Genomic DNA, 71456 nt, shown 5'->3' with positions numbered 1-71456 from the left:
CTGTGTCTTGCTGCATTCCTTCTGATCCGGGCAGTGAACGGGTAGAAGGGATGGATCTTCATCCACAAGAAGCTAAGACAAAAGGGAAACAAATGGATGATGGATAGGTGTGGGATGGGTGGGTGTGAGTGCATGCATTGGCTGTCTACCTCTCTTACAAGGGGAAATATGCCTTTTGATATAGATATATATATATATATATATAGATATATATATATATATATGTATAAATTTATATATATATACAGACGCTCCTCAACTTACGTTTTAGTTACGTTTCGAACGCCCGAACGTAAGTTGAAAATGGACGTAAGTTGTTACTGTACCATACATCCGTAAATTCTATTACCGTATCTTATAAAACACCCCTAAATCATTAATTATACACATAACATTGTAAAATGATAACATTAATTTCAAATAAATTAAATTCAAGCAACATAAAGTGAGATGGTGGAGAGGAAGGAGGAGGGGAGTAGGAGGAGGAGGAGGAGGAGGAAGAGGAGGAGGAGGCAAGGCACGTTCAGTCTGTCGTTTGTGCCATTTAAACAATGGACGCAGCGTCATGCGTAAGTATCGTTTGAACTACGGAGAGCGCGCTAAACTAAAAAATTCACTCAAAAAAAATATATATATATTTACATTTTTTTTTTACAGTCAGTTCAAACGTAAAATCGAATGAACATAAGTTGAGGAGAGTCTGTATATATATATATATATATATATATATATATATATATATATATATATATATGCAATAAAACACTAGGAGCGTGTGTTCACAAATGCATAAATAACCACTAGGAAAAGTAAACTAACAAAGCAGAGCGCTTTCGTATAATTACACCTTCAGTGCAGATACAAAGAAGGAATTATGAGATGAAGAAACAAGGTACAGAATATATGACATAGTGAAGAGGGCATTCGGAGAGGTAGTGGAAGAAGTACACGTGCCGGACGTTTGGGCCGTCCTGGTAGCCAACAAGTATGGGACGTTTGGGCCGTCCTGGTAACCAACAAGTATGGGACAACTGCTCATAATTTATATTACAACTTAAACAATTTTGAAATTTCATGAGAAATAAAACTATCTAATTTGTACAAACCTTGATGAAGATTAACATTTATCCCCTTAATAGATTTGATCAAACTGCATTCAATTAAATTTCTTTCTGTTATGTTGTTGTTGTATGTGATGACTTTAGCGTTATCCCAGTCAACTGGGTGGTTAAAATGGTTCATGTGGTTGAATATACCGCTAGATTGGTTTCCCTCTCTAACGTATTTCTTGTGTTGATTGATTCGTGTTGTGAGTGTTTTAGCAGTCTGACCAACATAAAACTGATTACATGATTTGCAAGGTATTTTGTACACACACCCTTTATCACTATTGACAGAATTATTTATGAGCAGTTGTCTTACAGTGTTCTTATAATTAAAAACTACATTAATGTTAAATTTACGTAATATATTTGGAATATTGTGCAGGTTCTCTTGGTACGGTAAAATGAGCAATTTATTCATATTGAAAGTTTGAGTTGACCTAAGGTTATAAAATGTCCTTTTAGCACGATTGTAAGCTTTGTCAAGAACATGTGTGGGGTATTGTAGCTTAGTACCAATGTCGTAAATACATCTTATTTCATCATCGATGTACTCTGGGCTGCAAATGCGTAGGGCCCTGAGGTACATCGACGAAAAAACAGATATCTTTACGCCATCAGGGTGTGAGGAATAATAGTGTATATATGAACAAACATTGGTTGGTTTGTGATATACACTAAACTTCAACTCACTTTCACGGACCATTCAAGATAATGTAAATGATTTTTTATCTAAGCTTAATAATTTGGTTAGTTCTATTAAGTTCACGGTGGAGATAGGGAATGAAAGGATTTTGCTTTTGCTTGACTGTAATATCTACTGCCGTGAAAGTGAGTTGAAGTTCGGTGTATATCGCAAACCAACCAGTGTTTGTTCATATATACATTATTATTCCCCACACCCTGATGGCGTAAAGATATCTGTTTTTTCGTCGATGTACCTCAGGGCCCTACGCATTTGCAGCCCAGAGTACATCGATGATGAAATAAGATGTATTTACGACATTGGTACTAAGCTACAATACCCCACACATGTTCTTGACAAAGCTTACAATCGTGCTAAAAGGATATTTTATAACCTTAGGTCAACTCAAACTTTCAATATGAATAACTTGCTAATTTTACTGTACCAAGAAGGGAACAGTTTATATAGGGAACTAAATACAGAGTGGAAGAAAAGGAGGCACGTGATTGGTCGAGGCTGGCCACTCTGTATTTAGTTCCCTATATAAACTGTTCCCTTCTTTGCCTGTACCATAACCTGAAGATGACCTATGTAGGTCGAAAGCTTGTTATAATGAAGTGTTCTTCATCTACAAGAACTTTCTATTTCTTTCGGACAACTTTTATGGGAGCTACCCATTGCTCACCGTTCCATCATCAGAGATGTACAACTTCTCAGCAAAAAAGTCGTGAACGCAGAAGCTGCTGTGAACTTCAATCAAAATTGTCTACATGAGAACCTGCTACCGAAATACACCAATATATATATATATATATATATATATATATATATATATGTGTGTGTGTGTGTGTGTGTGTGTGTGTGTGTGTGTGTGTGTGTGTGTGTGTGTGTGTGTGTGTGTGTGTGCAGAAAAAGAACAAAGGAAAATAATAAAATTATGATCGAGCGCTTTTGTCTATTTTGACATCCTCGGTTATGATTTCATTATTTTCCTTTGTGGTTTTTCTGCATATTTAGAATCACAAGTTCATGTGATTTCTCGTGTGTATATATATATATATATATATATATGTGTGTGTGTGTGTGTGTATATATATATATATATATATATATATATATATATATATATTCCCATGAGTGTTAATTATGCATTCATTGGAGTCCTGTGGATAGCAGCTATTCTGCTGCGGTATATAAAATTATAGATCATCATTCAGTGATTAATAAAATATTTCATGATCTTTGAATTCCACAGGGATATCCAAACTCACCAAAGATCATATCCTATATCGTTACAATTTGAACAAACCCTCTATAAACTAATTATAAAATATGTGGTCTCTGTTGCTTATCACCTACAATCCCAACGGCTTTAGGAATAGTTCATGGTCCCCTTAGAACTGCAGTTGTCGACAAGTCTAAGAAACACCAAGTTAGGACGGAGCCTTTATTACACGACAATTTACTTGTTAGAGCTTTGTCGAGTAAATGAATCACGGATCACCTAAATCAAACCACCCACTTTCGCGAGATCAAATTGCGTGAGAGAGGAAGAAAAGTCTTGGGGAAAATTAAATCATATTTGTGCATAAGAGGAAGTTATTTCCAGTGAGCGCGTTTAGGGATCCTCTAGTTAGTTTTTGTTTCACGGCTCATGAGGCATGTGACAGGAACTCGCAGGAGTGGGAACTTGCGTTTCTAAAAATCAAAGAAATCAGGGAAAACGGTCGGAAACTGTTTTACAGAAAGTCAGAGGGAAGGAAAAGAATTGGTGAGTTGTAAACTGAAATGAGAAGATGAAGTATGAGAAAAAGTTAGAAAATAAATTAATCTTAGTAAAACAGTATGTTTGTGATTGTGGGCATATTATTCGCGTTAAATGTATTAATATTTCCCTTTTGGATGAAACAAAATCGGGCAGAAGAAACTCGTAAATTTCTAGGAGTGATCGGATAATATAAAGAATTTTGTCTTTTCTTTTTCAATTTAGCTGAAGTCCTCACAGATTTATCACGTACGAATAAGGCTACGGACGCACGGGAGGCTGTTTAGCCGCTCAACCGCTGCGGCTGTTTAGCCGTTTTTATAGAACACACTACTTTTAATGGAATTGCGCGCATTAGTTACTTAACCGCTAATGCGCGCAATTTCATTAAAAGTAGTGTGTTCTATAAAAACGGCTAAACAGCCGCAGCGGTTGAGCGGCTAAACAGCCTCTCGTGCGTTTCATCCTTAAGAAGCTTGCATGGTCATCATCACGTCAAAATTATTTTCAAAACTTAAAGCACGCGTTGATGACCTGTCCTGCAAGCTCCAGAATGTTCTAAACTCTTCCGCTTGTACATCGATACAAGTAATGTAGCTGTTTGAGCTTTAATGCAATAAATCTGAACGAAATTACTCCACTATTGAAAAAGGATGTCTTGTTGTAATAGGCTGTAAAACATTTTTTTATCCAATATTCATCCCTATGTAAAATTACATTGGAAGACGACCACTTGGACGACCTAGAAAAGAATGGAGGAGATGCGTTGAAGAAGATGTGCGGACATGCAGAATAGAACCAAGAGAATGGAAGGAGGTGGTGGCACAGGACAGAAGGACATGGCGAGACGTTTCAGAAGCAGTTATGGATCACCAAGTGGCCCGAAAACCAGTGGAGTAAGAGTAAGTAATATAAAATTATTTGTTCTCACAGACAACCCGTTAGTGTTTCTTCGTAAGGAAACAATAAGCAAAATTTAAGCAACGCCTAACTCTGTGGAGTCTTGTGCTACAAGTCTTATCACAACTAACACCACAGTCGGACGAAAGAAAAAGTTGCGTAAGCGGAACTATATATTTCGATTGCTACCTGCAATCCTCTTCAGTAGTACAAAGTGGCAGGGAGGAGGCTATCTTAAGTAGCAACCTCTTACAAAAGAAAGGGAACACGAGAAAATACAGAACATCACTGCCCCAACCCTAGTTGACCTGAGGCTGACACGAGGTCGGGTCAGGGGGAGGGGGAGGAAGCTTGTTGACAATATTTTTGGTGATGAATAGTCCTGAAATGATGTCTTATGTTGCATTTACAACTACACTACGTAAGAAAAGAATATGATGTTCTAGTTGATATATTCTCTCGTCTTTTAATAAGGGCTGGGGGATCATATCCCATACGTATTATAGATTAATCATCTCTAAAAAACTACGTATAAAGCAAGCTGGAATGACCATTCTTTGCAGTCAATGCTGTAGCATCGCCCGGCGATTACCAAGTATAATAAACAACGACGCAATGTTTCTAGCCTTCCCTTCTCTGTCTTCGAACGAAAATATGACGTCATAGACTTGTTATTCGTGTCTTATATATACACTACACATTTGCGTAAGTTTAGCATTATTATTCTTAAATTCATGTATATCACGCAATCGTTATTGAACGAATATGTGGCTAAAAGTTCTTAGGTGTCTTTGTGAAAACGTGAGGGGATGAGTCAGGATCCATAAAGGTCACTCCATTGGGTCTCTCCAAAAGAAATCTGTTTCTTCACAACATTTTCATAATTAAACAACCAGTAGCCAAAGACACACAAAAATCATTTTTTTTTTCAAAGCTGAATTATTTGAGAACTTCTGTCCTACACTTAGAACTCCGACAGAAACCTTTCTTTATCAACCTAGGTTGAAAACAGGAGGAAAAGTCTCTGTACACGCAGGCCAACCAAAGAAGACCACCTTCCGAGGCGACCCTAGGCTTCCTGAAGGCGCACTCTTCCCCCTGGCAACCTTTTGTGGCTTGAGGCACCCTTGCCAACCCTTTCAGAAGTCCCCGGCACCCTTATTAGAAAGTCTAAATTCTAGTTTGTCAGTATTTTGTTGATTCACCATCAGTGTAACAAAACTTTGTCCCTGGATAATATGAAGATACTCATCTTTACACTGATGCTGCTTTAATGAACAAAAATGGATGACAGAGAGAGTCGGTAATACGAAAATTGTTTTTGCCCTCTATTTTGGTGGCATCCTCAGTTGATGTCACGGCACCCTTTGGTGCCGCGGCGCACCGATTGGGAACCACTGGCCTAAGGTCAAGGGGTACCCTCCCTTACCGATCTTCTCTGGGTGCCGCCATTCCTAATAGGGGCATCACGTGACACCATTTCTTGATACTTTGTATGATATGTTCCGGACTGTCCCGCAAACTTAAAAATGAATGAATGAATGTATGAATGGATGAATGGATGAATGGATGAATGGATGAATGGATGAATGAATAAATAAATAAATAAATAAATAAATAAAATAAATAAGTGAATGAATAAAGATACATGTACCAAGGGAGGTAGCCCCCCTCCCCCCCAAAAAAAACCCACTCCAACCCAATATATATATATATTCATATATATATGTATATATATATATATATATATATATATATATATATATATATATATATATATACCAATGGCTTTTCCCCCTTACAAGGGAGGTAGCCAAAAACAAAGGCATAAAATCCACTCCCACATATTCCATCCCCACTCTCCACATAATCCACTCCCATTCACCACCACTCCCTCCCTCTTACCTTGGCTCCTCCTGGATGTCGGGTCATCCCTGCATCTCGCCCACTGCCCTACGTCAGAAACAGATATATAAAAAACTGATAATAATGATAAATAGATAAATGTATAAAAATATCCTTCATCTGTAAATTGTGACAAGAAATAAGTCTGCAAATCGGTTAAAGAAAGAACCTTGTAATTTCCAATTCAAATTTTCTTTGTCTTCGCAAAGGGTACACTATAAAAATGGTAACGCAAAGCCTATGAAAAATAGGTCCAAACAATACAGGTTATTAGAAAATTGTCTCACATTGTTAATTTCGTTAGTAAAAAATGGAAAGTGTAATTTTTGTTTGATAGCCTTGATTCATTCATTCCTGTGAAATGTCTTTCTTTTTTTCTGAGTGTGGCGTTAGTTGCGATTAAGGGAAAGTTTTATGGCCATCTCGCAGATCCTCACATACATTTAGGTTCTTTAACCGCGTTTGTAGATCCACATACATCTTCTTCATCCTCTTTTACCCGAATACCACGTGTCTCCTGCGCACAGTTCATCACAGACACATTTTCAATTCTAAATAAGATTTTATAACCAATGTTAAAGTTAGGTAAATTTTATATATCAATGAGGAAACCGGAATTTTAGTTTTTTACGGTTTCCTTTGTGGTTATTCGGCATTTTATTGGATCATGTGGTTTTGTGATCGTTTTGCATCAATGAGGAATGTTAAAAAAGAATATCTTGGGGGTTAGGTCTCCCCGACCATTACGGTAGGCCTCATGACAATAGTAACATAACCTCTGAGGAAAAAATTATCCTTTTCTTCTGCATAAAATGGAAAATACAGATAATTTTCTAACACATTATATAATTGGCTGACTGAAATTCCCTTGCAAAACTAAAACTTCTTTTCTTGGAAGCGAAAAAATTTGGTTAGACAATATCTTTCTCTGTAATAAATGAAACGGAATTTCCCTTGATATTGTTATAAAATTAGGCAGAAACATCCGTGAACGAAAGACCAGATGGGAAGTTGTAGTCCACTAATTAAAGAACACCTGCATTCAGAAACCAAAATCCTCCCCCATAGATTATATGAAAATGACAGGTACCTAATTCTACGCAACAGCTTTCAACCCCTATCTCATATCACACAATCACGACCAACTGAACATAAAAACACACAACTCAAACGTATACAGGAATTACCTGTACAACATAAATCATCATAAGAATAACGCAATTGCATATACATTCAGAGGTTTCAGGTTATTATCATAGATCTAAGAAATACTACGTTATGCTTTTTTTTTCTTGTTATCCTCGGCAATTGTAATTTCGAACTACGTGTTATTTTCATTATCTGCACTTCATGTATATTGATGCAATGCCAAATAAACTTACTAATAAACTAATCATAGATGAATGGTTTCTTCAAGCACGTGCTCGGCAGGCACTACGTCATCTCTCTACACCCGTGTAGTCGGCTAGAAAGTTGATGTGTCATCGTCGTTGATAGCGTTGTTCCATCGCATGACTATTAGTGAGGGAACTATGATGATTTATAACAAAAACATAATTCATAATAAAAGGTCTATAGAAAAACTCAAGTTAATTAAACAACAGGGCTTGACGGTTGGCATCCAAGAATCTTAAAGGAAATGAAAAATGAGATTGTTGTTCCATTATAAATTATTTTTAAGAAATCCATCATACCCAGAGCTGTCTCAAGAGAATGGAAACTAACTAACGTTACTCGTATATTAAAAAAAGGTGACAATAAGAAACCAAATAACTACAGGCCTATAAGTTTGACTTCAATCATAAAAAAATTATTAAAAGTATCATTAAAGATGCTATCGAACATCATTTAAAAGGTAACTGTTTGATAAATGATAGCCAGCATGGATTCAGACGGAAATGTTCTTGCGTGACTAACTTACTCGAATTCTACAACACTGTCATCTCGAATAATGACAAAAGAAACAAGATAGATTTAATATATCTAGACTTTGCAAAAAAAAAATTGATACCGTCCCCCACGAAAGACTACTTATTAAATTAGTTTCACACGGAATAAGTGGTAGCCCATTAGCCTATTAGGTTAGACTAGTAATTGGTTGAACGATCGTAAACAAAGTTGTAAATGGCAAAACTTTTAGATGGAAAACAGTAAAAGTACAAAGAAACTGTTGTATATTGTGGCGAAAAAAAATACAAGAAAGGAAACGAGGAACGATAAGGACGGTGAACGATAAGGACGGAAACATCGATGGTCAGAATATTTTGAAGAGCTGTTGGATAAAGAAGGAGAGGTTGAGCACGAAGCTCGAGAAGAATGGCAACAGGAGGAAGTTGATATAGAAGATATAAGCACCGAGGAAATTATAAGCGCATTGGAGAATTTGAAAAATGGAAAGACACATGGTGATGAAACGCCAAAAGAAAATTTTAAGTAAGAAGAACCAGAATTAGTAGAAGTATTGAGAAAATATCTAAAAGCTTAGAGACGAGAAAAAGTACCTGAATTTTGGGAAACAGCCTTAGGGTGCCCTATCTTTAAAAATTGAGACAAACGAGACCGTGGAAATGATTAAGGGATTTCGCTTTGGTCACATACGGGTAAATTATATGAAAGAATTCTAGAAAGAAGACTAAAGAACCTCCCGAAGAAGAATTTAGGAAACTGACAGGAAGAGGAACGATAGCCTTATAGTTTCGTTTGAAATTTATTTTGGAAAAGAGATGGGAATGGGATAAAAGCATATCGCATTCATATATTTGGAAAAAGCACTCGACAGAATAGATAGGACAAAACTTTGGGAAGTTGTAGGAGACCAGCATTACAGTATACCACAGAAATTGATCAGTGATGAAAAGTTTATATCAGAACAATAATAGCAAAATTAAAAACAGGGAAATTGAAAGTATAGGGTTTAACATGAAGACAGGAGTAAGACAAGGTGTTTTGTCACCATTACTGTTTATCCTATTCATGGACAATTGTATGAGAGAGATTTGCATCAACGAGGACAAGGAAATAACAATGGCGCACGCAGATGATGTGACTATGATAACGGAAAAACAATTATATTTACAAGCTGCGATAGATAGATGGAAGGAAGCAACGAGAAGGAAAGGTCTAATAAACACAAATAAAACCGAGGTTATGAATATCAATTGGGATAGAAAAGAATACAATATATACATAGATGAACAACAGCTGAGGCAAGTCAACAAATTCACTTATTTGGGAGTTTTATTTGCACAGGATAATCATCAGGAAAGTGAAATCACGAAAAGAATCCAACTCTTTGACATGAATGTCAACATTTTGTATCCACTCTTAAAAGACAAGACTGCACCGATTGAGTGTAAAAAAAAAAAAAAAAAAAAAAAAAAAAAAAAAAAAAAAAAAATGAAAATAACCGAGCAAGAGGGTATGCCCCCCACACCTATCATAGCTCTTGACTTCCTTCCATTTCATTCTTCCCTTCCACTAAACCCCCAATTCCCCCTCCCTCCCTCTCCCCCATCTTATCTATCCTGTCCTCTAACTAATTGAGCGTAAAACGGTTACATGCACTACTATCTTAAGCCAACTCCTAATGTATGGCTCAGAGACATGGTACATGACAAATAAAATAGAATCTAAGATAGGAGCCGCGCAAATGAAAATATTTAGAATTATTATGGGAGTTACTAGAAGAGATAGAATCAGAAACGAGAGAATAAGAAAACATCTGTTAGTAGAACCAACTGTAGAAATCATAGGAAGAAACTTGAGATCGCATGGACAAGTAAAAATAATGGAAGAGAATAGATATCCTAAGAAATATATGGAATAGCAACCTAGAGGAAAGAGGCCAACGGGAAGCCCTAGAAAGAGATGGTTAGATTGTGTAAAGATGAACTTGGAAGAAATAAATCAAGATTAATTATACGAAGATCGTGGCGGCTGAAGGAGTCGGATCAAAAGGCCAACGACTAGATAACATCTACCTGGCGTCTGGTGCGAAAGGTGAGAAAACATTAAAGGGGATAGACAAAACTGATAGATCTCTTGTTGGTTTTTGACAAAAAGAGAAAAAGCCGCGAAGTCACAGGAAAAAATATAAAGAAATACAACTTCTCATACATTATAATCAGCTTACAAGTTAATGCCATAAGCGATTTCAAGGCTAGATATGATAGAGAATGAGACGGAATTTGTGTATTTCACTGTAGTGACCTCTGCGTCATAACTGTCATCAGCGATACAGAAACTCTGAAAATTATAAGAAACTAAGATAGGCTATCACCGATCACTTATGATCGAGCTGATTTCACTGATATCAGACTTCATTCACAACCACATCCATTCTAACATAAAAAATCACGTGCACACAACCTTATCAAGCCACGGAGGTGAGGTACAGATTGAGTATGCATCGTCCCTCAAGGAGCCTCAGTGGAGACCCATTTCAGATGCGTCAATAATGGACGGAATACTTTCAAACATTCAGGAATATGACCAACAGCTTGGAAATGGAAGGAGAACTCAGATGTCGCTAATCCTGTCGTCCTCTGAAAGTAGGATGAGATCTAATATTACCTGAACGGTTACATGTTGGTTCATCAACCGTGTTAAACCTGCGGATAGGAAACAATCGTAAAACAAGGAATCTAGTAATAACGTGATAGCACGTTGGCCTCATGTTTCGGTCAGGAGATCGCGCCCCGCCCGAGCAAATGAGTTGTTTACTAGGGAGGTTATTGTCGTGACTGGGCACTACGGTGTGGGATTGGGTCTTGCTTCGGCTGACGTTCTGAGACTAATATCGGAACTGTAACCCAGCAACTTTAATAAAAACCAGAACAGAAGAGAAAATATGGTTCAGAGGAAATTTGCTGATCTTCAGTTATAAAGAGGAAGCCTACACCATTAGAACTGAGGACATTGCAACATAATACTAACCAGGCGAATATCAAACTTGAGCTGTCAGTACAAATATCTACCATTTACAAACAATTGAAGAAAACACCTCGACATGCTGTGTCGTAAATTTACCGTTGTTTGGTCGGGTCACACCGCGCACCTTTAAATTTTATTGTTTTTATCATAATTTGGGCATGTGCCACATAAAACAATACACCTGTCATAAGGAAATGTAACCGTAACGTGTGCCCTTTTCCATTAAACCACTACTATATATTAGAAAGGTAGTATATTTAGTGTTTATGCGAAATTACTTTTAAGACTTGAATTTCTGTGTTCAAGTCGCTAGTAATAGCTAGTTCATGCAGCGGGAATTTCGACAGTATATTAGGCACCGCTTGAAGTGGTTTTGACCTTCATTTATACCGGAAATTCTGAGTGAGTTATGGAAGTTTATATTTTGTTGACCGCGAAGGACAAGACGACCCTACATAGTTCAGCCAACTTAAACGCAATATAGCGTCAAACGCAGACATTTCTGTTTTCTTTTTGTATCGAAATATATTAAACTTACAATTTCCAACTACTTCATCTCGTCGAGAATAATTGTAATGTTCTATGAACTTGTAGTTACAGCCCAGCTCATGAAACCAAGGCGTCGAGTGGATGTCTAATCAATGTTTACCATTTCCCATCTCAAAACTAAAAAGTTGGACGTACCCAGTAACAAAGAAAAAACGTTTTTTCATCCAACATGTATGGTGGGAAAAACACCTAGAGCGTTTGTTTTACTTACCCAATTGCTAAATTGATTCTGACCTCCACATCACTTATTAGAATTTTTTCGGCAATTATCATTCAAAAGAATTACTCTGAATGTGTTAAATGGTTGACACCATCTTTTTTAACCTAACCGGTATAGAAAAAAGAATGTAAATTTCCAAGGAGGATTACCTTAGAGAGCATATTCCATAATTTGAGTTAACAGGGCCTTCATATAACATGAAACCTCATAGTGGCCATGGTCACCCTTGCCAAACCCAACCTAACTTTGTGGTATGTTTTGTTTCCTGATCCTAGAGATGTTGTAACTCCAGCCTAATTGGCCAAACCTATGTAGCTTAGCCTTTAGTTACTAAGGGTTCCGGCCAATGTGAGGTACCAAGTAGTAATGGTCCTGCAAGATGGATGATGGAAAAATCCCCATCCCCCACCCCACTCCCCACCCTAGCACACAATGTTGAGGAATTGTCAACTGTCTCACCTCCTTATGGAGGTCCATTCAGAGCTGATATTTGGTCTCCGGACTGGACTTAAATTTTTTATCAACTTTCTCTGTCTTAGCACACAAGGTGCTGCTGTCTTGGGATAGTGCAAGACAGTGTAGGATGTGTTCAGTGTCCTCTAATTAATGGTTGCATAGCAGCTGGCAGCTGGATTTTGTGATCATTCCTATTCTGTTTTGGCACAGTCATTAGGGCTGGATGGTGTCCTGAATGCAAGCATGCCAGTGAGGTTCTTGTTTCTTTTTAAAAGGATTTTCCTGTGGTGATTATGTCAGCAGGTTAGGGGTCGAGTAATGAGTTTAGTGGTCTATTTAAAAGCTTGTTTTGTGATCTGGGAGTAATCACATTTTTGTGTGATGTACTGTAGGAAGAATTTTGGTTTCCAGTGCATGTGTCCTATTATGGTGGTTTTAGTTCATCTTGCTATTATCCTCAATGTTTGTTTGTAAAGTGTCTATATTTGTTTTGCGTATTGTTAGAAGCCAAGCTGTGGTTGGACTTCAGAGTCGGGTGTCACTGCTGAAAGAAGTGTGGGATTTGAACCCACAATTAAGTAATTTTCCATACAGATGTTTAAACTCTTGGGATAGCCTAAGGAAAGATATAACACAAGCTGGAACCATACATGAATTTAAAATGAGGTATGGTAATTGATGCTGAAGAGAAGGGACTTCATGAGCCTAACTCCCTTCCTGAACACAACAACTCTGTAATGAACACACTAGACGAAACAAGAGGAACAAGTGACATGATTGCTACCTAAACTGTGAAAGGGGTATATATATATATATATATATATATATGATGAAGGTGGAAAAAGAAGTCACGGGTCTAGTTCCGAGTTCCTGAGTTTATTCCTGACTGGTTTCGCTCTATGCTTCTTCAGAGAAATAAACATAGAGCGAAACCGGTCAGGAATAAACTCAGGAACTCGGAACTAGACCCGTGACTTCTTTTTCCACCTTCATCAACTTGTCACAATGTACCAACATATATATATATATATATATATATATATATATATGTATACATATATATATATATGTATATATATATATATATATACAGTAAGTCCTCGTTATATGGTACATATGCGTCCGTGAAAACCTTACCGAAAATTGAAATTACCGTAACATGTAATAATAGGATATGGCAGATCTACCTTCTCCCTACTCTCTCCTCTTTAAAATATCTAGTGGATACTGTATCTGTGAATTTTTCTTACCGTAAATAGAATTGAGGGTAATAATTACCAAATACCGTAACTGTGAATTTACCGGATAAAGAATTACCGTATAAGGAGGACTCACTGTGTATATATATATTTGGAGGGAGGGGTTGCTCAGGATGACAAAAGGTCAAAGAGGCAGAAGTCCCAGAAAATTTAGGAACAATTAGACAGACGATTGCTGATGATGAACTAGCTGCATGGGGGAAGAATCAAGTTGCAGTTTTCTCACGGACTGAAAATGATAGTGGTATTATTGCTGCTCATGTGCTTCCTTTTGGTGTCAGTTGGAATAATATATCATTAACATTGGAAGGGTTGATGTACATGGTACTGCAACAGGGAATGTGCTCTATTGGAAAAAGTTGAATAATAGATCAAGCAGCCAGCCACTCATCCCTCCTCTTCTCACAAATTTTGGCAGTCATCATCCTCATTTGATATAATTTTTGGCAGTCTGTAATATTCTAGGTGTTTTTCATGATCTGAGCAGATTGTGCAACTAAAAATTCAGGAGTAATTACCCATTTTTCCATGTTGAGGAAGTGCATCACCCTCTAATCATGCAGATTGGTATATTCTCCAATGACTCCAAAATGGCAGTTTATGGTTGTGATGACGTCATGTGCAAGCATTCTATATTACAATTAAGTAAATATTTAAGATCTAATCATGGGCAACTGCCATTGAAGGATCCATAATAAGGAGGCAGAGGTCCTTAGGAAATAACATAAGCAGATTGGCTGCCAGTCAGTCTCACCATAGTCCTACTTCCCACCTATATTCATACAAGCTGTACTATCAAAATTATTTCTAATGAAACTATTGTTTTGTTATTTTCACAGAAGTATGGGAGAGGAACTTCCAACAGTCCTAAAGAGTGTCCTTGAATGTAAACAAGGAGCTGTCCGAGCTGTGAGATTCAATGGTGAGAATATGTTTTGATGTTATTTTGTAACCTTGAGTTGATTGCCTCTTACTCTTTTGACTGTCATTTGTATCAGGCACCCATGTATGTTAGCATAACTACAGAATGTTTTCTAGATGGATGAGAAGCACATTAAGTACAGCATTTACTCATCTATATATTGTATAACTTTAATTTTTCATAGTAATGCATTTTAGAAGTACACCAAGGCAGTGGTAGACATTTTTATATTATAATTAAGTTAGGGTTGCATTTTTAGTAATACAGCACTGTATAGGTATATCGTAACCCCATAATTCTGAAGCCAGAAACATCAACAGTTCTCTCGGGAACTTTGTAAAGTCCACAAAGCTGAAGATTGATGGTTCTTGTATCCAGAGACAAGAGCCACACCAATAGACATGGTATAGCAATACCAGAGGAGTGGCGAAGGAGATTAATCACATACTTGTTAGCAGAAGTTATGATCAAACAGAGCAGAAGTTATGATCAAACATATCAGATCTGTCTTTACAATTAAGAGCTCTCAACCCTAGGAGGATGAACAATTGGAAAATTCACCCATGATGAAAGAAATGAAAATAACACATAGGGAAATAAGAGACCAAATAAAAAGCCTAGATGTCACAAAGTCGCATGGACCAGATGAAATTGCAAATTGGATATTGAAAGAGTGTATAGATGAACTGACAGATAAACTACACAAGATAATAGACTTCTCATTAAAAGAGGGAAAGGTACTGCAAGACTGGAAACATACGAGTAGTACCAATATACAAAGGAGGAAATGGGGAAGATCCTACAAACTTTAAACCAGTGTCCCTCACAAGCACAGTAGCAAAAATATGTGAAAAGATTATCAGGAATAGATGGACCAAACACTTGGAAGAAAATAAAATAATAAACCCCAAACAATTTGGTTTTAGAAGTGGAAGATCATGCACCACAAATCTAATCTGCTTTTACTTGAGACTAATTGAGATAATACAAGAGATGGATGGGCAGACTGCGCCCTCCTGGATCTGCAGAAAGCTTTTGACAAGGTACCTCACAAAACATTAATAAGTAAATTTGAAAAAATAGGAGGAATTCAAGGTAAACTATTGGAATGGGTGAAGGACTTCTTAGCTGGGAGAAAAATGAGAGTGGTACTTAGAGACAAAAGTTTGAAATGGGAAGATGTAAAAAGTGGCATCCCACAAAGCTCTGTTTTGGCTCCTTTAATGTTTGTCATATACATAAATGATATGGACAAAGGAGTAAATTGTTACATAATTTTTTTTACCGACGATGCAAAATTACTCAAGTGAGTGAAAACAGAAGAAGATTGCAGATCGCTACAAGATAACCTGGATAAAGTATGAGAATGGAGCCAGAAATACGAAATGAACTTCAACATCAAGAAATGTAGCATAATGGAATTTGGAAGAGGCAAAAACAGAGTTTTGGGAAAATATACAATTGGAAACAAAGAAGTAAAGAAAGTAAACTCAGAGAGGGACCTAGGAGTAATCATCTCAAGTGACTTGACACCTGACAAACATGTAAATAAACTATTCAGAGAGACTTACAACTTATTAAGATCAATGAAAGTGGCCTTCGACTACATGGATGAAGAGATAGTTAAGAAAGTAATTACTACATTGATAAGACCAAAACTAGAATATGCTATATCAATGTGGGCACCAAGCACAAAGAAAAACACAAAGAAATTAGAAAGAATCCAAAGAGCGGTGACAAAGATGGCACCCACACTATCAAATTTGACATATGAACAAAGATTGGAGAAATTACAGCTGTCAACATTGGAGCAGAGAAGGGAAAGAGGCGACCTGTTGACCATCTTCAGAATTATGAAAGGGATGAAAGTTCTCAATAGAGATGACCTATTGAAAAGGGACAAGAGAGAAACAAGAGGACATGATAAAAAGCTAAAGAAGGACAGGTACAGAAGAGACCTTGAAAAGAACAGTTTCCCACACAGAGTGATCAATGTCTGGAACAAACTAAACAGTGAATGCCAGAACTATACATGAATTCAAGAATAAATTGGATGTGGAGAGATACAAAAACAGCTCACAAAGAACATAGCTCCTGTCATGTAAAATACAACTAGGTAAATACTTGTTGGAAGATACTCTTAAACTGCAGGGTTTATTGAAGTCCTGAATTCTTTGGAACCAATCATAGACTTGTGGTCACAACACTCAAACTGCACATAAAATCTTGTAGAATCCTGATATGTAACCCTCTTAGGTTTCATCAGGAGAAACTCAGGGATGATGCACATGCCCAGGATTATGCAGTAACAATTTTAGAAACAGGACCCCTTGAACATTGCTCTTTTCCTGCATACTACAACTATGTAAATATACTAATATAACAAACAGAAGTAAAATATTTCTTTCCAGAGATATCTGTGAGCAGGGCCAAGAATTATTGCCAGCCACTCCTGGGGCCACGAGCCTTCAGCTTTTGAAACTTAAGGGAAAAACTGTTGTGAAATTTTGTAGAGAGGTATGGGAAAAGACAAGGGAAGGAAAACATGTAGCTCATGAAAAACTTATTAGGCGAGTAACACACCACTCAACCATTTTCAGTTTGTGTTTCTCAAGAGTTAGTATAATCATAACACCAACTCTTGAGAAAAATGTAAGTCAAAACCAGTTAAGTGGTGTGTTATTCACTTAAGAAAAACTCCTTCAGAGCCTTGGGTTTTCTTCCATCATCTTCCCACAACAATTATCACTATTATTACACATACAAAGCTAATCCAAAACCTTTCCACTACATGCATACCCTACCCTCACATAAAAGCCTTCTTTGTGGTACAAGAAAACACACCCTTAGCCCACTGAGATTGGGGTTGCTCACAGTACAGTGTGACTGGCTGCAATTAACTGATGTGACTGATTCTTTTGTCTTAAGTGGCTTTATCTTACACATTTCAGTTGATGGTGGATTTTGTTTGACATGCGGTTCAGACAAATCAGTGAAATTATGGAACCCACACAAAAGAACACTACTGAAAACATATTCAGGACATGGATATGAAGTTCTTGATGCAAGAGGATCAAGTGATAATTCGTAAGTTTTGCTTTTTTTATAAATGTTAAATGTCGTTATTTGCGGCGAAGGTTGAGGGGATGGGGGTTCAAATCCTGCCACCCTTGAAGTTGAACCAAGGGCATGGTTAATTAAATTCCATGCTACAAAGCCATCTGTGAGGGGCACCATCCTAGCCTTCTGATAAGGGGGAGTTTGTGACGTTAAACCATGCCATATATATATATATATATATATATATATATATATATATATATATATATATATATATATATATATATACACATATATATATATATACATACAGTCGCAGCAACAAATCATAACATTCACACAATATGGTTAAAAAAAACTTACATGTATTTGATTGTGATCATATCCTTACACTTAACACTTTGACATATACCCATTGTTCTTTATCACCATCAGAAGTCTTTTGGGCATTGATTCGGCCAGCATGGCAAAGTAGGAGACATCCACGTTAACCTCACGATGTCAGTAGAGCTGCGACCTCTGTGACATGAAGAATGAGGTAATTTGGTGGGTCTTCTATTATGTCTCGCCAATCAACCGCTGCTGGGAGGACAGTTGCATGAGTCAAGTGCACTGTGTGCCTCAGTTTGAGTGTGTTGCGGGGACTGCTGGCATCAGTTCCCCACAATTTGACATGTAGTGTGATTGGACCTTTACGGAAGACTTTGTAGTGTGGAATTGAATGAATCATACCTTTAGTTCAACTTTCCAGTGGCAGGGTTTGAACTACCATCACTTTGACCTTTTTCACAAGTATCAACACATTAACATGCTCATCCAGCAAGCATCCGTGTGTGTATATATATATATATATATATATATATATATATATATATATATATATATATATATATATATATATATATATATATATATATATATATATATATATATATAAGAAAATGTAAACATAAAGACATGCTTTGAATCCATTAGAAATGGAAGACATATCAAATTGACTTTGCCCCAAATTTTAAACTCTAATACCAGTATCTCTATTCTAGATTAATTGCATCATGTGGAATGGACAAATCGGTTATGTTATGGAATGTTACCACAGGGCAGTCAATGATTAAATTCAGAGGTCATGCAGCTCGAGTTAATACACTTTGTTTTAATGAGGAGTCAACTGTGGTCATCTCTGGATCAGTAGATGGAACTATTCGAATATGGGACTTGAGAAGCAAGAGAAAAGACCCAATACAGGTGAGATAGTGAATAGATTAGATTTATGAAAAAAAAAATGTATGTGCCTTTTGAGTTGGCTACCTCCCTTGTGAGGGGGAAAAAGCCCTCAGTATATAGATAGACTGTATATATAGTATATTACAACCCATGCATGAGGGGACGGAGAGGAGGAGTCACCGAATTAATGAAGCAGCCTTGCTGTGGATGTGCTGTGTCTTGCAACACTGTTTCTGACCCAGGGTAGTGGACGGGATGCAGGGATGACCTGTCATCCAGGAGGTGCCAAGATGTGAGGGAGGGAGGAGGGTGGAGGGGAGTGGAGTGTGTAGGGGATGGAATGGATGGGAGTGGTTTCTATGCCTTTTTCTTTTTGGCTACCTCCCGTGTAAGGGGGGAAAAAGCCTTTGGTAGATGTATGTATAACTTATGCCTTAAAAACAGTAAAATATGCCATTTTCTTGTAATGTAACCAAGCATTGACGAAAATGCTCTGTGCTGTAGAGTTGAAGGGGGTAATAATCTATATTACATGACTTTAATATACCGAACAGTATTCTACATTACATTTATTTGATATGTGCGCATTAGAGGAAAATATAAAAAAGGAAAGAACAGCGATCAATAAGCAAGATGAGAGATTGTGATGAAGGTTAATATCAAGAAATCTTGTCAGATTTTAGTTCCTGTATGTTTTTCTGAGTTGAGATTTCTGTCTCAGGTCATTCTTTTGACTTGAAGTGGCCAGTATTACAGAATGGGGACATATTTTATTTTGTTTTTTGTACATACATATACCAAGGCTTTTTTCCCCCTTACAAGGGAGGTAGCCAAAAAGAAAAAGGCATAAAACCATTCCCACCCATTCCATCCCTAAATACACTCCACCCTCCCTCTTATCTTAGCACCTCCTGGATGACGGGTCATCCCTGCACCTTATCCACTGCCCTGGGTCAGAGGCAGTGTTTTTTGTAGTACAGACGCTCCTCAACTTATGTTTTAGTTACGTTCCGAACGGCCGAACATAAGTTGAAAATGAACGTAAGTTGTTACTGTACTATATATGGGTAAATTCTATTACCGTATTTTATAAAACACCCCTAAATCATTAATTAAACACATAACATTGTAAAATAATAACATTAATTTCAAATAGATTAAATTCAAGCAACATAAATTGAGATGGTGGAGGGGGAGGAGGAGTCAAGGCATTTTCAGTTTGTCGTCTGCGTAATGTAAACAATGGACGCAGCGTCATGCGCAAGTATCGTTTGAACTACGGAGAGCGCGGTAAACTAAGAAATTCACTAAAAAAAAATTTTTTACAATTATTTTTTTTACCGTCAGTTCAAACGAAAATCGAAAAAACGTAAAACGAATGAACGTAAGTAGAGGAGCGTCTGTACAGTAAAATTATTATATATAATTGACATAATATCGCTGATTAAATTTCTATGTTTACAGATTTTAGATGAAGCAAAGGACAGCATAATGTCAGTGGCAGTTTCCTCTTATGAGATCCTTACAGCATCACTAGATTGCTACTCACGGGTTTATGACATCAGAAATGGACAGCTATCATCTAATTGTCTCGGAGGTTTGCAATCTAAATTTTAACATATGTATCAACATATATAATAAGTTGTTGTGCATCTCCTAAGAAATCATAGTGTATTTGTTGTGCTGCACTTGAATGATAATTCATTTGATTAAGAGTTATAGCTTCAGAATCGGACATATTCTGAGTCTCCAAACTATAGATCCAGATACTCACTCCAAACCTGTAACCTGGAAATTCTCTTGTAGCAAAAAAATAGCACCAAAGTAGCCAGCAATGGCCCCAGGTGATCCCATAGTTTTTTCAGAGATGTGTATTATTGCTCTCTCTCTTTTACTTACCTAGTAGTATTATACGGGAAGAGAGCTATGCTCGTAGTGACCCGTCATATCTTTCAGCATCTAATTTGTTCTTAAATTCTTGTATAGTTTTTGCACACACTATTGCCTCATCCAATTTGTTCCATATATTTACCACTCTGTGTGTGAAACTATTCTTTTTCAGATCTCTTCTATAACTATCCTTTTTGAGTTTCTTTTCACATCCTCTTGTTTTTCTCTTATCCCACTTGAATAAATCTTCTCTGTGGGTGCAGGGCAATGCAGAATATGCTCCATGTCCTCTCTGCTATCTAAACATCTGGGGCAAAGTACCAATTTTGTTGGCATTGTTTCAGGTCTGGATGGTGATCTGATCAGAGATAATCTAGTATGATTCTTCTGTATATTTGAATTATTTTTTCTTCTGTGTTCAGTTCTCATATAAATATTAGTCAATTCCCACACATCATGGGATGTGTTCCAGAAAGCCTGTGATTTAGTTATATATTCCAGGTAAGACACTCACAGACCTGTTTGCAGGTAAGAGAGGATTAGCTTGTATATCAACCACTAAATGAAAAAGGATTGTGGTACTCCCCAAGGCAGACGTAGCTCCTCTTGGGGATCAGTGCCACCTGCGTAGAGCCGGTGGCCAGGGCTGGTTGCCACCGTTTGGCCCCCAACTCTTGGGGTTGGGGGGTGGTCCCACGACGTAGACGCTGCGGCTCCAGGACCGCATTGTGAACAGCTGCCCAGGATGTAACACTTCACCCCATACCATACAACACATAATGGAAGACTGCATTATACACAATCATGCACACACTAACACAACATACAATCAACACAACATACACTCTATAAAGGATTTGTGGGAAAACCCAGTTTCAGCTGTGGCATTCGTTGGGGAGACGGGACTGCTCGGACAGACAGTCTAGGGAACGACAACAACAACAACAACCACTAAATGAAACCACCCCTATTGGAGATATGCATCCAGAAATCAAACTCCTACCTATAGAACACCACATGAAAATGACAGGAACGTAATTTTATGCCAGAGCCCAAAACACTACCCTGGTGTATGTATGTATTATTTCCCAAAATTTTCTTTTCTTTTCCTTTTACACCCTTGCCCACCCATTAAATTCTTTATTAATGTCTTTGATGTTATTTTCATTTCCCTTTGTCTTTCCATCTTTCTTTATTTTGAATTTATCATACTTTTTCAGGTTGTCTAACTCACTCTCGATTTTCTTTCAAATTTTCCTCCTCACACAATTAATTACTTGGTTCATCAATGTTTTCTCTATGGGCTTCAATTTGTTTGTTAAATGCATGCAGTAATTTTAGGTTTCTTCATATCTTCCATTACTATTTTCAGTAATTAACCATTTCAGTACAAGTCAGATTCTTGTGCACAACATCGGTTGCCATATGTATGATTCATCACACTACTCGCATTGTAGAATATAAAGTCACTGTTGTATTACTCAATCTCTTTTACTCTGAGCAATAATAAACACAGAAAATATGATCAAACCAGTTCACAGAATGCGGTGTACTTCATGTACAACTACAGAAAAAATATATAATCAAGACGCCGATGCTTATACTGGCGTCCTCATGTACCCACTTGTGCCTCATGATGCATACATAGGCATCATCATACCGAAGTGGTTAATATATTCTCACATTTCTTGTTTTTGACTACTCAAAATTTGTTAGTCCATCAGTAATAATGGTGAAATCATTCTTTTGTTCAGTATTGTCACAGAAGTCTACACTCCTTTCACCAGCCTGAGGACCTTTGCAGGCTGCTGTATTTACCTGGTTGTATTATACAGGAAGGGGAGCTATGCTTGTGGTAACCCGTTTTTGTATCTCACAAGATCAAGTTTGTTCTTAAATTGTTGTATTGTGTTTGCACACACTATTTCTTCATCCAATTTGTTCCATACATCTATCACTCTATGTGGGAAGCTGTTCTTTTTCAGGTCTCTTCTGTAGTTATCATTTTAGAGTTTCATTGCATGTCCTTTTGTTTTTCCTCTGTCCTGTTTTAATAGGTCCTCTCCATCAAGGCATTCTTTTCCTTTCATAATTCTGTATATGGTTATTAGGTCCCCTCATTCTCTTCTTTGTTCCAGGGTTGGTAATTCCAGTTCAGCCAGTCATTGTTCGTATGTTAGGTTTGCAAATGTTGGAACCAACTTTGTCGTTGCTCTTATATTCTTTTTTGTACTGGGTGACCATATCAGCACCGCATATTCCAGTTTTGGCCCTATCAGTGTTTGTAATATTTTCTTGATCATTTCCTTATCCAGATATTTAAAGGCCACCTTTATTGATCTCAACAAATTGTATGTTTCTCCTCCGACTATTTTATTTACATGTTTATCCGGCGACATGTCTTTGGTGATGATTACTCCTAGGTCCCTTTCAGAATTCACTTTCTTTACTTCTTTTCCATCAATTTTATACTGTCCTGTTATTCTCTTCTTGCCTTTTCCAAATTCAATTATACTGCACTTCATGTGGAGCCACATGCTTTCAGTCAGAGAAATACAAGGCATTAATTGATTAGTCAGTATTAAACTCTAAAAATTCCTTTTCAGAAAGTGTATCATGTTCTGCGTTCAGTGGCGATGGCCATTGCATTTTGTCAAGTTGTATGGATTCAACCCTTCGCTTGACTGACAAGGACACAGGTGAGCTGCTGTCAGAGTACCGTGGCCACACAAGCAAAGAATACAGAGTTGAGAGTTGCTTTACTGCATCAGATACTCACGTACTCTCAGGTTCAGAAAACGGTTATGTTTATTGCTGGCATCTCTTAAATGGAACCTTAACAGATAGGTAAGATACATTTTCTTTTTCAACTGTTTTACATTAATCCTCTTGCTTCCCCACTTTATTTATCTACAGAAGATTTAAAGTCCTCAGATAGGACTAATGGCTACCTCCCTTATAAGGGAGGAAGGCCTTTGTATATAGATAGAAATCAAAATTGAGAAATTGGTAAGATTTATATTGCTCTTATATTTCGTTCCTGTTTTGTTTCAGATTAGAACATAAAGGAAGTCATGTTGTCCATTCATTATCTTCCCACCCAACAGAAAATTTGCTCTTGACAGCAACACTAGGACAGATTTGGCTTTGGGGTCCTGAAGAGAAAAGTGCATGTGAAGAAAACTAATAGCATAATTTTGAATAAATATTTATTGTTCTTCGTGTTTTAATCCATGCCATCTGTATCTACCTAATTGTATTCATCTAACTGTAGCATCTAGGAAAGAAGCAATGCTTGTTGAGTGCTGTCTCCTACTCTTCAATATATCATACCTATCCTTAAATTCATGTACAGTTCCAACTTAGTTGATATCATTCATTTCCAGTTATATTCAAATTCATGTATTATTCCAGGTGGGACTATATCTCCTAAGCTATTCCAAATGTATACATCTGTATGAATTTTTTTATTTGCATCCTTAATAACTAATTATGTGTATATGTATGATTTTTAATGTAGATAAAGAATTGGATTTTTGTTAATCCTGTGCAAAAGGAAATAATAGAAAAAATATCTATTACCTTGAAAAAAAATGAAAGAGCCACTTGATTGAATTCATTCAGATGTGTATTTACATAGTTGTATTTTACGGGAAGGGGAGCTATGCTCGTGGTGTCCCGTCTTCATATCTCATTTTATCTAAACTATTTTTAAATTCATGTATTGTTTTTGCACACACCACTTTCTCATCTAACTTGTTCCAACTGTCTATTACTCTGTGAGGAAAGCTGTTCTTTTTCAGATCTCTTCTATAGCTGTCTTTCTTGATTTTCTTTCTGTGCCCTCTTGTATTTCTATCATCCCATTTTATCAGATTCTCTCTATCGAAAGGTGGGAAAGGTGTGGAGTGGAGGAGGTAGAATGTAGATTGAGAAAAGCGAGTAAATGCCTTGGTGGGTTAAAAAGTGTAATGAGGAATAGACATTTGGGAATGGATACTAAGTGGAGATTGTATGAAGGAGTGATTGTGCCAACAGCACTGTATGGGGCAGAAACATGGAACTGAAGAGAGGAGTTTGAATGTGTTTGAGATGAGGTGTCTGAGAAGTATGTTGGGGTTACTAGGCTGGATAGAGTGAGAAATGAGGAGGTGAGGAGGAGATAAGGGAGTTGGGAGATAGGGTTGATGAAAGAGTATTGGGATGGTTTGGACACATGGAAAGAATGAGTGAAGAAAGACTAGTAAAAGAGGTATGGAAGGCAGATGTGGAGGGAGTGAACATGAGGGGGCAACCTAGGATGAGATGGATGGATGGGGTGAAAGGGGCTTTAGGGAAGAGGGGAATGTCTGTTGAGGAAGGACGAGAGAGGACAAAAGATGGATGCATGGAGAATGGTTGTATATGGATGATGTGATGCATGAGGTGGAGTGGGTGGGGGGATGGGGGGTGAGGTAATATGTGGGAGAAAAATTTGGTGCAGCCTTTTCTGCATGGGGGTATGGAGAGGGGAGGTCGTCGATTTAATGAAGCAGCCTTGCTGTGGATGTGCTGTGTCTTGCGACACTGCCTCTGACCCAGGGCAGTGGACAAGATGCAGGGATGACCCGTCATCCAGGAGGTGCCAAGGTAAAAGGGGTGGAGGGAAGTGGAGTGTATTAGGAATGGAATGGGTGGGAATGGTTTTTATGCCTTTTTCTTTTTGGCTACCCCCTGTGTAAGGGGGGAAAAGCCTTTGGTATATGTAAGTATACTTCAAATGAATTTGCACAGTACTTTACTGACAAAGGTATCCATCATGAGTACACTAAAAAATATAGATATATAGCAAAATGGTGTCAGTAAGAGAATGAACCAGATATTATTGGAGCTAGTTCAAATCATGCCAGAAGACTTGACTTGCTTGTGACTAATAAATTTTGAGCAGAGGCTGCATGTTGCTTGAAAGCAAAAGTCCTACAAGGGCACTTTAAGGTATGGCACTACACCCAGGGCCCTCACATGGATGGGGGGGGCATATGCCCAGGGGTGGCACATTTGGGGGGGGAGCAATTCTAGTCTGGACCTTCCGCCCACTAGGCTGATAAATTAATTATAAAAAAATGTCAAGGGAGCCCTGAATATTTTACTGTAATATATGAATTTCGCATTAGAATCAACAGAATATGAAATATTATTCCCTTATCCTTTCTGTTTCAGATGAAATATCTGAAGTATGATAGGAGTTACTAGACTAGGTAGAGTGAGAAATGAGGAGGAGAATAAGGTTGGAAAGGAAGCTGGGAGATAGGGTTGATGAAAAAGTATTAGGATGGTTGGGACACATGGAAAGAATGTGTGAAGGAAGATTAGTAAAAGAGGTATGGAAGGCAGAGGTGGAAAAAGTGAATATGGGGGGGGCATCCTAGGATAAGATGGATGGATGGGGTGAAAGGGGCATTACAAAAGAGGAATGTCTGTTGAGGAAGGACAGAAGATAGGGGTGAATAGAAAAGAATCGTGTATGGATGATGCTGTGATGCATGAAGGGGAGTGGGTGGGGGATGGGGGGTGAGGAAGTATATATGAGAAAAAAATTGACGCAGCCCAAAGGGATTTCTCCCCATCTCCTTTTCTGCATGAGGGGACGGAGAGGTGGGGTCGCCAAATTTATGAAGCGTCCTTGCTGTGTCTTGCAACACTGCTTCTGACCCTGGGCAGTGGACAGGATGCAGGGATGACCTGTCATCCAGGAGGTGCCAAGATAAGAGGGAGGGTGGAGTGTGTGGGAAATGGAATGGGTGGTAGTGGTTTCTATACCTTTTTGTTTTAGGCTACCCCCTGTGTAAGGGGGAAAAAGTCTTTGGTATATGTGTCTGTATCCTTTCTGCAATAGGGACATTAGATACAATTTTTAAAATCCGTTTAATTACTACACAAGCCAATGGCTAAAACAGGCTGTAATGGATGGTGGTGATGGGGAGGGGGGTCACTGCCCCAGGGTGTCACGTTGAGATGTAAGGGCTCTGACTACCCCATGCTTTTGTAGCAAAAAAACAAATGTTGAGCTATTAAGAAATTTTGTGTTTGTGGTGCACATGTTCCCCAAAAAGAAAGAAAAGTTTGATTAGAAATTCATAAAGTTTATTTCTTTGGCATGGTTCTGATGTAAAAGTTGATCAGTTGTGTGGCTCAGAAAAAGAAAAATACCTTAAAGTTGTGATGTTATTTTTTATGAAATTAAGCATGGAATTCAGAACAAAGACTGAATCTGAAACTCCAACAATTGACATAGTGATACCTTGAGATACGAAATTAATTCGTTACGTGACCGCCGTCGTATGTAAAAAAAAATCGTATCTTAAAACAATTATTTCCATTTAAATTAATGGAAATAGAATTATAGTCTGTTCCAGATATACGATGTTACCCCAAAACAAACTTAAATAACACAAAACAAGCACAATTTATGGATAAATACATGAGTAATAACACATACAATGACAGAATAATAAATAACAATGATAAATATAATCATATACCTCGGAGACAGGTGATAGCGACGAATGGAGGTGTGAGCCATGGGGATGGAGGGAGAGATGTCAACTAGAGCTAGCGTACGACGCGCACACACGCACAGTGGGTAACGATAAACACACAATTAAACATTATAAACACACACAATACAAATGAAATGATAATAACTTAGATTTTATTTATTTTCTATATGATTAAAAACAATGCTAAACTATATATGGATTTTTTCAATTTATTATTATTGGGAGCGGGGGGGTTCAATTTAATTATTCATTATCACTTTCACGTCTGGCGAAAAGTCTGCCACCTATCGCTGGCGTCCAAATGCCCCGACAAGGGTAAGCGCCGCCCCGGAGCGAGTCGAAAAGTGCGCCCTCCCCCCCCCACACACCACCACTACCACCACCTTCCATTTGCTGATGGTCACTAGCACGATTCACATGTAAAATTCGTCGACAAAACAATGTTTATACACACATCATTCATAAATACAACTCATGATAAATAAATCATGCTAAGTACAGTAGGGGGAATTTGTTTTACCTTCTCGCCAAAAGAGCCACCCCTTGCCGGGGCCCTGCTGGCGTTTCAAATTATCGCGCATCACCACGTATCTCAAAATTTTCGTCGTATGTTAGGGCGTTCGAATAAGAAAAAAAAAATACATCGTATCTCAAAATTTTCATATGCTAGGGCGATCGTATCTCAATGTATCACTGTATTTCATTCAGATGAGTGTTTCAGAAAATTGAGTCTGAACCTACTGCAAGGCGTTCTAAGAGATACGAGTATATATGGTGAATGGATTTCCATTGCTCATGGTAAGACAACTGAACCCACATCAGTCACAAAAGCATTTATGGGTGATTAAAAGGAGTGTTGGTCAAATGCAATGAAACAGGAAAGGAGTCCAATATATGAGAATGATGTGAAAAAGTTAGTTGAACTTCCTGAAGGTAAAAGAGTATAGTATATGGGTGTTCAAAAGGAAAATGTCAGATGATGGTCCAATTGAGTGTTACAAAGGATTACAAAAGCGGAGCATGCCGACAGGAGACCTTTTGGTCCATAACTAATTCGGATGCGAAAAATATAATAAATAAAAAAGTAAATAAAAATTATAATACATAATAAATAAAATAAATGCAAAGGTATAATTGAATAATAAAAGGTCAATAGTAAATAATAATAAACTGACAGACAACTAACAATAAATGAAAAGCAAATAATAATAAACAGACAAATTAGGTTCGTCTTGTAGCACAGCACAAGGCTGTTTATAAAGATTTGGTGTAGATTGTGATGAAAGTTATCATACGATTTTCTGTTTAGATTAAATATAAACCTTGGCAAAAATGATAGTGGAGTACTTGTTTTCTTAGATGAGCCTAGGTTTCGCATGTCAGAGAAAACTTACCAATGGCTGCCCATCCATGTCATAGGGGATACAAATACCACTGCGCTGTTTCTGGGTAGGCAGTAAAACGGACACTAGACAAGAGTACCTAACCCTTGCAGCAAGACTCATCTTCTCAACATCAGGGTCCCTGATGTAACACACCTGCCTCTAAAGGCCCCATCACATTACATGTCAAATTATGGGGAACTAGCCCTGGCATTCCCCGCAACAAACTCAAATTGAGGCATGCAAGGTACTTGTGCCACTGTCCTCCCAGCAGTGGTGGATTGGTGATGTGCAACAGAGGACCCACCAAACCACTTCTCTCATGTCACAGAAGTTGCAGCTGTACTGGCATTATGAGGATGTTATTCAACTAATAGAATTGTGCTAGAATAACGTGTGTCTGTGGCAAGTGAAACATCACCTATATAAATACAGAAATGCCAGGGATGGACTGAGTGGCGTGCATCATTCACCCACGGCAATAAGTCACCGTTTGAACACAGGACAGTGAATATATGAATGCCTTTCACCCCCACGCCAGGCCACCCAAGCTCAAAAGGCAGTATGACATAGCCTTAAGGAATCCTCCTCAGTAGGATCCCATTCAAAGTTCACCTACAACACATCTGTCTCAAAGAAATCATGCACAAAAAAGACAACAGAAATTGCCACTGGGATTAAAAAAATCAACTACACTGAAAAGGATCACGAAGGGTGGTCATAATATTTGTTATTGTTGTTTTTAGATATTTAGTTTTACATACATGCTACAGATTTATACATACATACATACATATACCAAGGCTTTTCCCCCCTTACAAGGGAGGTAGCCAAAAAGGAAAAGGCATAAAATCATTCCCACCCATTCCATCCCTGAATACACTCCACACCCCTCCACCCTCCCTCTTATCTTAGCACCTCCTGGATGACGGGTCATCCCTGCACCTTGTCCACTGCCCTGGGTCAGAAGCAGTGTCTCAAGACACAGCACATCCACAGCAAGGCCGCTTCATTAAATTGGCGACCCCCTCTCCGTCCCCCCATTGCATAAAAGTAGAAGACGGGGAGAAATCCCCTCGGGCTGCGTCAAATTTTGCTCACACAAACTACCTCACCCCCCATCCCCCCGTCCATTCCACCTTATGCATCACAACATCATCCATATACAACCATTTTCCATTCACCCCTATCTTCTGTCCTCTCCCATCCTTCCTCAACAGACATTCCCCTCTTCCCTAAAGCCCCCTTTACCCCATCCATCCACCTCATCCTAGGACGTCCCCTCATCTTCACTCCCTCCACATCTGCCTTCCATACCTCCTTTACTAGTATTTCTTCACTCATTCTTTCCATGTGTCCAAACCATCCTAATACTCTTACATCAACCCTATCTCCCAACTCCCTTTCCACCCCCGTTCTTCTCCTCACCTCCTCATTTCTCACTCTATCTAGCCTAGTAACCCCCATCATACTTCTCAGACACCTCATCTCACACATTCAAACTCCTCTCTTCCTCTCTTATGTTCCGTGTTTCTGCCCCATACAGTGCTGTTGGCACAATCACTCCTTCATACAGTCTCCTCTTAGCATCCATTCCCAAATGTCTATTCCTCATTACACTCTTCAATCCACCAAGGCATTTACTCGCCTCTCTCAATCTACATTCTACCTCCACCATCACTCCACCTTTTCCTGCCACATTTGCACCCAAGTATCTAAAACTATCCACTTCCTCCAGTTGCTCTCCCTTAATGCTCACTTCCAGTCTACTGCCACTTTCACCCCTTGTACATCTCATCACCTTACTTTTACCCACATTTATCTTTAGCTTTCTTCTATCACATACTCTCCCAAACTCTGTCACCAACTTCCTCAGTCCCTCCTCCGATCCTGCCACAAGCGCAGTGTCGTCAGCAAACAACAGCTGGCTCACCTCCCACTTTTCTCCATTTTCTTTAACCATCTCCAATCCCTGACCCACTACCCTTGCATTTACCTCTCGCACTAGCCCATCCATGTATAGGTTGACAGCCACGGCGACATAACGCATCCTTGACGAAGTCCCACCTTTACCTCGAACCACTCACTCTCTCCATTTCTAATCCTGACACAAGCTCTACTACTCTCATAAAAAATCTTGACAGCTCCTAGAAGCTTTCCTCCTATCCCATATATCTGCATAACCTCCCACAGTGCCTTTCTGTCTACCCTATCGTAAGCCTTTTCCAGATCCATAAAAGCCCAAAAAAATCCTTCCCCTTTCCTATAGCTTTCTCACATATCTGTCTTACCACAAAGATCTGATCTACACAACCTCTACCCATCCTAAAGCCACACTGTTCCTCACCAATTACTCCCTCTGTTCCTCTCCTAATCCTCTCAATCAAGATCCTCCCATAAGCCTTCCCAACTACACTTAACAAGCTAATCCCTCTCAAACTACTACATTCACACTTGTCCCCTTTTCCCTTGTAAAATGGAACTATACAGGCACTCCTCCAGTCCTCCAGCACTCTACCCTCTCTCCAGCAAACATTAAATAACCTCACCAGCCAGTCCACTATCACTGTACCTCCTTTTTTTAGACATTCTGCATGGCATCCATCCAGACCAGGTGCCTTACCTGCTCTCATCATCTTAACAACTGCCTTCACCTCATCCTTCCTTATTTCTCCTCCATTTTCCTCACCCATCACTCTCATTTTCTTAGCATTTCCCACTGCAACTATCTTTCCCTCCCTATCCTCCTTCACATTAAGCAACTCCCTAAAATATTCTGCCCATCTTCCCCTTACTGCCTTCTCTTCCATTACCATCTCTCCATCTGTACCTTATACCTTTTCTTCTCTACTTGATTCGCCTCCTCTTCCTCTCTTAATTTCTTTCCAAAACATCTTTTTATTACTTTCAAAATTTTCTGTCATACTCCTACCCCATTTCACATCTGCTCTCCTCTTTGCCTCCTTTACCTTTTGCTTTACTTCTCTTTTCTTTTCTTTGTACCTCTCATATGACTCCCTCGTCCTATTTTGTAACCAATCTGTGAAAGCTCGCTTCTTCTCTTCTACAACCTTCTTTGTTTCTTCATCCCACCATTCACTACCCTTCCTTCTATTTCCTCCTGTCCTTCTTGTTCCACACACCATCCTTGCACACTTTGTGACTCCCTCCTTGAACCATCCCCATTCCTCCTCCACACCTAGCTCTACTCTATCCTTCACACCCTCCCACTCCTCCTTCAGCTTATTCTTGTACTCCTTCTCCTTTTCATTTTCATTTATATGTATATATATTGTTAGGCACTTGTCCAACGCCTCATCACAGCACCACCAATTGCCCAGGGAACGCACCTGCATCTCCGTCCCCAACCGCCTGGCGCCCTGAAGTCCCCAAGGACAAGCGATCGTCAACGCCCGGCCTCGTCGGGTCGGACAAATCGTGTCTCCTGGGAACGCACATTAAGTCCCAGCCAGGTCGGCGGCCTGGGAACATCCCTGTATCTGGCTTCCCAGTGTCGTCGACATTTCCCCCTAGCGACTACTTAGAGCGTAGGTCATGACCTGACCCGGTATAAAACCTGGACGGAAATCACCGAAGAGACAAACCACCTTGGGGCACCACTTGACGAGTATCGCCGTCTCCCCCCCTTCCCTGTCGCTACCAGAGCGAGCCATTACCATTTTCTTGGTGCCCAACTTTAAAATAAAAACTGTGTTTCCCCATCAGTGTTTGCATTCCAGCTAGGCCCATACCCCCTACGTCCTAATATTTGGCTGCCCAACGTTTGATGCCCCGATCCCCAGCTCTACCGAGCTGCCGCCGCTTGTCTACCAGCTCGACTGCAGCCGCTCGCCTGCCAGTTCGACTACCCGAGGCTTGCTACCCAGTGACAAACGAACCACCACCTGCTACTGCCCCTCCAATCTACTGGCCAACTCCACCCCCGCCTTCAAGTTCCGGCCTCCTCATATCCAGGACGAGGACAGCTACCTTGATGATTTTTGTCAATGTTCCACGCGACTTTACCTCCAGCCTCGACTTCCGTGGGGGCATGTTAGGCAGTAGTTAGACGCCTCACTACAGCACCACCAATTTCCCTGGGAACGCACCTTCATCTCCATCCCGAACTGCTCAACACCCTGAAGTCCCCAGGGACAAGCGATCATGAAAACCCGGCTTCGTTGTGTCGGACAAATAGAGTCTCCTGGGAAAGTACGTGCAGTCACAGCAAGGTCGGTGTCCATGGAAAGTCTCTGCATCTGGCTTCCCAGCGGCGTCGACACTCCACCCTATCGGCCAATTAGAGCGAATATCATGACCTGACTCGGTATAAAAGCTGGACGGAAACCATAGAAGAGGCAGACCGAGCCACCACCACTATATTATTTAATAGACTAGAGCTGTGAGCGTCTCCATGTTGACCCACTCACACATTCAACGGAGATCACAAAGTTCCGCTCCTCGACTCCGGTAAAGCTAAATGACTAGCAACCTTGATTGCCAACTCCCGACGCAGGCCATGGTCCATGCAGGAGACATTCTAACGGAGACAAAGCCCTTTCCACAGTCTGAAGCATTCGCACGGAAGCCCAGCTGCTGGGATACGTGGTAGATAGAAGTACCCCCTCACTTCGTACGAACAGACTTTCAGCGCCGTCGAGAACTCGAGTCAAGGCAACACATTCCTGCTTTCATTCCAGCACCTAGACTCCTACCTCCTCCACCACGCGCCATCACCCCGGAAAACGAGAAGCTAGACAGCTTCTTGGGAAGGTTCGACCCGTACGTCTAAAGCGCGGGCCACGGCCAGACGGTCTCGCTAGCTTGCCTTCTCTTATCCTAACAGCATAGGACTTCAAAGGACAAAATAGAACAGATGGAGACGAAACCCGTTGTTTGCTTTCTTATCAATAAGGGGGCTTTCACTTTTCACCTTCTCTCATTCTCTCTCTCTCTTTTTTTTAACTAGCAAAGAGTTAAGTACATTAGGGAGTTTCACGGCCTGTTCAGGTAATAATTTGGTTTCCTGAAGCATATAATCTTGTAGTTTCCTACATCGTTTTCTGGGTTCCATAGTTTATCCTATTTGATTAACAGGTTGCAGTATATTATTGTACCGAGTTTGTAGTAGTAGTATATGGCTGGTGTGAGGGTGTGGCATTGTTCTATGATGGGTGATTGGTATGCTGTGGCCTATTCCCTCCTGCATATTCTCACACCATTCTGTCAGGAGCGTTCGAGATCAGGTCCTTGATTCGTTTCGAGGTTCTCCTTGAACGAGTTCGTCTACATTTTTTTAAACTAGGAAATAGTTCAGAGTAGTTAAGGGGAGAGACATTATGAAAGGAAAGACAGGAGGAAAGAACAGACGGGGACGATACCCAACTTTTTTTTTTTTTTTTTTTACATTTTCGATACGATAACGCCTACGTAGGCGTCATAAGATGCGAGTGGATATACGAGGATGTCGGTGTCTTATATTTATTTTGTAGTTGTAGCTGAGTGACCCTCGAATTTTGTGAACTGCCTTGCTCACGTTTTCAGTGTTTATTATTACTCAGAGTGAAGGAGAATGAATAAATCAACAGCGATCAACTTCATATTTTATAACGCGAATAGTGTGATGCATCGAGTAAAAGCAGCAACGACTGCAACAGCACTGTTGGAGAGAGGCCAAACGCATAGTATGGGATCCAATATATTTGACGTTTCGCCCGGCGAAACGTCAAATATATTGGATCCTATACTCTGCGTTTGGCCTCTCTCCTACAGTGTGATGCATCGTACATTAGGCATCTGATGCTGCGCGCGAGCATTTGACTTGTATTGAAGAGGTTGATAAAAGGGTTTCACCTTTTTCGTTCTGAATTCTGAATTCCTAGGAAAGAACAACCGCTTGCGCGGGATCGGTTTTTGTGGGAGGGGAAGAATGTCTGTAAGAAAATGAAAAGATAGTAGTGTATAAAAGAGGGCTATTGCCACCGGGCGAATTAGCGACCGATTAGGGGCTGCTGGTGGTCGTGGCTCGGGAGAAATGGACTGGGAGCTTGGACGGCGGTGCCGACGCCGGGATTAGGATCACCAAAAGTTTAGAAAATGGTAGGAGGCGTAGTAGTAGAGAAAGGTGGAAAAACGGGAAAATCTTTAGTGGGAGGTAAACTGAAATGAGAAGATGAAGTATAAGAGTAAGTTAGATAGGAAGCGAATTTTAGTCGAAGAAAAAGTAAGTGTAGATGTTTGTGCGTGGGTCGTGGCTATGTTCGTGAGAGGGGGTGTGTATGTATCTTACGGGAAGCGAGTAGAGTTCACTTCCCGTGTGTAGAGCGCGTTCCTGATAAGCCACAGGAGGGGCCTGAGTAGCCTGCTTTTCCCCAGGTTGGGTTTGAGGGTCTGTAGAGTGGATTCAGTGGCGGTGCGAGGGGGGGGGGGGCAGGCGGGCGGGTGTTGTATTATCTCTTTCCTTCCAATCACAACTCTGAAAGCAGAGAATTACGTGGTTGGGAATAGTATGTAAATGTCAGAAGTGTAAACTTTCTCGCCAGCGTTAGGTTGCGGGCCGGTTGGACAGAGAGGCGTCCCAATTCCTCTCCGTCGACCAGCCCGCGATTAGATGAGGGTTCCGAGTGAGAGTTGGGTTGGGCCTCTGCTAAGCCAGCGAGCAAGTGTGCGTGTGCCTCTTTTCTTCCAAGCACTACTTTGAAAACAGAGAATTACGTGACTTGGGAAATGTGTGTATTTGTATTGGTGTAAAACCGCCTGCCGACGTCAACGAAGAGGTCGGCCTGTGCCAGACCGCCAGCAGCAAAGGAGATATATCTCCTCGCCACCACCGTCCGGCGTAGATTCCTGGGCGTTTGTCGAGAGAGCTGGAGTGCAGAGACGTCCGACCTCTAGGAGCGGTGAGTTGATTCGTTCTTATGTATTAATACGAGGGATTTTATCGTCAGAATTCAGTATTGATGCCATAAATTATAGTTGTGTTTATACAAAATAATTATGTGTTAATTCATAAATATAAAATTTATTGTTTTTGTATAAACAAAAATATAATTGATTAATATATAAGTGTACGTAAAGGTTATTTAAAAAACATTTTCTATTTAAACAGGTTTTCATATGTATTGAGGGGTAACCATAATAAATTATTGGCATCCAGGTAGGACAGTGTTGATGTTGAGTCTTGGTGGTGTACTTAGCATGATAGGGGTATGAGATAGTGTTGCTACAATTGGGAGGAACTCTTGTAAGCTCATTTCTTCTGTTAAATGACCAGTGTAACCATTATGTTGTGTTACTGACAGTCTATGCCCATTTCTAAGATTGTATCCTTGATCTCAATGTGTTTTTGCTGTTTTTATTTGCTGTTATTGTTCTTGTGTGACCATTTGTATGTCAATATATTTTAATTGGATAAGGTCTTGGTTTACCATATTCCATATTTGTTAATTTGTAAATGGATGGTGGTGGTATGTCCATTTTAGGATCCCTTTTTTTATTTCGTTCATAATTTTCTCTGGGTGAGCTCCCTCATGTACCCTATTGGCTGTGGTACATATTTGAGGAAAAAATTTACCTTCCCATTCTTCCTGTGTTGTGGCCACTGCATTTCTAGCACAGTTGGTCATGTCCCATGTAGTGCTGCCCTAAAAAGCTAACTTTAGAATTGGCATAGGTTTGGTGTTGCAGGATCCATGTTGTGATGTCGATTCTGGCCTCTGCGTTGTAGTCATTTCTCTCATCTCCATGGTAGGAAGGATGAGTGGACCCCTAAATGGTGCATCAACATGGGGTGCTCCAATCAGCACCTCCATCACTTTAAGTATCTTTTGTGAGAGGACTTTTCCCTTTATCTCTAGTGTCTTTATGTTATTTTCCTGTAAGGTTTTCTTTAGTTAAACCTAATACCCTCCACCCCTTCCTTATCTTTCATTGTAAATTTTGTATTTATCTTCCTAGACATTATATAAAACTCTTAGTCCAACTCTTCTGTCAATCTATGGTTTTGTTTCCACTGACCTAAGAAGACTGTACCCCAGGCAGGAAGAAAGCCACAGGTAAATGCAGTATTGCTTCATCCATGTATGCATTGAACCCTGATGGAGCCCTGCATTCACCTTAAACCATTTATTCTTGCTATTTCCATTCCTCACACATCTTACTACTGAAAATTGCATCCAGATGACATCCCCTTTTTCACACACATGCAAAATGCTCCTCAAAACTTTCCAATCATCCCAATCATATGCTTCCTTAAGGTCCAAGAATGTCCAAAATACAGGATGGGGCAGAGAGAACAGACATTTTTAAAATGGCTATTACTCATCCCCAGGGAGAGACATATGTCAGACAGGTACCATTCGATCTATTGAACCTTAGCTTTTTTTCTTTTTTTTTTCAGGTGAAGCCATGGTATTGTGGACAATAGAGCATCATGTGTTTGCCTACGACAGTTACATGAAGAATAACGAGTCTGTCTCAACAGTTCAGCGTGAGTTCCGGCATCACTTCAACATTCACTGAAATGCAGCTGTTCCAACCCATAACACAATCTTATGTTCGGAGAATGCACTTCATACACTAGATAAACTAATGAATAAAAGACCAGTGGGGGCCCCACGAATGGTAAGGATCCTGGAAAATATGGAAAATGTCAGACAAACTTTGATGCAGAGTTCAATTCACTCTGCTCATACGCATTCAACTGAACTTGGTATCAGCATTCAATTGGTAAGGCATATTTTGCATGAAGACCCACATTTTCACCCCTACAAACTGGTCATTGGACAACAGCTGGAACCAAGACTGCACACATCAGATAGAAGCAATTTTTTAAGCAAATGACCTCATTTTGTTAATGCATGATGAAGCTCATTTTCATCTCAATGGCATGGTGAATAAACAGAACTGTTGTTACTGGTCTCTTGACAATCTGAGAGAACTGCACAAAAGACCAATGCACAGCCAAAAAGTGACAATCTGATGTGCTGTTGGAAAAACTGCCATCATTAGTCACTACTTTTTTGACAATAATGAAAATGATATTACTGTGACCTCTGAGTGCTATATTGAAATGATAAACACATTTTTTTGAGCTTGAATTACAACAAAAATATATGCATATCCAATGTGGGTGGTTTTAGCAGGATGGGATGACTGCCCACACAACTAGAGCATCAATGGCCATTCTTCGCCCTCTCTTTGGTGACTGCCTCATTTCCAAGTTTGCTGACACTCCTTGGCCCCTCAGTCCCCTGATTTGTCCTTCTGTGATTATTTCTTATGGGAACATTTCAAGGCACGAGCGTATGTGTATAGGCCCCGTGTACTGGATGATTTGAAGAAAGCTATTTGCATGAAGTCACCCAAATCAACAGAGCAATGCCAGGAAGGGGGGAAGCCAACTTCCAAGAACACCCTCAGAAATACACCAATAAAAACAGACACCACATAATGTTCACTTGAATGTGCCAAATGCTATTTCATTACGAACACATTGATTTCAATAAAATTTGTTTGCATCTACAATTTATGATTTTGTGAATTTTCCAAAAATGTCTTTTCTCTCTGCCCCACCCTGTACATCTTACCACCCACTAATTTCTTACACAACTTTCTAACTACAAATAATGTGCTTTATTCACATACCCTTTTCCACTTCTCAGTCTACACTTCTTTCCAATCATTCCATCTGTTCCACTCCTATCCTCTTAACACATTCATACACTTTAAAATCTACTTAACAAATTAATCCTAAATTACACATTCATACTTATAAGAATGTGAGAAAGGAGACTGCAAGAGACCATAAGGCCTTTAATGCTAGGTAGTTCCATCTCCATTACCATCCATCATCCCCATCCATAAAGATATCTAACCTTCTCTTAATGCATCCAATAGTTTCTCCATTCACTACATAGTTACTAAATATATTCCATTTGTTGGTAAACCAGTTCTTGCCTATTTCCTTCCTAAGTCTAAATTTGTCCAACTGTTCACCTCTATTAGATCAACCCACACTCCGCATCTCTCTAGAAAATGTAAATTAAGGTGCCAAAGCCTGACCTTGTAAGGTAAATTTCTGAGCCCATGTATCATTTTGGTTATTCTCCTCTGTACTGATTCTTGTGAATTTATATCCATTTAATATAACAGAGACCAAAATTGTGTTACATAGTCAAGGATGGGTCTAATGCCAGATAGTTTGAAAACTACCTCTGCACTTTTATTCGTAAACATCCAAACTATGAAACCTAGTGCTCTGTTAGCTCTATTCCTGGTGTTAATGCACCGTTTCCTGGATATAAGATCAGGACCCACAAGCATTCATAAGTCTCTCTTGCACTCAGTTTTCTCTAAAAAGTTGTTATCTAAGCTATATCTGCTTTCTGGGTTGTGTAAACCCATGTTTAACACACTGCACTTTGAGATAATAAAGTCCATTTGCCATTTCACCAACCATGTGAACAATCTGTTAAAATCTTTCTGCACTATCCTGATGTCTTCTCCTGATCTGATTTGGCATTCTATTTTAGCATTGTCCACAAACTTACTAACATCACAAATAATCTCAATATCCAAGTTGTTTATATAAATAATGAACAATAAGGAACCCACAACTGAGCCCTGGAGAACTCCACTAATAACACTACCCCATTTGGATTTTACACCATTAATGGTGACCCACTGTATTCTGTCACTGATCCCTTCCTCTTATACAGTTGGACTATACTTGCACTCCTTTGGCCAACCTGGACACCCTATTCCCTGTGACACACACTGAACTTCACCTACCACTCCATTCTGCATGACATCTATGTAATCCTGGTGCCTTACTCCCTTCTTCTTGACCAGACACACACAACCTTTCAAAACATCTTTTGGACATACTGTACTATATATAAAAAGTCATGTGAGTTTAAGGTCTTTCAAAATTATGCTAAAATAGTCTAGTGATATTTATTAAATTCAAATAAATCATTCTATTATATACAACCCCTGAATAATAAATTATAACTAAAACTATGCCTACATCATGTAGGTGATTTTTCATCTAAGGACTTCAAGTAAACTGGACGGGAGGAATGTTGTCGTTTTTTGTTGCCTTTACCCCAAGCTGCGGTAATGGTATTTGGGGGCATGTTCACAGGGCGAGGATAAGGAGTACCATAGTGAATGCCTGCAACAAAATTATGTTATTAATCAATCAATATTTTGCCCTGGTTCTCTGTTTTTTTTATATAGTTATAAAGTATTTCAACAAATTAAATAAAACATAATCATTACCCATTTCTAATCTTGCTTCTCCTTCTTGAATATGCTGCTTAATATTCTGCTCTCCACTGATGTTCTTGTTTGCTCGAAAGATTAATTTTGCTTCATTCAAGACATACTCACTTTCAGCAAATGTATCAGCAGGGTTCATTGCTTGCCATGACTTTCCTGTCCTTAGAATTTTTTTGTACAGTGAGAGAACCTGGCTACGTAAATTTATTGCCATCTTGATAACTATAATTTATATTTCTTCTGGAGTACAAAAAATATTTTTCTCTCTATAACTGATTGATATTCATTGTGGTTATACTGCAGACATTTTTCTGAATCTGAAGGAAAAGAGAAGAAAGGAATTAAAAATATTAAAAACATTTATGAAGAGATGTCAATTTATTACCCTGATTCTAACTTGCCATTCAATGAAGATATTTTGTTGATTTATGAAATTTTTGGCTTGAGGGCCAAGTGCTGGAGCCAGTAGGCCATTCAGCACAGAAGATATTTCGTGAAGTTGTCTGGAGTAGGTGAGTGTGGGACACTGGTATAATCTACAACAACCTACACCCAAAAGTTTCCACTTTTCTTCTGTCTGGAAGAAAGTATTTATTCCAGTATTTTCTTCAATTTCTTCCAGGTCATACATTTTTATTTATCTACCACTTACATATCCATTGAATGTTAACTGTAGTACATAATTCTCAAATGTACTTATGAGAAGCCCTTAAATGATCCTGGTCCCAATATTATTGATGGTCCCAGAATCATAAAATTGACAAACTGACAAAATTGACAAATTGAAAAAATTGACAAATATTTTTAGGCAAGTGTCACATTGGCAATTCTCAATATATTGACCTGAAATTTGTTATGCATAGAGAATGCATTCTTCTATTTCACAAAAATTCCATTTATTTCTTTTCCCACCTGTGCTTTCAGCCAAAAGCACAGTCAAACCTAGTTAAGATGAAAAAATCTGTGTTCAATATTTTGTCTCCTTACATGCCTATGTGTTATCATTCAAATAGGGATAATAGTTTTCAAGTTAGTTCTTTGCAACTTTGCAGACTACCGAAACATGTCTCTAGCTGGGTGAAGTTTATTAGACAGCTTTCTAGACATATGACTCTAGAAACAATTGTAGCATCAATAAACATATGAAATTTTCTGTATGAATCTGGCAAACTCTACTTCAGTTTAGGTATATCATACATACATATACCAAGGCTTTTTCCCCCTTACAAGGGAGGTAGCCAAAAAGGAAAAGGCATAAAATCATTCCCACCCATTCCATCCCTGAATACACTCCACACCCCTCCACCCTCCCTCTTAGCACCTCCTGGATGACAGGTCATCCCTGCATCTTGTCCACTGCCCTGGGTCAGAAGCAGTGTCGCAAGACACAGCACATCCACAGCAAGGCCGCTTCATTAAATCGGCGATCCCCCCTCTCCGTCCCCCCATGCAAAAAGGAGAAGACGGGGAGAAATCCCTTCAGGCTGCGTCAAAATTTGCTCACACATACTACCTCACCCCCCATCCCCCTGCCCATTCCACCTCATGCATCACATCATCATCTATATGCAACCATTCTCCATTCACCCCTGTCTTCTGTCCTCTCCCATCCTTCCTCAACAGACATTCCCATCTTCCCCAAAGCCCCCTTCACCCCATCCATCCACCTCATCCTAGGATGTCCCTTCATGTTCACTCCCTCCACATCTGCCTTCCATACCTCTTTTACTAGTCTTTCTTCATTCATTCTTTCCATGTGTCCAAACCATCCTAATACTCTTTCATCAACCCTATCTCCCAACCCCCTTTCCACCCCTGTTCTCCTCCTCCTCACCTCCTCATATATATCATACCTAATGAATTAATTAATTTAATTAATTAGATAATTAAATTAATTAAATAATTAAAATTAAATTAATTAAATACCATACCTAAATAACTGATCAAAAATAAACAAATTATGTGTAATTTTCTTCTACATAAAACAATTAAAAGTTACCTAACTTCATGTTTCCCTGTAGCCATATAATAACAAAAAACAAGCTTTGCAGCTTTGTCCACACCACACTCAGTTTGGAATGTATTGCCCCAAAATTTGAAAATATTCTCTCAAACAATCCAGATGATGCACAAGTAGTGCGCAAAGGCACCATTGCCTCAACAGCTGGGAGAGGAAAGAGAGCTGGCAAATAGAATCAAAGAATTTTGGGATGGTCTGAGTATATATATGGAATGAATGATGGAAGAGGAGCAAAGAGTATGGAAACATAAGCTGAATGAAATAAACAAATAAACATAAGGGACACACTGAAAATGAGTTAAATAGACAAAGGGTTTTAGATGCAAGAGAAATATATGTTGAGCTGGGAAGGGAAAGGGCAAGAGATACATGTAAATGGAGAGTGGTTGTGAAGAGATGGGAGTGACATGGCCAGAAAGGATTGCTTCTTGTCTGCTTTATAATTTTCTTGGGTGGATGAGGGGGGGTAAAGCAGATTCAGCTGTCAGGCACTGCTATGGTGCTGTGTCTCACTGCATTGCCTCTGACCCAAGACGGAGATGACCTTTCATCCATTGAGGTAAGATGGGAGGGACAACTATATATATATATATATGTATATATGTATATATATATATATATATATATATATATATATATATATATATATATATATGAGTGGAAGGGTGGTGAGTTAAACACAGAGAACAGTTGGAGTTTTATTCACTGACGTTTCGTCCTTACCAGGACATTCTCAAAGTACATACATTTTCAGAAAATTAACAGCTTATATAACCCATCCTTGCCGAGTTCCCCTCCCTCTATCATCCGTCCTCTACCCTTTTTCATGTGACTCCGACCATGTCACTTCTCCCTCCGTTCTCAATTGTCCTTTTTACCTCCTTGATAATCAGAGTACTTACCGCTCCTGCTAATTTTATAAACCCTTCCCTATGGTTGATGCAGGGGTGGGAAGTAATGTAGGCTGCCTCCACTATTTTTCTTTTCTCCACAAAGGTCTAGAGAAAAAGAAAAGAAAAATAGTGGAGGCAGCCTACATTACTTCCCACCCCTGCATCAACCATAGGGAAAGGTTTATAAAATTAGCAGGAGTGGTAAGTACTCTGATTATCAAGGAGGTAAAAAGGACAATTGAGAACGGAGGGAGAAGTGACATGGTCGGAGTCACATGAAAAAGGGTAGAGGACGGATGATAGAGGGAGGGGAACTCGGCAAGGATGGGTTATATAAGCTGTTAATTTTCTGAAAATGTATGTACTTTGAGAATGTCCTGGTAAGGACGAAACGTCAGTGAATAAAACTCCAACTGTTCTCTGTGTTTAACTCACCACCCTTCCACTCATTTGTCTTCCATTTTTCAACAATATATATATATATATATATATATATGAATATATATATATATATATATACATATATATATATATACACATATATATTTACAGTTTTATAAGTATGCAAGGAAATCACAATCATCAATGAGCATGTGATTAGAAATATTTACAGAAACCACTGGGAAATTAGATAAATGGTGAACAAATATTTTCAATTGTTTAAGACACCTTCAACATATCACCTTGAATAGAGGAAAACATTTTGTCATCATTTATCTAATTTCCATGTGGTTTCTGCAAATACGGTATATGTATATATACTGTATAAGGTATATGTCATATATTGTATATGATGTGCCACTCACTGTGACTACAGATGACAACATTAATAATTTTTAACAAATAACAATATTCAATGCACTCTTATATAACCTGACCTAACCTAAGGAATACCTTATCATGAAGAAGTGTCATTGAACTACAGTACACTTCACACTCCCTATTGTCATGAGGGATCAGAATTGGCAGCTGGAGGGTTTGCTATATGGTGAATGAAATATTTTATTACTTATAATGCTACTTCATTTCTGATTATTTTCTATTGAAAATGTATCAATACATTTCTTCAGGAAAAAATCTGACACCAACTTCCACCTGAGAACAATTAATAACATATTTTTAATAAGGCTGTTACCAGGGTATTTTATTCAGGTATTTCTCAACAAAAAAACTGATGACACTACTGATGACAATCTTATAAAACATTGGAAGACTTTGTGGAGAAGCATCGGTGTGAATCTCGAAGTAATATAATGAATTCTTGGAAGAATTATAATCAAGATTGGGTATATAATATTTCACTATGGTATTACAAGTTTTGGTAAGCCAGATTTTCCACTGTAATACTGTACAGTACTGTTGAGTAGGCCTTGTTACTTCATATATGTGATTCTTAACCCCCCACTACGATTACATCTGTTGCACATTCTATTCTGGTTAACCCTAAATTTGCTTCTATCCAAGTTGTATACGACTCTTCCTGGTTACTAAACTAGTTGCATCATACAGGATTACAGAAACACGCATTTCTGACATAACTTTATAATCTTATTCAAAGGGACACGAATGAAATCCACAAAGATGACACCAGAGTTGCTGGTCACTGTGAATATAATGACAATAAGGTTTACCACCCCACATACCGAAATGTCTCAAAAAAGATTAAATAAATATCTTCAAAAATACCTCGACTATAGTGTTATCCAAGAATTCGCATCCAGTGTTTACATTTTACACCACAGCGCAGTCAACTCTCATCTCACGTTTATGCGATTGTGTATGTTGTTTGTGTAACTTGTGTAGAATAAAAGTATAATGAGGACCACAATGGAAATAAGCTTACATGCCTTTTTGTGTTATCCTCGGCAACTGTAATTGTAATGTCGAACTATGTGTTCTTTTCATTATCTGAATTTCATGAATTTGATTTAATCAAATAAAATATAAATATATATACATATATGTATATACAGTATATATATATATATATATATAGATAGATAGATAGATAGATAGATAGATAGGTAGATAGATAGATACATAGATAGATAGATATCGGAGAAATAATATCAGAAGTACAGGAAGTCCGTATATTTCGACTACTATCTGTAGTCCTCTTCAGCTGAAGGATTACAAGAATATAGAGTACAGGTATAAATGAGGTAGGGGGAGTACAGAAAAGGGGGTGGGGAATAGCTGGGGGAGGGGACTCAGGTTACATGCCCTTGATGTGGTTGGGTCAAGGATGGACAAAATGAGTGGAAGGGTGGTGAGGTAAACACCAGGAACCGTTGGAATTTTATTGCTAACGTTTCGTCCTGAAAGGACTTCCTCAGAGTGTACACAGACAAATTATTGACATCTTATATACTCCCAGCTTACACCGTGATGCCGAACGGAGGTGCATGAGGAGCGAAGGTGAACGGGGAGGAACGGGGTAAGCTGGGAGTATATAAGCTGAAAATCCATGTGAACAAGTTGTATAGACACGGTAAAGGAAACATGGACTGGAGGTGAAGCTTCACCTCCAGTCCATGTTTCCTTTACCGTGTCTATACAGTATATAAGCTGTCAATGAGTTGCCTCGTCCCAATTTATGCGGCAAAAATAATTTTCAAATCAAAATGTAGTTACAAAAGGAAAGTCATTGAATCTTCCTTAATTAAACAATTCCCTAATTTTAACATTTCAAAAGGACAATGGTCACCTAATTAATAAATTACTTCCTTCTATTGTAAAAGGGGACGACTTGCCACAAAGCCCGCGCAGCAATATAGACGCTACCTGATATGACATGTCCATGTTCCCTCACTCCACCTCTGTCCTCTGTATATAAGATATGTGTTTTCTCTTGCCTTTGTATTCAGCTTGAAGAGGATTACAGCAAGTGATTGAAATATACGGAAATCGTTATTGCCTTTCTTTTCTTAATCCAATCAACAATGGGGTTTCATTGTATTTATTAATGCGTTACGACATTACTGGGCATATATATATATATATATATACATATATATATATATATATGCATATATATATATATATATATATGTATATGCATATATATATGTTCATATATATATATATATATATATATATATATGCATATATATATATATATAGATATATGCATATATATATATGCATATATGTATATATATGCCTATATGTATATATATGCATATATGTATATGCATATATATATATATGCATATATATATATATATGCATATATATATATATATATGTATGCATATATGTGTATATATATGTGTATATATATGCATATATATGTATGCATATATGTGTATATATATGTATATATATATATATATATATATATGCATATATATATATATATATATATGCATATATATATATATAATATATATATATAATATGCATATATATATATATGCATATATATATATATGCATATATCTATATATATATAATATATTTATGCATATATATATATATAATGCATATATATATATATATAATATGCATATACATATATATATGCATATATATTTATATGCATATATATATATGCATATATATATATATATATATATATATATATATATGCATATGTATATGCATATATATATATATATATGCATATATACATATATATGCATATATATATATAATATATATATGCATATATATATATGCATATATATATATAATATGCATATATATACATGCATATATATATATATATTATATATATATATATATATGCATATACATATATAATATATATATGCATATACATATATGTTATATATATAATATGCATATATATATGCATATATATTTATATATATATTTATATATGCATCTATATATATATGCATAATATATATATATATGCATAATATATATATATATATATATATTATATATATACATATATATGCATATATATATATATATATGCATATATATATATATATATATATATATATTACACATATACAGTTATGTGTATATATATATATATATATATATATATATATATATATATATATATATATATATATGCAACTGGCAACTCCATAATGCCCAGCTCGGGTAATCATGCGGCATGCGTACACGGTCCCAAACCGAAAAGTTTGTCAGAGGGTAGGAGTTTCCCCTCGAACTTTAATTATAAAAATCTAGTATATGCAGTCTGTGAAGTGACTAAAGTGACTACATCTCTACTAGATTATTGGGATTATGAGGTGCTGGAATGCGGTGATGAGTGGTGTTATCGATACGATATATTGTGAAATTATCGTGGTTATAGTGAGTATGGTGAAATGTAACGTATTTCATCTCTGTGGTCAATATTTTATGTGAATTAGTGATATATTCTAATGATGATGTTTCGAGGTATTGGTGAATGTGTATCCACCTTGTAAGTGATGGAAGAGTGTGTTCATAAGTGTGAACGAAGAATATTGAAGACCATTGTGCACGACTAAAAGCTAAAACGTTTGTGTCCGTGACTCCTTTCTGAAACGTAAAAGCTCGCGCGTATAAGAATCACGCCGAACCCATAGATATAGATTTAACCATCTTGTGAAGTGAGTAGAATAACAGAAACGCTTATATATATATATATATATATATATATATATATATATATATATATATATATATATATATATATATATATATATATATATATATATATATTACTGAGAGTCCCCGACTAACATACTCAAGTTCGTGTATCTTCTTCATTTTGTGGGGAGACCATAGCTGATATATATACTCCAGCTTCGACGCCATTAGGGTTTTCCACAGAGGTAGTGTAATGCCGATTTGTTTCACTTATCTGTGTATATTTACATGCTATATCGTCGTGGCTATCCCTCGTGGTCGAGGAAGATGGACTTGGTGAGTTATTATTGGTGTGTGCGAAGGTGGCTAATGAGGCCGATTTGTGCCTGGAAAGATTGGTCGCAGTGCGGACATATATTTCCGGGAGGAAGTGCCGGCCGTGGCTGTTGTTGTCGCTCTTTCCGACGTTTTCTTTTTTCCTCCAGCTGTGCAGACCTTTTTGACTCTAAGGTTGCTGTTCCTTCTCTGACGGTGGTTTTCCAGAGGGGTTTATTTCTTGCTGTTTCCTCCCAGTTGTTGATCGTTCTTTCCAAAGCTTTCGACCGTGTCTCAAGAGAGCTTCTTTGGGATGTCCTTGCTACATATGGATGCCCTGATGAATTCATCCGCATTCTCCCACTCCATGACAACATGCTCGCCAGAGTCCTGAACAACGGGAACAGTTCTGAGCCCTTCAAAGTCACCTCTGGAGTAAAATAAGGTTGTGTGATGAAACCAACTCTCTTTACCATATTTATTGCAGCAATTTTGCATATCATACGAGATGATCTTCCACCTGGCATTGAAATTTCATACCGTACGGATGGTAAATTACTTAATCTTGCTCGCCTCAAAAGCAAGACAAAAACTATAACATAAAGCCTGTTGGAATTCCAATACGCTGACGACAACCGTGTAGCAGCCCTCGGAGAGGATCACCTCCAACAGGCACTGAATGCTTTCCATCATGCCTATGTTACGGGCTGGCTGGTTAGAGAAGAGACGTTACGTATAACGTCTAAGTGCTTAAGAACCAGCTCACTTCTAGAAGCCACTGTAGGACTGAACTATCTGGTCAGGGCCTAGATAATTCGTAAGACTAGAAGTAAAGGTAACAAAGAAGATTCCAGGAAAGGAATATTAAACTAGCGATAAAACTAGTAAACGAAATTATTAATGGAAAATATTTACAGGCAATCAACACAAAAGAGAATGGGCAGTAGGGTCAATGGGACCGTTACATGATTATAAGAATATGGAAATTATCGTTCAAATAAGAAACACAAGATAAGTATACAATATGATACTATCTAAGTACAAAGAGATCAGGAACATGCATCAGAATAAGTAATAAGTACAAATATAAGTAAAGTAATGCAATGTATATCAGACACGTAATGTAGGCAAAAAGGGTGATCACTTCACACCAATCGTCTCATGAATCTAAACCTTCTAGTTTTTATCAAGAGATCAATATGTGGGAATATGACGACGAGTGAGCGATTTCCACCGCTTATATACCATTGGACCGGAAGCGGGATACTTCCGGGTGAGTGTGCGAGTGAGTGAAAGGGGGGGAGGAGGGTAAGTTAACACACGTCAACATGGGTAGTTTTAGGACCCTCGACTCGCTTGAACAATCTATTTATTTAGTAACTGTCAAATCTGTGCGCTCCGAACTATTCAGGATTTCGCTTGTCTGTTTGTTCTACAAGAGTGCGCACCTCTCTCCGCACGTAGGCAAGATTACATATAGTGGACGGGCGTTACTGCTTAACATTGTTACAATACATACATAGACAAGAAATATGAACATAGTTATGTAATACAAAGGAACACAATTCTATAACATAATTACACATATGACGTAATATCTAATATTACGTTACACCTCCACCGTTTGGGAAAGCTTTTCACTTTCTGTTGAAAAGCTATGTTCTAGAAAGGACGTCGGCTAAAACATTAAAGACGCCTTTTATATGATGAATTGTTAGATTAAAGGGTTGGAGAAATAAACTCCAACGTGTAAGTCTCGGATTCTTGTTTTTCATAGTCTGTAGGAACTTTAAGGGGTTGTGATCCGAATATACTTGAATGGTAGTTGAGGAACCCAGGTAGACTTCGAAGTGGATAAGGGCCTGGACCAAAGCGAGCGTCTCCTTCTCAATTGTTGAGTAGTTCTTCTGCGCAGGGGACAGCTTCTTGCTGTAGTAGGCGATAGCGTGAAGAACTTCATTGTGTTCTTGCAAGAGGGCGGCACCGATACCGGTGTCGCTGGCGTCGACTTGCAGAAGAAAGGGTCGTTGGAAATCGGGTGCCCTTAGAACTGGTGCGTTAGTGAGAAGGGACTTCAGGTTTTTGAAGGCCGTCTCACAGGTAGGTGTCCACACGAAGTCGTGGTCTTTTCTCAACAGGTCAGTCAATGGTTCTGCTACATCTTGTTTCTCAGATAAGTGTCCTACTTTTATCTGAAGATTTTGTAGTATCTGAGAGTTTTCCAAGGGAATCTCAGGAGGATTAGGCAGGTTATCAGGAGGCTCTTCCGATTCTATTGTGGTAGAGCTGCAAGCTGGAATTGGATCTCTGGAATGATAAGGTTTTAAGGTATTTATGTGACAGACGGAAACTCTTTCTTCTGTCTGGAGTTTTGATTATGTAGTTGAGATCACTGGCTCTGGACAAGACTTCATAGGGTCCTTTGTATTTAGCCTGCAATGGATCTCCTGGTATGGGAAGATAAAGTAACACTTGATCTCCTGGAGAGAAAGTTCTAAGTTTAGAATTTTTATCATACCGACCTTTCATTTCTCGTTGAGCATTCGTCAAGTTCTCTCTTGCCAACTTCCAAGCTTCTAACAACTTCTCGGTGACCTGGGACACGTATTTCAAAGAAGGAACAGGTGGTTCTTCTTTCATCCATTGTTCATGAAGTATCTTTAGGGGACCACGGACTTCATGACCGAAGACTAATTCTGACGGGCTGAATCCAAGGGTTTCTTGAATTGTTGTTCGGGTGGCGAACAACAAAAAGGGGAGTCCGTCTTCCCAATTTCGAGTGTTCTCAGCACAGAAGATTCTTAACATTGTCTTGAGCGTTTGGTGAAAGCGCTCTAGAGCACCTTGTGATTGAGGATGATAGGCGGAGGAAGTTACATGATTTATACCTAGTGTTACAAGAGTTTCTCTAAACTTGTTGGAAAGAAAATTACTTCCTTGATCACTTTGAATGTTCTTAGGAAATCCTACCATAGTGAAATATTTCAAAATTTCTCTGATTATGTTTTGAGCTTTAATATTTTTCAAAGGAATTGCTTCTGGAAAACGAGTGCTCATACACATGATTGTGAGAATGTACTGATTTCCTTTACTTGAAGGAGGTAAAGGTCCTACACAGTCAATAAGAACTTTTTTTAAATGGCTCTTCCATTACAGGAATGGGATGGAGTGGAGCTTCTACAATTTTCTGGTTGGGCTTACCTACAAGTTGACATGTATGACATGTTTTACAATATTGGGCAACATCTTTGACAACCGTGGGCCAATGGAAATGTTGGGTTATGATGAACAAGGTCTTTCTTACCCCTAAGTGACCTGCTAAGGGAGTATCATGAGCCAATCTTAGAACATTATTCCTGAAACCAAGAGGGAGGACTATTTGATTCCTTACTTGCCATGGCTGGTCAGCGGTTGCGGTGGATGCTCTCCATTTTCGCATTAGGACTCCGTTTTCTATATAGAAACCTCGTGACATATTTTCAACTTCTTCTGGAGAAGAAACAATCTCGTACAAATTTTTAAGAGAAGGATCCGACTTCTGTTCTTTGATTAATTCTGCTCTAGATAGAGAAACTGGTGAAGAAGAAGATGGGTCAGTTTGGGAGAATAGGGATTCTAAATTATAAGTCTCCTCTTCAGATTTCTTGTACCGAGATCTGGTTACAGCACAAGCGGGAAACAACTGTAAGTTATCTGAAGGTTCTACTGAGGTCTTAGGGTTATTTGTTATTAAGGGAGAAATGACTTTGCTTCCAGCGATGTCATTGGCCAACAATAAGGATATTCCTACTATGGGAAGAGAGTACTACTGCTACTTTAACCATTCCGGTTGTTAAATCAGACCGCAAGAAAACATTATGTAATGGACATTTTACAATTCCTCCAACTCCTTCTATCAATATATCATAACCTGTATATGACTCACCCAGATTCTGCAAGACAGAATTTAAAATCAGACTTTGCTTTGCTCCTGTGTCTCGGAGTATGGAAATAGGATATTGTTGTGAACTACTACTATGAGATATAGTTCCTGAAGATACAAATGGTTTGAAACAAGGATCATGATCTGATGAGGGGGGTTCTACATTACTTGACAATACCGGCTTCTTTGGTAGTGTATCCTGAATAGAGGATTTTGAATCATCTGATTTTATATTACTTACAAGAGTTGGTGTCTTATTGGAGAATGAGGGTGTCAGTCTCTTTCTGCAATTAGAAATGTGATGGCCAACCTGTTTACAATATGAACAAGTTACAGGGGGATTAGTCTTAAACCTTTCCATTCTTTGCCAAGGTTGGTTTGGAGGATATTGATTGAAATCAGACCTGTAACTGAAATGTGATGGGCTAGACTGATTTTCAAAGTGTTTCTTTGGGGACCAAGGATCAGAGTATTTTGTTGAATCTGGAATATATGACTTTGACTTTTGGGATTCCATTTGTCTTGACTTAGGTTTATGATTTAGTGTGAACTCATCAGCCAATACAGCAGCTTTAGTTAAAGTTTCGGGAACATGATCATCTATAAAAATCCTAAGATCCGTCTCTAAGGTATTCTTAAACTGCTCCAATAAAATCAACTGTTTAAGTCTATCTAAGGTGTCCGTTTCACTAGCCAAACACCACCTATTGAATAACCTCTCTTGTTGAGCCGCATATTCTACGTATGTTAACTGAGGTGTCTTCCTATAATTACGGAATTTCTGTCTATAGGTATTAGTTCATAAGCTTTTAAAATACAAGCTTTCATATTATCATACTCGCTTTCTGCTTCTGAAAGAGAAGTATAAATTTGCTGAGCCTTACCCTTAAATTGCGTTTGAATGATTAATGGCCAATTTTCTTTAGGGATTTGTAACTGTTGCGCCAATTTTTCCCACTGAAGAAAGAAAATTTCTGGCTCTCCTTCTGAAAATTGGGGTAGAAGTTTTACATACTTGGAAATATCTATATGACCTTCCTGAACTACGGGTTGTCTATCAACAATCCTAGCTTCTACTTCTGCCTTCTTTAATTCTAACTCTGCCAATTTGACTTTAGTTTCGTTCTCTCTTTCTATTTGTTTCACTTTAGCTTCCTCTTCTCTAGCTTTAAATTCTGCCTCAATTTGCATTCGTTTCAATTTAGCTTCCTCCTCAATTTCTACTCTCCTGACCTTTAATTCAATCTCCTTAATCTTAAGTTCGGTTAGTCGTGCCTCTATTTCTAACCTATTTGAAGGAATTTGTATAGCTGTAATCTCTTCTGGAGATAAGATCTCATCTTCGATCAGATTTTCAACGAGTTCCTGAAGTAATTTTTTCTTTCGCAAACTTGTATCAATGTCTACTCCAAAGTGCTTGCCTATTTCTATCAAAGTGTCTTTAGTTTGTTTCTTTAAGAAACTTACCTTGGGATTTTGAACGAATTCTTGAATTATATCATCCATCTCTAAAAGAATGTGTTAAATACCTGATCCAATATCCTGGCAAGGTCGCCACTTTGTTACGGGCTGGCTGGTTAGAGAAGAGACGTTACGTATAACGTCTAAGTGCTTAAGAACCAGCTCACTTCTAGAAGCCACTGTAGGACTGAACTATCTGGTCAGGGCCTAGATAATTCGTAAGACTAGAAGTAAAGGTAACAAAGAAGATTCCAGGAAAGGAATATTAAACTAGCGATAAAACTAGTAAACGAAATTATTAATGGAAAATATTTACAGGCAATCAACACAAAAGAGAATGGGCAGTAGGGTCAATGGGACCGTTACATGATTATAAGAATATGGAAATTATCGTTCAAATAAGAAACACAAGATAAGTATACAATATGATACTATCTAAGTACAAAGAGATCAGGAACATGCATCAGAATAAGTAATAAGTACAAATATAAGTAAAGTAATGCAATGTATATCAGACACGTAATGTAGGCAAAAAGGGTGATCACTTCACACCAATCGTCTCATGAATCTAAACCTTCTAGTTTTTATCAAGAGATCAATATGTGGGAATATGACGAGGAGTAAGCGATTTCCACCGCTTATATACCATTGGACCGGAAGCGGGATACTTCCGGGTGAGTGTGCGAGTGAGTGAAAGGGGGGGGAGGAGGGTAAGTTAACACACGTCAACATGGGTAGTTTTAGGACCCTCGACTCGCTTGAACAATCTATTTATTTAGTAACTGTCAAATCTGTGCGCTCCGAACTATTCAGGATTTCGCTTGTCTGTTTGTTCTACAAGAGTGCGCACCTCTCTCCGCACGTAGGCAAGATTACATATAGTGGACGGGCGTTACTGCTTAACATTGTTACAATACATACATAGACAAGAAATATGAACATAGTTATGTAATACAAAGGAACACAATTCTATAACATAATTACACATATGACGTAATATCTAATATTACGTTACACCTACACAAAGCTTGGACTGAGCATCAACATCAAGAAGACTCAGATACTTTACCAGCCTTCACCCAGCACCCTTGGTGATAATCTACCAACAATTCAACTTGATGGAACATCACTGGAAAATGTAAATAACTTCTGCTACCTTGGGAGCCATCTTTCAGCAAATGCCGATCTCAGTGATGAAATTCAACACCGTCTGAAGAGCGCAGGAACTGCCTTTGGCAAGCTTCGAACGAGAGTCTTTGGAGATAGGGCCATCCAAAAGACACAAAATTCATGGTTTACAGAGACGTTGTTATCCCAACGCTCCTCTATGCGTCTGAGACCTGGTCTCCTTACCATCGCCACCTGAAAACACTTGAAAATTTCCACCTACGCTGTCTTCGGAAGATCCTTAACATCAGCTGGGAAGACAGAAGGACCAACTTAAGCGTACAGCAAGAAGCAAAAACTACCAGTATTGAAGCCTGTATCACTAAGAAACAACTCAGGTGGAGTGGCCACGTAGTGAGAATGTCTGACGATCGCCTTCCTAAGCAAATCTTCTACTCCCAACTCACGGATGGCAAGCGTAAGAGGGGAGGCCAGAAGCGTTTTAAGGAGGTCCTCAAAGCAAAAAAAAAAAAAAAATGTAACATAGACTTCAACATGCTATATAGGATATCAAGAAATCGATTTGATCGTAGCTTCAAATAGTCGTAGGTCGTGAGGCGTACCTCCTTTCTTGGCTACCTACGTGACTTGCCCTCCCCTTAGCAACAAGTACCAGACCTTTCTCTCCACCTTTACCACGCCCTTCATGTTTCCGCGCGAAAAGCCATGCCTAATGTGGGTGACACCCTTGTCCGAAATCGTGAAGACGGGCCCACACTTGAAGTTCTTTACAAAAATTCCGCATTCAGGCGAAAAGTTAAAAAAAAAAAAAAAAAAGTTTCCATCACACCGGAGTTAAATATATATATATATATATATATATATATATATATATATATATATATATATATATAATATGATGTGTGTGTGTGCGTGCGTGCGTGTATGTATGTATACATATTGCTGTAAACATGACGATTGAATTAAATCAGCTTAGATATGTAGATACATACAGGATTGGGAATATCAAGTCGCGGCGTCAGTTAGTAATCGGGCGTCGGTCAGGCAGTGGCGGATCCAGATTTTTTTTTGGGGGGTGGGGGTGAATTATGTATGAGTGGGAAGCGAGCGATAATGAGCGAAGCGACCCGAATCACCTGGGGGATTTGAAATGTGAAATTTTTTAGAAGCATTTTGAAGCTATTTGCAAAGGTATATTGAGGAAATGGTTAATAAACTAGATTGCAATGGTAAAAAACTTTATACACATGCACATACATGGCTCTTCCTGAAAAGTAGAATACAAGTATGGCAAAAAATAAAACTGCCACTTCAAGTTTTCCATCCCTCTTTCCCAGTGTTGCGCTACAGCATCGTACGAGTTCACCTCGACCAATCAGCATTCATTGCCATCGTGACGCCATCGTATGATCCTCTATCTAACTGAAACCGACGAAAGCCAATTGCGCCCCAACGCCACAATGACGCTGTCATATGAATACTTACAGGTCCGGTTCGGCCTTCGGACAGTGTCAATTGAATATGAAATACGTTAGATATATATTAATAGGAAAGTTGGTTTAAAAAAATCGAGCAAATAGTTCTTTGACAATGGGATGTTAAAGGCAATTTTTTTTTCTTTTTTTTTTTTGGGGGGGGGGGGTCTTCAGCCATCCCCCCATCTCCACGACTTTGTTAGTTACAATGGTTTCAAGTATCCGCGCTTATCACTGCGAGCCTTAATGACGTAAAGATAGCATTCTATAGAAATTATTTTGAAGTATAGTCATGATGATTAAACTTAATAAATCAATCTGTATAACTGTCAGATACATTTTAAAGTGTATGCACGTCATTCTGTGAGAAACTACCGCGTTTCCAGTCGGCAGCGTTTCAGCTTTTGGGTGTGTTTAATTAGGAGTGACTATAATTGTCATATTTTCACTGTCTACTACAGAGCTCCCCGAACAAAAGGGCATATGGGAAGTCAAGGTGTGGTGGAAACTGTGGATCGTTACTGTACAACTAACTGTAGCAGAGGTGAGGTAGAGTCGTCCATCTTCTGGTACCATGGAACCCAGTATTACCTCCCACATGGCCGTGTATCTTTGATGCAGTTGTTCCTGCTGCCTGATATTGTGAAGTTGATATTTCCCATCAGCCTCTTTAAATTTTTCCAAAATGCCTGTAGGTCTTCGTATGTATCCGCCGTTTGTTTTACCATTGTTTCCCATTTTATTTCATGTAGGCGTTTTGTCTCCTGAAACATATCGTTCTGCAGTTTTCTATATTGTTTTTTCTAATTAAATGAGCAAGCTGTTATATATTATTATACTTTATTTGAAGAAGACAATGTGCGTAGCTAATGAAAGTGTGTGGGATTGTTCTGTGGTAGATAATTGGAATACTGCTGCTTATTTCTTCTTGTATATTATGACATTCCTCAATTGCTTCGCCTATTTTTGAGTGGTGTTTGTTGTTGAGATCATTTCCTTGCTTCTGTTTGAGGTTCTCTTTGAAGGATTCCCAGTTTGCATTCTTGATGTCGAGTCTTGGTGATGTGTTTAGCATAATAGGGGTATGAGGTAATGTTGCTACGATTAGGTGGTCACAGCTCAGTGGTCCAGATGAGATATGTTTGTTCATGACAGCGTCGTTGTTGGTGAGTACCATGTCTGGTGACATGGCACTGTTCTGTCGAATGCAAATGGGGGAATTTTAGCCTATATGTCCTAGTTTCCGTCTTCTCATATTATTGTATATGGTCGTGCCGACATTGTTGTGATTGGAATGGTTTAGTTCTGCGTGCCGGGCATTCAAGTCTCCAGTGATATAGATGTGTTTTCTGCAGTGGAGCAACTGGTTCAGATATTTTTCCAGGACGAAATGTTTTCTTGGTGGAAGGTACATGGTGCATATTATGATGGGGCCTCTGTTTCTATCAATACTGCTAGGATCGGACCTTCCAATTCCAGTATTATTCTGTGCTTGAAGCCTGATCTTACAGCAATAGCTATTCCGTACATTTCGTATCCAAAAGTTTTTATCTCACTTTTATTTTCTACCCCAGTGCTATTGAGGAATATTATATTTGGATCTAATTTGTGGCACATACTTGTAAGCTCGTTTCCTCTGTTAAATGTGTCGTATTACTGACAGATTACGCCCATTTCTAAGGTTGTATCATTGATCTCGATATGTTCTTTTTACCTTTTCAATTACTTGGTATTTTCTTGCGTAACCTTTGTGGGTATATATATTTTAATTGGATGAGATCAAGGTTTATCATATTCCATACTTGTTTGTTTGTAAGTGCATGGTGACGACTTGTATCGATACTTCCGATACTAGGGTGGTATCGATAGTATCGATATGCCCAGCCTAGTATTCAACGTGTTGCCTTGTGCTGAAGTAGGGCAGCCCACGTGCGTAATACGAAGGCGCTTGCGTTTCTCGGTCTTCAAAGGCTGCAGAGATTAAAAAAATGGATCACATGAAGAATTGTCACCTCAGAACGCCCACATGAAGAATCGTTACCCCATGAGATCCCACCTGAAGAATTGTCACCCCAGTACGCCGAATATAGGTTAGGTAAGGATGAGGGTTATGCTTATTGTCATCAACTTATACAACCGAAGAATAGTCACCCTAAGATAGCCCACGTGAAGAATGATCACCCTGCCATAGACTGGGGTGACGATTCTTCATGTGATCCCAAAAACCTTTCTGTAAAACACAAAAAAACCCTGTATCTCGCACTCATCCGTAGTACCCCATACCGCTACACACACTTCCGAAGACATTCGTGCAGACATTGCAGTTCAAAACAAAACACTTAAATTAATCACAAACACGCGCTACCCTGACATAAAAACCTCCCATGCAATACACAGGGAGGTTGGCATTCCCACAATCAACATATATCTACACGAAAAATCTGGGACAAGCTTACACTGGTAAACAACGAGACTACACGCTCCCTTACAGATAACCCTATACCCATACACAAGGAACACGTTTCGAGTAGATTACCGCTGAGCTTCGAATGAACCCACACCACAATACACTCTACGCACTTAGTAAGGAAAGTCATGATCGCGAGAACTCCCGTCATTGTTACCTCCCCTCTCTATGGATAAACCCAAGAGCAAGCATAGGCACATGCTAATGCAAATACCGATAGTTTTAATATATATATATATATATATATATATATATATATATATATATATATATATATATATATATATATATATATATATATATATATATATATATATATATATGCTGGTCCATTGTGACAAGTCGATGAAGGTGGAAAAAGAAGTCACGGGTCTAGTTCCGAGTTCCTCAGTTCAGGAGGTCCTCAGGAACTCGGAACTAGACCCGTGACTTCTTTTTCCACCTTCATATATATATATATATACATATACATACATATATATATATACATATATATATACATATACATATATGTATATATATATAAATATATATATATACATATATATAATCTCATTACACACCATTTGGATCCTTTCTTTTCGCGTGCGCAATATCGCTCCTACTCCCATAACATTCTTTTGTGTGCCGGAATCCCGATAATTTTTCTATCTTCCTCTCCTTTCTGTAATTTCTCTCTATTCCTTTTTCTGACTTCATTCTTCCTCCATTATGATATTACATATTATGATGTAATGTCAGAGTAGTGCGGAGGCATTTCAACTTCCCGTGTGGGACTGTGATGCTCTCAACGCCGAAGTGGTTAGAACACATTTGGCTCCTTGACAGTGAATGATGCATGTTGTTTGAGTATTGCCTCTTGGAAACGCGCATCTAAATTTTTCAAAAACTCACAGGCTGACATTGTATTGAAGTAAAGGATCTGAAGAGATGGGATAATTTTTGTTGTAGTCCTACAAATCATTCACATAAATACTGATAGGTACACATTTAAGAAATGTTTGGCTCGGTGGTAGTGTTTCAAGATTTGTACTGTCTACATGCCTTCGGTGTAAACGCGCATTCAAAAATTGAGTGTATATGCTGTCTTGTACTGACGTAAAGAATCGTAAGATATGGCATAACTGTTGTATCAGGCCTGTAGATCACGCAGGTGAATACTGATAGATAAATATTCAAGACAAATAGTAGATGAATAAAAATATCATGGCATTTATACTTTTATTATTCCCGGTAAGTGCCCCTAATTAGTATTATATCGAATTAGCAAGATAAATTAGAAAATATTCATGATATATATCTTTGAGGAAGTCATATGGTGGTATAAAATAAAGTAGATATATATTCATATATAGGTATAATTTCTCATATTTTATACATTTATTGTTACACATAATTTTACTCGCTTGCGGAAACAGAATCCAAAATAATCTTGGTAGATTTTTATTTGTTTACAAACGGTCAGGAGCATGGCGGGAGGAAAGGAACGCTTACAGGCTACCATATACTTTATATTACACTGTATTTGCTTCTTCGCTGAAGCAAACACTGCCAAACTCAATATTCCACGTGTTTTACTTCCATATAATCTTGAAACACCGACGAATTTTACATTACAAGTGTATGACGGAGGTTGCTATAAGTGGTACGTTATCTTTGACTCATACCGGTATTTTACTGTAGAATTTTGTCGCCACCCTCTTTCAAATATATATGTCCATCTCTGGTGGGCCGTGTTAACTTGTTTGTATATCATGTCACAATTGTTTCATAGTCTATGTTCATTCATCTCTAACAGTCTATCAGATGTAGATCGAAGCCTCTCAAAAAGGATCTTTTTCTTGGAATTTTCACTGAAGTGTCTTCAGTCAACTAGGATCATATTGAACAGTCTTGGGGCACACTTTTCAGCAGTTCTATCTCCCATCGTTTTATTGGACTTTGGCATAAACAGTGATGTTTATCTGATACATTTTGTACAATGTCACTTTGTAGCAAGTTCAAATGAATTTGTTTCAAATTTAACTGTATTTAGGACTTAAATGCAGTTAAATTTGAAACTAATAAGGTTTTTAGAATTATTATTTGTTTTACCCTTTTGGCCTTTATTTCTAAACTAACATAGTGTTTTGAGTCCTCATTTGTCGTTCAAATGATCGATGATCATGATATATCACTAGTTTTTTAGTAATGTGTTTGTGAATGGTGACATAGAAAAATACAGGACTACTTGGGACCACACTTCCAAAGTAATGCTCACATGACCATGGCAATATTAACCTCCAATAATAGGAAGGGCTATGAAAATGAAGAAAACCATCAGTCCTTTTCCTCAGATCTTTTTTGCAGGAGACCCAAAGCTTCCAGGTACCTTAACCTGGTAATAATTACAGGGTCCAAATGTTACTTAAAAAGGAAATACTGTTCTATATTGGCTATACTAAAAGCAGACAGCCTGATAGGATTTGGTGACAACTGCTGGCAACATATTCAATTGTATATCTCTAGTATATTGCGTATCAAGTTAGATAATATCTTAGATATTGTATTATAGTATAAACCCATAAATGGAGACTGTCAGTGCTGTCAACCAGCTACAGTCAACTTTGCAATGACCCCATTGATCGACGGATGGATAAGATTGGATTAGTGGGTTAATTGGAAGTGAAATAGACAAAATTAACTTTAATGATAACCAAAAAATTGGTTGACAAAAATTTGTCAATAAAAGATTATAAAAATAAGTGGTAATCTATCCTTTATGCATCTTCACACCATTACGAATTTGATGCCATGACATATTTTTTGTCTCATGCAGTTGTCAGGGATTCTTTAGGTATCATGATTTTATTTCAAATCTATATTGATTCTAATAGATGAGTTCTGTCCTGAGATTTTCCTATTCCTGCATTTTTAACCCCTTCAGTACGATGACGCCTACATAGGCGTCATGAGGAGCAAGTGGGTACGTGAGGATGCCGATGTCGGCGTCTTGATTATATATATTGTAGTTATACCTGCGTGACCCCCATACTCTGTAAACTGGCTTCATCATATTTTCTATGGTTATCAAAATTCACGGGTGAAAGAGAACAAGCAATACAGAGGTAACTTTATTTTTTATAATGCGAGTATTCTGACATAACATCGCACGTCTGGCAGCTAATGCTGCCCGCGAGATTTTGGCCCGGAGAGATTAAGTTTTTAATTTTGTAGATTATAATACATCAACATAATAAAAAAAATTCTTGGCAAAAATCAATAACAAAAAAAGTTGGTAAAATCGATACACAAATGAAATGCTTTGAAAATTACAGAAACGACAAACTGTGGCACAATTTATTTATGCCAATATTAACTAAAAACAATATCATTGGAGTTGTTGGCAGTTGTCTAATTTCTGTGGGAATTTTCATATTTCAGTCAAAAACTTTATTCTCCAGAACTTGTCCATAGTTACTGAAATTTGTTGCTTTAGTGTCTGTAGTTTGAGCATTCTTCTGTATACTGTATAATAATTATAAATGCATGGGTAAGTCTGTTAATATATGTGTTGCAAAAAAGTGTTGCAAAAAAAATATTCTTTCTTTTTAACCTCTTCAATATGAGTCAAATTCTCATGTGTAGTATCGTATTCAACTGTATTTGTGAGTAAATTTAATTATTATTATTATTATTATTATTTTTTTCTGTTACAGGTCCTCTTCAAGGCCAGATGTTGTGCTTCTCAATATTGTAGAAGAAAATGGCTGTTCTTCTCAAGCAATTGTGTCTGCTATTGCTCGTTCCCCTACACGCCAAACTGCTATCATTCTTGCCTCGGAGGAAGGTTGTACATATTGCTTTGATTTATTGAAAACCTATGAAATATGCATGCTTATATATATATATATATATGGGTGTGTATATATATATATATATATATACAGTAGCGGCCAAAATATAAGGGTAAGTGAAAGCATATGTATTCAAATGCATATATTGAAATTAATACCCTACACAAGAACTTTATATTTTGTATACAATTAGATATACATTATATCTATATTTCTTGAAAATTTGAAGCTTATGCAACTGATACAAAGAAAGTTAGTAATTAATAAAGAAAAGAGTGTGTAATTTTTTTGCGGTCAAAAGTTAAGGGTATCTTAGAAAGAAGTACTTTCTATGCTTTACAAGACTGTCAACTCAGAACCACAACATAGAATTAGCGTTTAAAATATTGGAACCTCAAACTTGTAAACATGGCTGCTGATAAACGACATCCGGTGTCTTCTCAAGATAAACAGAGGATTGTTGATCTTCACAAAGATGGACATTAAAATGGAGTCATAGCAGAGAGGATAGGAAGGTCTGTGAGTGTGGTGCAACGCATTGTAACTCAATGTAAATCAACAGGATCAATAATTTCACCACCTAAAACTGGTAGACCACGCAAAACCTCAGTTAAGCAGGACCGTCTTATGGTAAGGTTGTCACGGAAGGATAGATTCAAGAGTGCTGCAGAGATATCCCGTGAGTTAAATGCATCTTATGACTGCGATGTGTCACATAAAACAGTGTCTCGGAGATCAGTAAGTGCTGGTTTGAATGCCCGAGTCCCTGCATCCAAACCATTGATATCCAAGAAGAATCAAAAAGCCCGCCTGAAGTTTTGTATTGAACATGTTGTCTTGACGGAAGATCAGTGGTCAAGCGTTTACTTCAGTGATGAATCTAAGTTTAATTTACTTGGTTCAGATGGCAGGAATTATGTTCGACGAACGACTGGTGAAAGATTGTCCGTTAAATGTGTGAAGAAAACTGTGAAACACGGCGGAGGAAGTGTGAGGGTGTGGGGGATCATCTCTGCTGCTGGTACTGGCCCTCTTGTTCGCTTGCATGGGAAGATCAACGGAGAGGTGTATAAACAGATTCTTCGACAGCATGCCCTTCCATATTTGAGATCTTCAAGGGTTCAATGTCCCATATTCATGCAAGATAATGCTCCTTGCCACACTTGCAAGAAGGTCAAATCATTCTTTACTGAAGAACTTTATGCGATGAACTGGCCTGCTCAAAGCCCGGATTTAAATCCAATAGAGAATGTTTGGAAAATAATTGGTGAAAGGGCACAGCGAAAAAATAAAAAAAATCAAGATGAACTCTGGAAGTTCTTGGAATTTGAATGGAGCACTGTTACTCCATAATTTTGTAGGAAATTGATCAATTCATGTACCAACAGGTGTCAGGAGGTGATTGACAATAAAGGATTGTTCACCAAATATTAATGTTATTGCTATTTATCTTTTAAAATAAGTTGAATTTCATTATTTTCTAAGCTACCCTTAACTTTTGACCGCAAGAAGTTACACACTCTTTTTTTTTTATTAATTACTAACTTTCTTTGTATGAGTTGCATAAGCTTCAAATTTTTAAGTAATATAGATATATTGTATATCTAATTGTATACAAAATATGAAGCTCTTGTGTGGGGTATTAATTTCAATATATGCATTTGAATACATATGCTTTCACTTACCCTTATATTTTGGCTGCTACTGTATATATATATATATATTCTCCAACACACATTTGTTGTCTCTTTTGTCATATCTCCTGGTGAATTAAGTTGAATTAAGTCATCTCAGAACCTCACCCAACAGCTATGCAGTCTATTCTTTGGTACTGCTTATGTGTGCTATGCTTATTCTCATTGTTCTATTGTTATTCAATTGATAATTAGCAATAATCTTTGTGATATACAGAAACTGGTGGGATCTTAAGATGTGATGTGATTGTGGACACTATAGATCGACTTGAGATTGTCACAACTACTCGGGAGCTCTTTGTGGAAGAAGCACCTGAAGAATTTGAAGTTCGTGGCTATGATGACCAAGGTATGTAAATGGGTATTCATTGTACACTATAAGGCCTAAATATCAATCAAATTTTCATTGTATTTGCTCATATTTGCAGTATAAGATGACTCCCAAATTACCAAACCTTATTGGGAAGTTGAGAAAACAGAATGTGAAAAGGACATAGGAGTGTTGTGAGTTCTGACCTTAGATCCAGGGAACATTGCATTAGTGCCAGGAATAGGGCTTACAGGTCATTAGGATATATTGCTAGGATGTTTACAAGCAAAAGTGTAGAGGTAAGCATGGGGTAGATGCAGTAATCATGATGTATTTTATTTTATTTTTTTTTATTTTTCATCAGGCAATGAATTCAGTGCCCTTGATTCTGTTGTCTTTGTATGGGATCTGCAGACTGTAACAGACCATGAAGATGTTGTTGCTGCTCAGACAGTGCTTAGGTATGTATGCCCAACTTCATGTCTTCAGATTTGAATGTACTGTTAAAGTACAGGTAAACGTCGACTTACGATGGCCGCGACTTACGATTGTTCGACTTTACGATGACGACGACGACGACGACAATATGATAATTTAACCCCTTCCATACGGTGCCGCACACGTAGGCGTCATGAGGAGCAAGTGGATTCGCGACGCTGCCATATCGGCGTCTTGATTATATTTATTGTAGTCGCCCCTGTGTTTTTACATTCTTTCAAATGATTCATTCTCTGTGGTTTTCAAAATTCGCGGGTGAAAGAGAGAACGATCGATATAAGCGGTGACTATATTTTATGATGCGAGTATTATTACGTCACGTCGTACGGCTGGCATTGGCTGCTGCCCGCGAGATTTAAGGTCCGTACTGAAAATACATATTATAGTGTTTGAATATGGTAAAAAGGATAAAAATAATTAAATAAACTACTGTACATGTTTAATAGGCTATATTCAGTATCTCTGGTGGTTAATATACAGGTAGGCTAGGTACAGTGACCACGGAACAGAGTGGGGATCGACTTACGATGAGATCGTCTTACGATGGCTCTATCGAAACCTAATGCCATCGTAAGTCGACGTTTACCTGTATTGCATCAGAGAATGAAAGTTCATTCTTATGGTCTGATTTACCTTTGTGAGATCGAGAAAATTGATTTGTCACAAAAGGAAATGCAAAAGGTAAGGATATGAGGTAGCATTTGGGAAATGATTGATTGATTTGGTTTAATGACACAAACTCCCCCTTATCAGGAGGCTAGGACAGTGCCCCTTACAGAGGACTTTGTAGTGTGGAATTTAATGACCCATGCCCTTGGTTCAACTCGCCCTGAGCAGGGTTCAAATCGTCATCACCTTGACCTCTTCTGCAAGTAACGACGCCCTAACCCACTCGGCCAGCGAGCATAGTGACAGGAATTTTGGTTAGGTACAGGAAGCTCACTGGCTGAGTGGGTTAGGGCGTTGTTACTTGCGGCAAAGGTCGAGGGGATGGCAGTTCAAATCCTGCCACCAGTGAAGTTGAACCAAGGGCATGGTTCATTAAATGCAATGCTACAAAGTCCTCTGTGAGGGGGTACCGTCCTAGCCTTCCAATTGGGGGGAGTTTGTAACATTAAACCATATCACATATATTCCATGCTATATCACATATACATATGTATACATTTGATTTCTCTCCATTCTCCTTATTTTCTGTATGAGGGGACGGAGAGTGGGGCTTGCCAATTAAGTGAAGCAGCCTTGCTGTGAATGTAGTCTTGTTACATAGGGTTTAATAAGGAAATGATAGGGCCCAAGGGACTGTTCTTGTCTTCTTGGTAAAATTTTTTATTTAATGAGTGGAGTCACCATATCACAAAGCAGTGAGGTAAACCAACTTCAGCTATGAAACTAATGTCTTGCTGAGGTGAGTTGGTTTCGACCTGAGTAGCATGGCTAGGGACAGATAACCTTTCATCCTCAAGGTGCTAAGATGGAGGTGGCAATGAATAGGTAAATTATCTGTATGCTTTGTCTTGGTTACCCCCTTATAAGTGGGGAAAAACTTTTTGGCGTATATATGTACACATGATGTTGGAGTGTGCTTTGGTGTTGTCAATCCTCTTCAAAGGGCATTTGGTATATGTATGTCTTGTTCATTGTTTAACATTAAGTATGAAATAGAAAGCTTTTTATAGAAAAATGCTAAGATAATTTCGTTGAGGTTAGTTTCAATTGGTTACATAACTAGAGGAGCCAAGATAAGAGGGAGGGAGGGGGGTGGATGGGAGTGGAGTATGTGGGGATGGAATGGGAGGGAGTGGATTTATGCCTTTGTTTGTTTGGTTACCTCCCTTGGTATATGTATGTATGTATTAATTAATTTATTTATATATCTTTTTTTATGGTCAACAGATTTATGACCTTTGAGGACTCTCCATATAAGACCCCACAGGCCATTGCCCCACTGGAAGAGCAAGGACTGCAGGGCTATATGGTTCTCATTGAGGGCAGGCAAACTGGAACTGCACGCTTGTCAGTCCACTTAGATAACAAGGCCTATAAGGTATAATATTACTTTTGCTTTTAAATACATGTGGTATGTATATGTAAAGGGGGAAAAAGCCTTGGTATATATATGTATGTATGTCAGTAGAACAATGAAGAGAGTGTAAGTTATTGGAATATGTAGGGGAAATAGTGAATAGATGAATTAATGATGTGATTCGAAAAGAATGTATAAAGTTGAAGTGAATGGTATGAATTTAGGGGAAGTCCATGAATGAGGTGGATGGATGGGGTGGAGGGGGCATGGGGTGCAAGAAGAATGTCTGTTGAGCAAGGTAGAGAGGGTGCAAATGGTAGGGATGGATGGAAAGAGGTAAGTTTATATGGTTATGGTGCACTTTAGAGAAGGTATGTTCTTGTCTGCCTTCATAGATTATTGAAGTGGAGGAGGAGTGGGGGGTTGTTGGCATCACCATATAATGAAGTGATGGGGGGAGAACCAGCTCATATTGGCCCTTGATATGGAAGAATTGTGTCTTGCTGCATTGACTTTAACCCAAGTGGTAAGACAGGGAATAGGAATGACCCTTTATTCATAAGGTGCTAAGATTTAGGTGTTGGGTGCAGGGGGACTAGTGTTAAGTGGGTGTATGTATGAAGCTCGCTGGCTGAGCGGGTTAGGGCATCGTTACGGCTAAAGTTGAGGGGATGGCGGTTCGAGTCCTGCCACCGGCGAAGTTGAACCAAGGGCATGGTTCATTAAATTCCACACCACAAAGTCCTCTGTAAGGGGCACCGTCCTAACCTTGCGATGGGAGGAGTTTGTGACGTTAAACCATATCATGTATTGACTCAACTACTCCTTTTGTAAGGGAGGGAGGACTTTTTGTTTGTATGCATGTATGTAAATAGTAGGAGGTTTTTGATGATTGAATCTTATTTTGCAGAATGTTCCTGCTACTCATGTCAATTTGATGGTAATAGCAAATCTCCTGCTTGATCCCCCTGATGTACACCTTTTACCATATACATCTATAACCTATATGGTTTACCACCTTAACCAGGGGCATCTCTCAACTGTTGATATTGCTGCCTCACAATATTACCTACAGGTTTGTAAGGATTTCAAATTTTCAAATGTTCATATGATTGAAATATGTTTGTATTTTTTTATGAAGACATTTAGAATTGATTGTCTAAAATACTGTTGCATATTACAGGTGATTAATACAGAAATTGCTGAATTGAATGAAGATGGCATTAGTGTCACTGCACTTTCTCTGGGGACAACACAGGTAATGTTGGCTAAAAGTGTTTATATGTAGTTAACACCTTGTAAGGGGGAAAAAGCCTTGGTATATGTATGTAAATATGGAATGATGTGGATGTGCTGTGTCTTGCGACACTGCTTCTGACCCAGGGCAGTGGACAGGGTGCAGAGATGGCCCGTCATCCAGGAGGTGCTCAGATGAGAGGGAGGGTGGAGGGGTGTGGAGTGTATTCAGGGATGGAATGGGTGGAAATGATTTTATGCCTTTCCCTTTTTGGCTACCTCCCTTGTAAGGGGGAAAAAGCCTTGGTATATGTATGTAACACTCTAGGCAATCAGTCAGTAAACCCATTATCACAAGAGACTCATAGCTCCCGGATAACCAGCAACAGCCACTAGATTGTCCCATAGGCCACAGTTCACAGAATTCAGGGGTCATTCACCTACAACTACAAAATAGATGTAATCAGTACGTTGATGTTGACAGCCTCATATACCCACTCACACCTCATGATGCCTACGTAAGTGTCATCATATCGAACAGGTTAAAAATGAATGCACAGATTAGGCATGGTCACAGATTCGAATTGCCACAGATCCAACCACCACCAAGAGAACACAAGAGTGTTGGATGTCTGGAACAAATGGGACAAAACCATAGTATGTGCAAACACCATACAAGACTTTAAGAACTAACTAGATGTTGAGAGATACAAAGACGGGTTTTCACAAGCATAGCTCCCCTTCCCATATAGTACAACTAGGTAAATACAGAACACCTCATACTTCAGTGTCTTACGCTGTGTCAGTCTGGAGAATAGGTACTGATCTCATGAAGACTTCCATGTGGAGATGAGGTAGTTAATAGTCTTTGCATTCTAATACTTCAAGGCCCAACATTGGCTCATTGCTTTGTTACTATGGGCTCACCACTTGTAGAACCCATCTTTGGTGTGTTATTGTTTGATGATGCATTTTGTCACTTTTTTTTTTTATCATAATAATAATAATAAGATGTAAGTGAAGGCAAGGGTGGTGAATGGGAGTTAAGTGGGTGCGTCTCTTGTAAAGGGAAAAAAGCCCTTGGTATATGTACATATGTGTGTATGTATTACAATAAATTAGCTATCCAATTGGAATTTATATTTTATATGATGTACATGCATGAACCATCTGTCAACGACACCTGTTACAGGTTATTAAAGTGGATTTCTTGAGTTACAAATTAACATGTCATAATTGAACTTCTAAGTTAAGGAAATATTCTCATTGTTATATTCTTTTCTTATATTCCAGGTTATACTGAAAGACAAGAATGTGAAATCTTTGGAGATGGTGAAAAACCCCACAGCCAATGTGCATGTTGTAGATCCATCATACATTACCCTTTCCATTTCACCCCATGATAATTGGGTTGTACTCTGCGACAACCAGTATGCAATCACAGTTAACATCTATGACAAGGACAACAACAAAATCTTCCTTACTGAGGTACAAACAGACACTGTTCTATGAATTAATTTTGTCGGTATAAATAGAGGTACAGGGGTTTCTCGATTTATGCAAGGGATGTGATCCTGAAAGGATCGTGTAATATAAAAATTGCATAAAGTGAAAAGTTAAGTTTTACTATTGCTTACTTGGTTTTTACAGTGTTATTCTAGATAATCCATGTAATATGAAAAAAAAAAAGACTTTTTTTCAAGATTTTTTTTTAACTCAATCATTTTAGAATCATTGGATTGAAGTTGATAAGCATTGTGCATTAGGCTGTTAGATGAAATTTCATTTGTACTTTTTCCCTTTACCACTTTTTTTTTTTTTTTTTTTTTTTTTTTTTTTTCTTTCTTTCCTTCTTTTTCCCCTTTTCCTCTCTCTCTCTCACTCTCTCTCTCTCTCTCTCTCTCTCTCTCTCTCTTTTTCACTCTCTCTCTTATATAGATATATAGATATATATATTGTTATTTATTTCTCATAACAGATTGTATTCATGTAGATAGGTATAATATATATTATCCTTTTATTTCTCATACCAGAATGTAGTTGTGGAGACAGAGATATCTGCAGATTATTTTAAGTCAGATTTTGTATCCAAGAATGGCACTTTCATCCATGGAACTGCAGTAAAAGTTGGAACAACCAAAGTTACAGTAAGTATAACTTTTTTTTATTTTTTTTTTATTTTTATTTTTTTTATCATTATTATATTATTATTATTATTATTATTATTATTTGGCTACCTCCCTTATAAGGGGCAAAAGCCTTTGGTGTATATATATATGTATGTATTATTATTAATATTTATTTATGTTGAGGCATTGTGACAGGTTGGTGAAGGTGGGTGAGGAAGACATAAATCAGAATCCAAGTTTATTTCTGACTAGTTTTGTACAAATAGGCTTCTTCAGAGAAGAAGCCTATTTGTGTGATTCTGATTGATGTCTTCCTCACCCACCATTATTTATCAATTTATTTTTATTTTATTTATTAATTATTATTATGGGACTCCACTTGTTACTGTTCCAGTTTCCAGATAAGATGGTTGTGAGGTCCTTTATAAAAAGCCTTCTCTAGATTGAGTTACACACAGTCTACCCATTCATCCCTTCTTTTCAGCAAATCAGTCACTTGAGTAAAAGCTAAATAGGTTTGACACTCATGTTTTACCAGATCTAAAGCTAAAGAGATGGACCACCAAAATGTTCATCTCCCCAAGATACTTGACTAATTTTTCACAATCATTTCACATAATTTCACCGTTGTGCTGGTCAGTGATAGCCTGTAATACAGTAGTGCCTCCTTACTTCCTCCTTTGTGAATTGGTACTACATTAGCCTTGTTCCAATCCTGTGGCAATATTCCTTCTTTTAATGAACACAGTAAAACTATAAATATTGTCCACCAATGGTTTTCTACATTCTCTTAAGTATCCAGTTTGAAATCCCACCAGGCTCTGAAGCTTCTCTCACATCCAGTGATCCCTCATTACCACAGTCATATTTTCTAATCCCAAATTACCATTCACTTCTCCTTCCTCTAATAAACTGCTCTCCTTTGTGAAGACAAATTGAAAACCTTCGTTCATAATTTCTGCCTGAACTGAAGCCTCCTCAGAAATATTTCCACCTACAGTATTGGTGATTTCTCCACTTTGTCTCAGCTTATCATTTATGAACCTAAGCCATTATGGTTCATTTTTGCATTTATCTACAGTTACCCTTTCCAAATTTCTTTCATCTATATGGATTTTGGTATAGTCATTTCCATCTTTGTCGTTTTCATGTTTTGTTCTGTGCTGAAGATTTTGTTTTCTGTGTGTAGATGTTTTATTTGGGGACATAAGGGAGAGGACATTGATGCTTAGAATTACTATTTATTATTTGTCTCTATTTAACATTATGTTGGTATACTTTGGTATTATCAAAGAGTATTTATATTTATAGAAAAATCTGTTTGATATTATAGGCTACTCTTAATGCCGTGGAGGCAGGTGGTCAGGTATTGGAGATCTCACCACCTCTAAAAGCTTCTCATAAAATGGAGA

General features: G+C 38.2%; 3 protein-coding genes across 10 annotated transcripts in view; 2 read left to right on the top strand and 1 right to left on the bottom strand.

Moving 5' to 3' along the window:
- Positions 1 to 10791: 10791 nt before the first annotated feature.
- LOC143017783 (WD repeat domain-containing protein 83-like) lies at positions 10792 to 24087 on the top strand. 6 transcript variants are annotated; one of them, XM_076172663.1, is made up of 7 exons: positions 10792 to 10908; positions 14614 to 14696; positions 17648 to 17783; positions 18800 to 19001; positions 20445 to 20577; positions 23477 to 23717; positions 23925 to 24087. In XM_076172663.1, exons 2-7 carry the CDS (start codon positions 14618 to 14620, stop codon positions 24055 to 24057), a joined length of 924 nt encoding a protein of 307 aa, XP_076028778.1. In that variant the 5' UTR covers positions 10792 to 10908; positions 14614 to 14617; the 3' UTR covers positions 24058 to 24087. The 6 variants fall into 6 exon arrangements, with proteins under 6 accessions (XP_076028778.1, XP_076028777.1, XP_076028775.1 ...); XM_076172662.1 differs by lacking the exon at positions 10792 to 10908 and adding an exon at positions 11076 to 11296; XM_076172660.1 differs by lacking the exon at positions 10792 to 10908 and adding an exon at positions 11076 to 11316.
- Positions 24088 to 39735: 15648 nt separating this feature from the next.
- On the bottom strand, positions 39736 to 44777 carry LOC143018012 (LYR motif-containing protein 1-like). Its single transcript, XM_076173051.1, has 3 exons — positions 44674 to 44777; positions 40075 to 40391; positions 39736 to 39967 (listed from the first exon to the last, which is right to left on the bottom strand). The coding sequence occupies exons 2-3, from the start codon at positions 40286 to 40288 to the stop codon at positions 39822 to 39824; spliced, it is 360 nt and encodes a 119-aa protein (XP_076029166.1). The 5' UTR covers positions 40289 to 40391; positions 44674 to 44777; the 3' UTR covers positions 39736 to 39821.
- Positions 44778 to 59755: 14978 nt separating this feature from the next.
- The window catches only part of Gp210 (nucleoporin 210), a 44126-nt gene continuing 32425 nt past the window's right edge, over positions 59756 to 71456 (top strand). The window contains exons 1-10 of one of the 3 annotated variants that reach the window (XM_076172655.1): positions 59756 to 59960; positions 62014 to 62144; positions 64063 to 64194; positions 64520 to 64616; positions 66550 to 66700; positions 67590 to 67754; positions 67863 to 67937; positions 69209 to 69403; positions 69949 to 70062; positions 71378 to 71456. The exon at positions 71378 to 71456 is cut by the window's right edge and continues 86 nt beyond it. In XM_076172655.1, the coding sequence (XP_076028770.1) occupies positions 59785 to 59960; positions 62014 to 62144; positions 64063 to 64194; positions 64520 to 64616; positions 66550 to 66700; positions 67590 to 67754; positions 67863 to 67937; positions 69209 to 69403; positions 69949 to 70062; positions 71378 to 71456 (1315 nt within the window). In that variant the 5' untranslated portion in view covers positions 59756 to 59784. Of the gene's footprint in view, positions 59961 to 62013; positions 62145 to 64060; positions 64195 to 64519; positions 64617 to 66549; positions 66701 to 67589; positions 67755 to 67862; positions 67938 to 69208; positions 69404 to 69948; positions 70063 to 71377 lie in introns of those variants that run through there. The other 2 variants (XM_076172654.1, XM_076172656.1) reach the window with 2 other exon arrangements.

This window comes from Oratosquilla oratoria, chromosome 33, assembly GCF_046742065.1.
Source record: "Oratosquilla oratoria isolate Oo_2021 chromosome 33, ASM4674206v1, whole genome shotgun sequence".
NCBI classification, from domain to species: domain Eukaryota; kingdom Metazoa; phylum Arthropoda; class Malacostraca; order Stomatopoda; family Squillidae; genus Oratosquilla; species Oratosquilla oratoria.
The sequence above is the reverse complement of the archived record's forward strand: the minus strand, read 5'-3'. Positions and strand labels throughout refer to the sequence as shown.

Excerpts from the sequence above, each read along its gene's own strand:
- LOC143017783 (XM_076172663.1), top strand. The coding sequence starts at position 14,618 with ATGGGAGAGGAACTTCCAACAGTCCTAAAGAGTGTCCTTGAATGTAAA. Across the intron at positions 14,697-17,647 it reads CCGAGCTGTGAGATTCAATG|TTGATGGTGGATTTTGTTTG; the intron begins GTGAGAATATGT and ends TACACATTTCAG. Across the intron at positions 20,578-23,476 it reads ATCATCTAATTGTCTCGGAG|AAAGTGTATCATGTTCTGCG; the intron begins GTTTGCAATCTA and ends ATTCCTTTTCAG.
- LOC143018012 (XM_076173051.1), bottom strand. The coding sequence starts at position 40,288 with ATGGCAATAAATTTACGTAGCCAGGTTCTCTCACTGTACAAAAAAATT. Across the intron at positions 39,968-40,074 it reads AGAAGCAAGATTAGAAATGG|GCATTCACTATGGTACTCCT; the intron begins GTAATGATTATG and ends ATTTTGTTGCAG.